Source organism: Lontra canadensis, unplaced genomic scaffold, assembly GCF_010015895.1.
Source record: "Lontra canadensis isolate GAN:19392208 unplaced genomic scaffold, GSC_riverotter_1.0 scaffold94, whole genome shotgun sequence".
Classification (NCBI taxonomy): domain Eukaryota; kingdom Metazoa; phylum Chordata; class Mammalia; order Carnivora; family Mustelidae; genus Lontra; species Lontra canadensis.
The window spans coordinates 7,012,227-7,082,618 of NW_022631088.1; the positions used below are offsets into that span (position 1 = coordinate 7,012,227).

General features: G+C 55.9%; 1 protein-coding gene across 2 annotated transcripts; it reads right to left on the reverse strand.

Moving 5' to 3' along the window:
• Nucleotides 1-25,354: 25,354 nt before the first annotated feature.
• MINAR1 (membrane integral NOTCH2 associated receptor 1) lies at nucleotides 25,355-50,559 on the reverse strand. 2 transcript variants are annotated; one of them, XM_032836923.1, is made up of 4 exons: nucleotides 50,440-50,559; nucleotides 30,858-33,193; nucleotides 29,282-29,536; nucleotides 25,355-25,552 (listed from the first exon to the last, which is right to left on the reverse strand). In XM_032836923.1, the coding sequence occupies exons 2-4, from the start codon at nucleotides 33,144-33,146 to the stop codon at nucleotides 25,355-25,357; spliced, it is 2,742 nt and encodes a 913-aa protein (XP_032692814.1). In that variant the 5' UTR covers nucleotides 33,147-33,193; nucleotides 50,440-50,559. The 2 variants fall into 2 exon arrangements, with proteins under 2 accessions (XP_032692814.1, XP_032692813.1); XM_032836922.1 differs by lacking the exon at nucleotides 50,440-50,559 and adding an exon at nucleotides 36,236-36,255.
• Nucleotides 50,560-70,392: the final 19,833 nt, after the last annotated feature.

Below are 70,392 nucleotides of genomic sequence, written 5' to 3' on the forward strand. Positions count from 1 at the left end.
TGTTTTATTCCGTATTTTCCAAACTGTCCCTCTTTCTGTTTAACGGCTCTAACAAGGGCCCTTGAACGTGTTCATCTCAAAGCCCAAAGACTCCTTCCCTGCCATGGGCCGTGGGGCCAACTCCTGACACCTCAACTCCCACAGCCTTCCTGACTCCTGACCGATGATGACTGACCCCGCAGCCCTGCACCCCTGTTCCAGTGGGGGCACCTTCCGCAAACACACAAGCACGAAACACCCCAGAAATTCTGACTCAGATTAACCTAAACGTAGGAGATCGGGGAGGGAGAGCCGTCCTCTAGTTGGGGCGGGGGCCGGCGCACGGCAGAGAAATGCGGGGGAGCGTCTGGGCCTCCGTCCTGCCTCTTCTTCTTTCAGCCACGTGGGGGACTCTCACGGCAGGGGTGTTAGCCTTTGGGGTGACTGAAATAACGTTTTGAGATTCTATAACTTAATGGGATTTACTATTTCCCAGATGAGTCATTAAGTCTCGTGGTTTCATAATCTGCCTTTGGTCCAGACACTTTTATTTACCTGTGTCGTCCTGGGAAACAGGAATGGGCCTCGCGGTCCAGATGCCGAAGCCAAGCTGGGTCGAGAGGACCCACTGAACACAGGTTCGTTCATTCATCAGTAACGACCGAGTGTTTCTTCCTGAGGAAATCGCGTGGATCCAAGGCCCCAATCTGTTGTTCTGAAAGCCGGCAAGGCAGGAAGTCTGCTGGGAGCCCGGACGGACACCAGCGCGACAGAGAAAGCCTTTGTCCTCGGGGCAGCCCAGGTGCAAGGGCACAGGGGACGTCTGGCCAAGGAGGGTCAGTCTGGTAGAGGCCGGAGTCAGTGGGTCTTCGTCCCAGGTGTCCTGGAAGCGGAGGTCGCTCGCTGTGCCAATGAGAAAGACGCGCAAAGTCAGTCAAGACTAACGAGTGGGGCAGCGGGTGACCTGCTGAGCTCCATCCGGAGTGTCTGCAGATGGGGACCTGGGGCGCCCCTGCAAGGCTGGCACTTCGTCTCCACGATGCTCCTTCTCCCCTTGTTGCGTCACCACCAGAGAGGGAGGTGCACAGAGGACCCATGAGTTCCTTCTCCTGGTGGGTCCGTGCAGTTTGAGCAGCCCGCGGTTTGAGCGCCACCCTCCCCACCTCAGCTCGCCTGCCGTTCTCCTGGAGGCTTGTGTCCTCCCAGGGAAGGAGAGCAGGAATCCGACAGGAACTGGGCATTTTCCGGGTGCAGGGACTGGGATGGGCACGGGTGTGTCATGGGTGAGCCCAGCTTCTGCCTCCAGGGAGCTCATTGTCCAGTGCAGGAGACAGTCCAGTTCAACTCAGTGTGGCGAGTGGCCAGGGCAGCCGACAGGGGCTGACATAGGACCTCGCGGGGGGCGGGGGGCACTGGGCTTTAGGGGCAAGGAGAGTTTCCTAAAGAGGAGGTCATTTTAACTGGGCTCTGAAGGTCAGGTGGGATCTGGGGGTGGGCAGAGGAGCCCAGGAAAGGGACCAGCATTTGCAGAGCCCCAAAATGCGGGAAGATGCATGTGTGCAGGGCTTGGATGTGGCTCCCGTGGCCGGAGCAGGATGCACAAGGAGAGAAGGGGGAGATAAGCCCGGAGACGTGGGCAAGAGCCAGCCTGGGAGAGGGACATGTGTCCATGTCGCGATGGGGAAGGGCTGGAGAGGGGGAGAGGCTGGGCTATAAACCACGGGGTCGGTGAACATGGGACCCCGGTGCACGGTGGTGGCTGCAGCATGCTGGGCACAGCATTACCCGTGGAGATGTAAACATGAGTAAATAAACAAATAAAAAGATCCGGGTCCGGGGCAGGAGTGCAGGGTTGAGCCCTCCCTCAGGGGACAGAACGTTCTTCCTCGTAATGAGAAAGGAGGAGGCTGCCGTTGAGCGGGGAGGGAAGGGGGCGTTCTGGGCAGCCCATGGTGCCCTGACTGATGGCTCCTTTCTCGGGAAGCGAAGTTATAAATCACTTATTATGTATTAGGCACGCTCAGAAAGAAATGTTTCACTAATGTGAGCCCTGATTTTAAAACTGACAGGGAACATTTCAGCTACAAGTGTAGCCACGCTAGTTTTGAGAAAGAACAGGAGGGAGAAGAATTGGCTTTCCAGGCCCCAAAACGCGTCCCAAGTCTGTAGTCACACAGTGTGGCACTCGTGCTCCGATAGAGAAACAGACTCACGGCACAAAAACGGGCTCGTGCAGACATGGGTCCTCGAGCGCAAGTAAGTCAGCTCATGACTCAGGCTGCCGGCCTTTCTAGAAGAGAGAGAATCGTATCAACACCGGGACGTCTGAAAGGACAGGAGCAAACACGGAGGGACAACGCAGTCCCCACGCACCCAGATCTGAGAGCGCGGACGAGTGACGGGGAGCCCTTGACGGTGAGAATTGAGGAGAGGACATCACCCCCCAAAAAGAAACGCTGGGCCCAGCCCCCCAGCGCTGAGAACAGACGTCCCAGCTCACGGTATCAGCTGCAGCCGAAGGGACACACATGGCTGAGGGACAGGGTCAGCCCTACGGAGAAGGAGTGATGCCCACCCCCCAAGGAATGTGGCAGCGAAGGGGAAGGAGGGAGTCGGGGTGGAGGGGAGGGGTGGACCTACTAAAGACCCTGCAGGGAGGGAAGAAAGACCATCTCGGCACCTCCACATCACGGATTCCAGCTGCATTTCCCTGAACGGACGGAAGAAAGTTCTGTTGAACCAGGGTCCTTGTCCCTGAACGTCTAGCATACATAACACAGAAGCCAAACCAACTCTAGACCCAGCTACAATAAAAAGAAAAATTAAAAATATGAGTCATAACCGTTTAGCCGATGATCGTTTTTCTCACAAAGCCGGGAAATCAGGTCGAAGGGCAGCGTGACACGGTTTAGACAATGTCTGACCTCCTCAAACTATCTTTTGGAGTCATTAAAAAACACACAGAAATAGGAACTCAAAGATGAAAAAGAGAAACGTCAGAGAGAGGAGGAGAGAGAAGCGAGGTGAAGGCAGGAGAGAGAGGGAACCACAAGGCGAAACCATCTCAGAATAAAAAATAAATCATAAGATGGCTAAGGGGAAAAAGTCGAATTAAATTTTAATCAGGGGCATGGAGACAAGACAGAAAAGTCGCCGTCAGAATGAAACAGAGTTAAAGAAGGAAGTGAAAGTGGGGCTGAGAGAAAGTGACCGATACGGGAGTCCACTGGGTCCCGGAAGAAGAAAAACAACGGAACCGTGTTCGTACTCAAGTCTGCAGCCCAGGATCTCAGGGAGAGCCCCCGTTGGCACAGGGGAAGGCACCATCACGTGCTCTGGAAAATTTACCTGGAATGGTCACCTCCAAGGCCCGCATCAGTAAGACAGTTAGGCTTCAACAACAAATGTCCCCGCGATCTCCAAGTGTGGAGCATTCACGGCGTAACAAAACAGGCAGGCAAGACCCTTCTCAAGACGAGCCCGCAAAGCAAGGCAAGAGTGGGGATGTGTTTCCGGGAAACCCAAGGAAAGGGAAGGGCATACGTGCTGTCTGCCAGCTCTCTCCGCCGCCAGCAGCCGGGAATGATGACCTCCCGCGACAGCCCAGATCGTGGTTTGCAAATGTCATTCCCACTAAATGGAACGAGGCCCCTGGAGGGTTGACTGATTCAAGGGCGGGAAGGAGAATGTGCGAGACGAGCCAGAAATATCTTGTGCAGGAAAGTAACACTGCGCACAAGGGAATAACTGCTGGGAGTGGTGGGGCTTGTCACAAGGACGAAGGGACCAGCTTGAAGGGGACCCCCACGGGCCAACGCTTGTGGTAATGTGAGCACCAGACTTTGACCACAAGAGACGTGGGATCTGCAGCCGCCAAAGATAAGAGGCTCCTAATCCCTGCCCCTTGTGAACGTCACTTGAGATGGCTCAGGGAACCCGGCGGGTGCCATCGAGGTGACGATCTTGAGACGGAGAGATTCTCCAGGGTCATCCAGGGAGCCCTAAAGGAACCACGAGTGTCCTTACCAGTGCGAGGCAGAGAGAGACGAGAACACGGCGCAGAACAGGGCCGTGGGTGGGGGCCGCCCCGCGGGCTTTGAAGGTGGAGGGAGGGGACAGAAGCCCGGGCACGCTAGCAAGGGGGCTCCGGAAGCTGGGTCCGGGAGGGAAGGGTCTCCCCAGGCTCCAGAGGGGGCGTGGCCCGGCCGGGACCTGGACTTGGGCTCCGTGGAAGCGATTCTGCACTTCTGACTCCAGTAGGAGAGTAAACGTGTTTTTAGAAGCCACCAAGTACCAAGTTCGTGGTGATCGTTCCAGACGCCCGAGGGAGCTGATGGAGTCCGCAGCGGGCTACAAGTCACAGTGACACAGGAATCCAGGAGTCCGTCCTTGTAGGTGGAGGGGGCGCAGGAGAGGGAGGGGATGCGAGCTCGTGGGCGAGTCAGTGGCGGGGAGGGCGCGACCTTGCAGGAGAAGGCTGGCTGGTGAGTACGGGGAGTTCTGTAGCCGTCGTGGTGAGGACGGTCCAGGCAAGAGTCAGGGACGAATCGCTGTGTCTGGGGGACAATCCGATGAGGGTCAGGGGAAACGGCGACGTGCTGACCGTTCTACTGGGTCCAGCAGTCACCATCGCGGTTAGGAAAACAGGGGGTGCACACCGAGCGCCTCCGGACAGGAGACCCTGAGAAAAACAGACACCGCACTTGCAGCAAAACTTGCATCTAGACGGGAGGAAACATCGGACAAAACGCAGCCAAGGGAATAGCCAGTGAGTGCGGAGAACTGACTCGTGACCCGGAATCAGCCGTGTCGTGGCAGAAGGAAGGCCATGGAATGGATAGTTCTAGATCTACGGAGACCAAGAACGGTGAGCCGATGCTGCGTTGAGAAAGGACGTCCGCTGTCTCCATTCTGACCTCAGATTTCCCAGCTGGGTTCCTCTTTCCAGCGGGGTCTCAGCTCAGGCAGGAGACCCTGAGGGCAGAGCATCCCACGGTGGGAACAGAAACCGCCCCCTCGAGCAGCCAGGACGGCCCTGAGTCCGTGAGACCCCATGACTGACCCCGAGACAGTGACGGACCTGACCTTCACTGCCCACCGGCCCACGTTCTCCCCCTGTAGGCCTGGAGCTGTTTTCCACACTTGGGGGATGGTCTTTGAGGCGCGGGTCCGCGGGCTTCCCGGGGCCTGGTTCCGTGAAATGAATGCCTGTCCTGTCTCACCCCCGCTGTCTCCCTGCCTTTGATGCTGTCAGCGGCGCGTGGCCGAGCCTGGTCCGTCGGGGAGCCCCGGAGCCAGGGGCTCGTGCACCCCAATGCCCCATGGCCTGGAGGGAAAGAATGACGTTAAGAACAGTATTGGGACAAGGAAATGACTGGAACATGGACGGTGGGTTCTAAAGTGATATCCTCAGTGTGAAAGCTTTTGATTTCAACATCAGCACTCGGTTACATGAAAGAATAACCTTATTCTTGGGCGCCTGGGGGGCTCAGTGGGTTAAAGCCTCTGCATTCGGCTCAGGTCATGATCCCAGGGTCCTGGGATTGAGCCCTGCATGGGGCTTTCTGCTCAGCGGGGAGCCTGTTTCCCCTTCTCTCTCTCCCTGCCTCTCTCTCTACTTGTGATCTCTCTCTCTCTGTCAAATAAATAAAGAAAATCTTAAAAAAAAGAATACCCATATTCTTAGGAAACACACACAAAAATATTAAGGGGCAAGTGGGTACAGTGTCTGCACCTGGGAGAATATGTTTGCAACAAATATTAGGGGGAAAATTAGCATTCCTAAAAATAATTGAAAAAACAAACCCTCCACGAAGAACACAATGTAAAAATGCTCATATAATAAGAAATAACGGAAAACATACATGGAGAGATGCCTGAGTCTCTCATCACTAATGACATGTAATTTAAAACAAGGAGGTTCCAGAAGAGTTTGGGAACATAAAGGGTTGGCACTAAACCCACAAATAGTGGGGTTGCATCACAGGGCAGCCGCTCCCGGGGCAGCGCACCCACATGGGCGAAGACGGTTCTCTGCCGTGGTCACACTCAGAGCAGAATATGGGGAGTGACAATGTGTCAGGATAGGGACAGAGACCGGTCCCTTCCTTGAGCGGGACTCAAGGAGTGGGATGAAACGTCACATGCAGTTAACAAGTCCGTCCCAGCAGTGGCCATGCTAACCAGTGCGGCGTCACGGGTGGGAGAGGACGCCGGTTGTCCCAAGTGGACGTCAGCCTCCCTCAGGGCCGTGTTTCCTGTCTCAAAAAGGGAAACGTATTTCTGTGTTGCTTTTGTAATTAAGGATTTCATAGGTAATTAAACATTAATTCCAAAATGCAGGCAGCAGTCTTTACCTCCCCAAGACCCTTATAAGTCAGTGTCCCTTGTGTCTGTTAATAAAGCAGCGACCACGTGCTGAACGATGGCTCCCTCCTGCCATTCTGGCTTCTGTTTTCCCTCTCCCCCAGCCCCTCAGGATGCACCATTTAAATCTGTAATGTGGCGACCTGGAAATCAGACCCACGCGAGGACAAAGGAAAGCGCGTCTGGATCTCAGCAGTGGGGGTATCTGCCTCCCCCCATCCCGGTGCGCGTGGGGACGTCTTCCGTCTCCGTACTGCGGGGACTGGGGAGCGGCTGGGAGGGTGAGGCCGTGGGTCTAGGCAGTTTCACATTTTGGCAGCTCTGTTCTTCGGGGATGACGTAAAATGACGGTATTTCCCTCCCCAAGCCCGATGGCTAGAAAATATAGGTCTTGCGCGCGACCTCAGGGTCTCAGGGACGAGTGCCCAGCCTCGTACGATTCCCCGTGGACTCGAAGTCTCCCCAGAAATCCTCTTGACAACCGCGGGCTCTCACGTTAGAGAGCGGTTAGTTGTTGCTGCTGATTGGCTTGTTTGTTTTGGTAGAGAAACCGCGGTCCAGAGGAGGGAGGTGACTTCTCCGGGCCACGGGGTTGAGGGCAGACCCGGTGCTGACTGTCCCTCTGACATCACAGTGAGCCCGTGTGTTTCTCATGGGCTCTCCTTGGGCAAACCGGAATGAGCGGAGCAGGGGAATGTTCCGGTCTTCTGTGGGTTTACCCGCCCGCATGGGCACTGACGGGAGCCCAGCCCCGGGACGCTGTCTGCCTTGGAGCCAGGGTCCGGGAGAGGGTCTGCACCTCCAGTACTGATGAGGGGCGACGGGGTGAGCTGTTGCAGGGGGAGTGGGGGGCTTCTGGAACGCTGCAAGGGTAGAGCATCATCTCCATCGTCAGGCGTAAAAGTAGACTTTGTGAGGGTCTGGTCATGGGTTACACTCCCGGTTTACCCCAGCGGTTAGGGAGCCAGTTCTCTGCCTCCCCAAGAGGCAGAGGAGCCCTGTGGGGGAGGAACCAGTATTCCCAACTCCCCAGGGCTACTTCTGAATCTGGTCGAAGCCTGACCTGGTTCATCTCGCCATATTACAAACCCATGCGGTTTGGTAGCCCATCCAGAAGGCGAGCTGCCCGGCGCAGCGTGGGGAACGCACCAGCGAGGTGGGAGCAGCAGCCACATGGGGGGGGCGAGCGTGGGGGTGGGTCTGGGGACGCCCACAGGGAGCGATGGTGCAGAGCCTGGGGTCCAGGAGCAGACGGGCCAGCCTCTGACATCTGTGCACACGGTCTGACGTTCACTCACGAGGACCCCTGGTTTTCCCGTCCACAGGACCGTGGTGATGCCGGTGGCTGCCCGTCCCCTGTGGGTTGCAGGGAAGTGAGGGGGATGGGGAGACGACCACCAGCCACCCTGCGGGGCTCCTGTCGCTGTCGGGTGGGACAACCTACTCAAAGGCCCTAGTGTTTCAGGTTTTCCTTCCCTGGTTAGAACCAGTTATGGTGTGGAATCCAGCAGGGACCCGGGCTGAAAACCCTGTTTCTCTCCGCAGACATTTGGGTCACCAGCCATGTCATTGGCTTTGTTGTGTGACCTTGGGCCCAGTCCTGCCCCCCTCTGAGTGTCCGGGGAGAAAATGGGGGTCAGAGGTTGATCCCACTGTGACCGCTTAGAGAGACACCGGTCACGGTGACAGAGGCGGGCGTGGACACTCTCGGCCGGGATCAGAGCTCCTGGGGCCACGTCGGGTGAGCCTGACACGCACTTTGTATCTGCCGCTGGCGAACGTGTGGGGAAGCAACGAGGGCGGGAAGCAAACGGCGCTTGTCAGGGTTCTTCAGAGGAACGGAGCCTGCAGGATCCACACGTTTACGTCGTGTGCACTGTGTGAGCGGAGAGTTAAGGGATTAGCTCCTGGGCGCGCGTCCCTGGGTGCACAGCCACCGCCCAGAGACCCCGAGAGCGGCGGCCTCTGGAGTCGGAAGGCAGAGACCGTGTCCCGTCCGGCAGGAGGACAGAGCCTTGGCTCAGTCTGCCGGTTCACCTGTTTGTCCCCTCCAAAACCCCTTCCCGGACGCACCCAGGGCCGGGCTGGTGACACGTACAATCCACCCCCACGGGAACCAGAAGCCGACTTCCCCAGGGACAGCTGGGGGCGTCTCCTTTGTCAGCTACGGGGCTTTTCTGTGGGACGGTTCCATGCACCCTGTCGGGCCACAGAGTCTGAGTTGGCATAAGAGAGAATGTTCCGGCACTCAGGGAGGTCTGTTCCCGCAGACAGCCGGCAAGAACACCAATGTTGGGGGCAGGCAGGGGATGGCGTCCATGGCCTCAGGTATCTTCCAAGCACAGGGGTCTTTGGAAAGGCTTCCAAACGCAGGTGGTGTCACCACCGGGAGCCACACGGGACCGAGCTCATCGTCACCTAGTCCAGGCCAGACCATTCCCGTCCTTCAGTCCACCCACCAGAGGGCTTGTGTGAGGACACTGTCCCTCAATAACCATCAGGGGCTCCCATCACCCAGCGAACAACACTCAGACTCATTTGGCCAATATACAGGGCCTTCCTCCCCCCCGACCACACCACAGCCTGTCTCCCCACGGCTTTCCCACCAACCTCCCATGCCCCAGGTCTCTGCGTCCTGTCCCTCCTGGAGGGACAAGCTCCCAATCCTTCAGGAGAGGGCTCTCTGACCCTCCCGTGAGTCCCCTGGGGCCCGGGTCTGATGCTCACACCAGCACTGGCCCCACGACCCCGCTCTGTCTGCATGCCTGCATCTGTCACCCCCGTGAATGGGGCACACGATTGTTCCTGTGCCCAAGCCATCCTCGGTGCCGGCCAAGGTGACGGTCTCAGATCCCGTTCACGGAGGTGGACGGATCGTATCTGCCGCCGGCTCCCTTCCGCCTGCAGTCCTTCCTGCTGAAACCCGAAACCCTTCTGAACTGCTTATCTGCCCAGCTGATGTGTGCGAGTGGTTTCAGGGCGCCAAGCCCCCCCACCCGGGTTTCGGGACAGACCTGGTGAGAGGTGAGAGGACACGATCTTGGCTTTCAGGAGGTGTGTGCTCCAGCAGGTGATATAGGAATAGAGCTGACGAGCAGACGGCCCCCTGCAGACCCCCAGCAAGCTGTTGCCCTGGACGGACAGCTCCTGGCCGGCAGGGATGTTCCAGGTGTTTTATCTCCGTCCTTCAGTGCCCAGCGGGGGACGTGGCGCGTTGTCCCGGTGGTGGTCCACACTTGGGCCAACGATGGGTCCACCTCCTCCCACGTGTCCGGACCACGGGCATCTCAGACGCACCCAGAATCCCAAACCGAAAAGAGCATCAGAGCTGGAGAAGTCCCATCCCCGGGCATCATTTCAGTTCCCTCGACAGCATTTCTGGTCCCATGAAGACAAGCACGGGTCCCTACGCACGGAGCTGTCCCGTGGAATCGAGGGGATGCTGTTTGGTGGAGTTTCCGAGGCAGCGGAGGGGGACGTAAGAGGCCTGGGCTCTAGGGAAGCCTGCGGGGGGTGGGGGTTGTCCAGAGCCGGCACCTGCTGTCCGTGGGTCCTGCTCCTCCTGGCGCAGAGACGGGGGTGGGCGGCTCACACCCTCATCCCGACGGGCACACAGAATTTCTGCCCATGTAGTATGGTCAAGCTTCCGCCCAGAGTCGGCTAGTTCCACACACCAGGCATCCCGGCAAAGCCGAGCTTCTGGAAATTCACCGTGACCCTCTGCCTCGGAACTGATGCCATATTAGTTGGGGGGGGGGTGACAATTCATTCAGGCTTCTTGGCTTTGCCTTGCTGAGCAAATACGTCTGGGATACAAGGCAAGTGTTTAACCTGGTTGAATGAGACACATCTCCATGGGAACTCCAGCTCTGGCCGCTGTGCCACTGGGGACAGGGAGTGACCGTGCAACACACGGATCATCTCATCGATTTCCTTCAGCACACGGGCTGGTCTCCATCGCATGGGGCCGTCCACTGTCCCCAGCAGCAGCAGCACTAAATGAACCTGTGTTGTAGGTTCGATTTCTTCAAGCTGTGACCATCGTCTTGATGCCTCCTGTTTGGGGACACGTGGGGCTCTGCGGTGAGAGGCTCGGGGGAGCTTGGGAAGGGTCTCTGGGACCACAGAATCTGACAGAAACACCTGCTGACATGAACGGTCTCAGTTCCCTCGGGAAGGACAAGGGGGATTTTGAGGATTCAGAGAACTGCCTCGCATATCTGGGAAGGACGTGGATGGAAGTTTCAGAGACGCGGAAGCTTGATGTAGAAGGTGAGTAGGGAGGCTCCTGTCATGGCCCTGCTCCCCACGAGCTCTGTGCAGTGAGACAGCCACAGAGGGGACAAGGCGCGTCCCCCAGGTTGTGGGAGCGGGCGAGGCAGGGCACATGGCTCAGAGCTCAGTGAGCGTGTTCCCCCACCCGCACCAGGAGCACAGGGTTCACACGCGTGCACACAGCAGGCTCCAGGGCCAGCTTGGGGCCCTCTGCACACCAGGCACCGCAAGGCCAGTCATGGGAGTGATTGATGAACTCTGCCCTCTGCAATTCATCCTGGAGGCCAGGACGGACCGTGTGCCTGTGACAAATCCGGTGGCCTCCTTTTCTGTCTTTACATGAACACATTTGTCAGTGTAAGAGAGGGAGAGAGAAAACCACAGAGAAGCCGGGCGGGTGTCAGGGCGGGCCTCTCACTGACGCGGTGACTTGCTTCTGCGACGTTCTCCTTCGGAGTGGGACGCGGGGGCCTCTGCCTGAGGGTGAGGACCGCCCAGGGGCAGGACGGGGACCCCAGGGTTCCGCCCACCCCCACCCCTGTCCAATGGGGGAGGGGGAGTGGGAGGAAAAGAACGAAGAGGGGGCCCCAGCGGAGGTCTCTTCCCTTTGACCACCGCCCGCGGCACGGTTCCGCACGTCGGCTTCAGAGTCAGAGCTGGATTTAACCAAAATGAGGTCCAAGTTCAAAACCCTGCTAGCTGGGTGACTTCAGATGTCCTTACTAATGTCTCTGGCCTCGGTTTCTGCATCTGTAACGGAGTCGAGTGGAGTGGGAGCCCGGGGAGGAGGGCTGCTGTGTCCGTCTCGTAGCAGGCACTGTCCAGCTTGGGTCCGTGGGTCCCCCACTAAATGGTGCGTTTTGTCCGCTGCTGTGCCCTCACCCCCAGAACCCCGTCCAGGGCAGAGCAGGCGCTTGGTACCAACCGTTTCAGGGAGCAGCCGTGCAAACACAGCGGTCGGCCCGGCATCCTGGCAGCTTGGTCTGGAGGGGACGGTTTCGGGCGTCGGTGACTTCTCACTGCCAACTGGACGCAATTTCCACACTTGGCTCCCTCACTTGAAACTACAGGGTTAAAACCCCAGAGTGGAGCCGAGCGCGAGGAGTTACTCTTACAGTTTTGAAATATTATTTTAATAACGGAAAAGGTGATTGTGGAGATGAAACTAGCTTTCGTCACGCTGGGAGGAGAGACTTACACTGACACGGAGCAGCACGGTGGCCTGTGACCTGCGGGTTCCTGAAACCCCGCGCTGCGGTCCCTGTTCCTGGGTCTCTGTGTTCAGGTCAGACCCTCTCTGGGTCACAAATCGCTAGTGGCCAGCACACGTCACACAAGAAGAATGATTTCCCGGCCGCAGAGACACGGAAACAAAGCCGTCCTGCGTTAGCTGTGCCTCCCGGACCCGAGAGGGGAACCCCACGTTCTCCCCCAACGATCCGTTCTGTGCTTGTCTACACCACAGGAACCCGTCTACACATAGTCGTACTTCTTCTGGGTCTCTTGCTTCTCTGTGTTGGACGTGAGGAACGCCCTTCCTTGCCGGTCCCTCCCCGTTCGCTCTGCTACAGCTGGACTCTCCGTCAGGCAGAGGCACTGGGGCAACGTGAGGCTCATGTCAGCCCCGGGAAGAAACCCCCCCCCCAGTTCTCACGTGGCTCCCTGCACAGTGAGGGGCCAGGTGGGTCCTTGAGGTGACCAGAGCCCCTCTCCCGAGGGCCCAGCTCAGCACTGGGGTGTGCGGACGGGGCCCTGGTGCCTTTGGAGGATGTGCCGATCCCCAGAGCCGGCTGGGATGGGGGCCGGGGGTCTGAGTGGGTGTTATGCTGAGCTGCCCGGGGCCCCTCTTCCACCCTGGACGGCCGACCCCTCCACCTGCCAGCGCCAGCGGCCCTGGCATCAGGGGAGCGGCCCGCACCATCGCCCTCTGCTGAAGCAAGCTCCCCTCCCCCCGAAGCCAGCTGCCCCGACACTGTTCAGGGCAGGAGCAGGAGCAGGAAGACCCACACCCTTGCTTCCAGGGGTGACAACAGCTCCAGAGCCCCGGGGGGATGGTCCGCCTCCGCTGCTCCGGGTCTGCTCTACCCTCCGGGCCACGGAACCACGTGCTCTCCCGAGGGGTCCCCGGCCAACCAGTGTCTGTCCCATCGTCTGCCCCCGCAGAACCTCACCCTAGCCACCTTCTCGGCACCAGAATCTTAGCCTCGCAAATGCAGAGACGCCCAAACAGCTGTGCGAACGCTCATATCTCGTAGATTTTGTGCTCTGTTCAAGCAAAAACATACATGTGTCATTTCTAAACATCGTGTTTTATGCTCTTTTTCTTTGCAACGGGAGAATGGTGCAGCTAATTTACAGGAGTTTATCCACCGGCGTTTCTAACTGCACGGAGCATCCCAAACCCACATTAATAATGTTGTTCCTATAGTAGGCGACACATCCTTTACACAGCTTGGTATGTGTTCTCACCTTTAATACCAGTCTCAGGAAATGCTCCGTCCTTTCCACAAATGCTCCCCAAAGGCCTCGGGGCTCAGCCCTGGGGTGGGCGCCGGAGAAGCAGCACTCGGTGGTTTCCACGCGGCGTACAAGTAAATGATTCCGTCTGCTACCGAACCAAGACAGGTGCCCGGACACCTTGTAACGTGAATGGCAGGGACGGGTGGTGGTGAGGAGGCTGGAGGACCCCTCCGGCTCGGTGACGTGGGGACAAGGGAGGACCTTTCTGCCAAGCGAATGCCCCGAGTGGGGATGGGCGTTGGGTGCTTGGGCAGCGTGGGGACCCGGGGCTCGGTGGGAGGTGAGCGCACTGGGGGGACCACAGACCCTGTTTGGTCCACATGCCACGGGAGCCAGCGAAGGTGACATAACCCGATTTCAACCGGTTGGGTGGATGGATCCCTTTGGCTCCTTATGGAGGATGAGCTCCAGGGTGAGGGGAGGGCAGAGGCGCCAGAGCGAAGGGCGTGGAGTTAGTCGGGCATGAGGGGGCAGCGAGGCACACGCAGGTGGGCGGGATGTGGAGTGAACTGGGGTCTGCAGGCAAACGCGGGGAGGAGGGACTCGCCGATGTGGCTCCGCTCTTGGCTGGAGGGACCGCTGGGGACACGGCAGGAGCCCCGGGAGGGGCCTGGCGAGAGCATGACCAAGCTGGCCGCCGGTGGGTGTGTGAAGGGTGCGGTGCCTGTCACACACCCACAGAGGCGTCAGCGGACATCTGTCTCTCTGGGCTGGAGCTCAGAGGAGGGACCGGCTGCGAGGACATGAACGGGCCTGTCAGCACTCGGATGGCGTTTGAAGCCCGTGCTTCCGGAGCCGAGCCGGGGACACCACAGCCGGAAGGAGGAAGGGCTCCGAAGGGAGGCAGAGACAGGAGCAGGAACGTGGAAGCCAATAAGGAGGGGAGAGGCCGGGGTGGAGGGTCTGAAGGAGGCCGGACCGCAAGCGTCCCGCGCTGCCACAGGGCTGGTGACATGGACACGGAGCGAGGGTTGCTGGACCTAGTGGGACGGAAGTTTCCAGCACCTTCGGGGGCAATGTTGGAATAGTCACGGGTGACAGGTGGGACGGGGGAGCCGAGGCTGCTCCCCACGGCCCAGAACGTCCTTCCAGGCAGAAACTGGGGGTGCCCTGCTTGCCGACCTCACCCTCCTGGATGCCCCGAGTCTGATGCCTGGAGGCAATTTCGCCTCCTTCACATTCCGTCCGGTTCTCGACCTGCTGACAGCAGAAGGGCAAGTTCGGGGCCAGTTTCTCCATCTCGACCATGGGCTCGTGTCTACGCCCCGCTGATGGGACGGGATCCTGTTCAGCGAAGTTGACTCCAGCGTGATGCCCGACGGAGGAAAACCCTTTCTGTTCACGTGTGTTTCCTGCCAGGCCCTTCGGGGTCTCGTGGCTTTTAACACCGAGCCCTCCAGCCCCAATGCAGACTAACTACGGTGAAGGACGTAACAAAGCCTGGGTCCGACTTTCCACTTACTAAATCCTTGGAGGGGTGACACGCCTCCTCTGTACACCGAGACCTTCACACGACCACACCTGTGTCTTGACTCTTTCTTTTGTTCAAAGAAAACAAAAGTTCTGTTGCTGAAACTACATGGGAAATCACTCCGAGCTCCTGACACCGACCTGCAGACAGGCCCGCCGCAGGAAGACTGTTCCAGAACTCCCAGAACACGGGAGCGGGGAGCCGAGCGCCCGGGCTTACGTCTCGGTTCCGCGTCTCACTCCCTGCTCGGCCCCGAGCGAGCACTCGACCCGTGGCTCGGCTTCCTCGATGTGAAATGGGGCCAGCGGCGCTCTCCTACCCTGCCCCTCCTAAGCCCTGCACTCCCGCAGGCAGGGGCTGGCCCTGGAGCACGCCTCGCTTGTGAGCACGTCCACGTGCCGACCCACACCGCTCCCTCTGCTCCCACAGCCGTCTCCCGCCCTCTTTGGGAGGGACTTTCACCATCACTTACAAAGTAGACGCCAGAGCCACCACTTCTTGAGACCGTTCCCGTCCCCCAGCTGTCCAGCCATCCCCCTGTGCTCCCCCGGCCGCCTGCGCATGCGTCTCCCGGGGATGTATGTATCCTGTGTCCGTCCCTGGCAGCGGACCCTCATCCCCGGGGGCTGGAAGCTGGGCTAATTATCCCCGATGAGCAGAACCAACACGGAGCAGGGGCTCTGCGGGTCGGGTGGACACGTGGGCAAGCAGGTGCTGACGCAAGGCTAAGTAAGGGTCCAGCCGGCCGCCCATGCCCCTCGTCGGCTCAGTGGCCACGTCCTTAACTCTCTCCGGCTCCCTGATGACAGCATCCTGATGTCAGAACCCCTCTCTCTTTGGGACTGTCGACCCCAGCTAGGTGCCTGAAAGTCTCTTCACCGCTCCTCTAACAGCTGTCCCCTTCTTTCCCTGCGGACGTCCCTGCTCCTTCTGTGGGCCCTGGGCTCCTGCTACAGGCTTTGGTGGCCTCAGGACATTGGCATGAGACCACCAAGCAGATCTCTCACTGGCCTGCAAACCCGTGGGACAGCAGTGCTGTCCGGTGGTTTTGACCCCGGGTTCCCACCTGTCCAGGGCTGCGCAGCAGGGCCGAGACTCCACGTCTGCCCGCCCTCGCCCCTCAGGCTGCAGGAAGGCAACTAACATTTGTTGAGCAATTGTCGTGAGCCTGATGCTTTGTATGGGATTTGCTTTTCACTCTCTCAAACCCCCAAAGACCGGGGTGATCGCTTCCGTCCCCAGCAACCCCGAGCAGCTGAAAGCTTCCAGCAGAAATAGAAGATGCAGGATTTAGTCGCCGAGTGCAAAGACCCGTCCTCCTTCCACATCTTCCTCTGACGCCCTGGACCCGCTTTCCTGAGGTCATTCCCACGGAATTAGATCCCCAGGGAACCCACTGAGCGGCTCTGTCGAGGCACCGGCCCCGCAGGTCTCCCCCCGGTTCAAAGTCCACGCTGCCTTGGGTTTGGAGTCAGAACCCCTGGGCCCTCCAAGATTTGCGTTCAGGTCACACCTGTGTTGCTTACGGATCCTCAGTGTCTCTCGCCAGAGCAATGCTCCCTCCTCTTCCCTCCCAGAGCAGCCGGTTCCTGGAGGGGGTCCAGGACTCACCCTCGAGGGCACACTTCTAGACACGAACCGACCATCCCAGAGCCCACCCTTCTGCATCTTACTTGAGAGGTTCGCATCCCGGCTACTCTCCACCTGCCACAGCCAGGGCCTGTGTTCTCAGGCCTGGAGTTAAGAGTCCTGGAGTGGGAGCTCAGGGTTGAGCTGTTGGACCTACTGGTCCAAGCTGACCTATGGGAGCACATACCTGGGCGTGGAGACCAACTCAGCCCTGTGAGTGCTGCAAGAAGCAGACTCGAGCCAGCAGGCAGGGCGAGGACTGGTGTAGACGGACGGTACACAGAGAAGCGTGACCTCCCGGAATCCGGGTTCTCCTTGACCCTGCACAGAATTCTGGTCCCAAGAGCGTGACGGACCGGGGACCTCCGCAGCCGGGCGAGGGTGGCAAGTGCCACACGGATCCACCAGCATTTATTATGCACCTACTATGTGGCAGTCTTGATAGTGAGAAGGCTGGGTCTGCCGGATATGGCGCTGATGGAAGTGGGGGTGTGCTGGGGAGCAGCCCCCTTGACCTCGTCAGTAGAGGAGTCAGAGGAGGTGTGCGAGGTTGGTGGGTCTCAAACCTGAGCGTGCACTGGAACCACCGGGAGGGCCGGCAAATCACGTCCCTGCACCTGCGTCCTGCCCCCACCTCCAGGATTTTCTGCTTCAGTAGATGGGGTGGGGGAAGCTGAGAATCTGCCTTTCGAACACAGTCCTACGTAACCGGTCCTGTGTCACGCGTGGTTGGACCTGACCGCGGCCCGTCCCTGCCGGGCTCCTCCCTGCTTAGCCGCTCCCTGGGCAGGGGTCTGTTTCCCAAGGGCCGACCCCGGGCGGGGCCGCATGACTCGCGCGCACACGGGGCTTCCCTGTCACTCCGGGCAGGAGCCCGCGTCATTCTTTCTCTCCGTTAGCAGACGGCTGTGTCCCAGACACGGGGCTGCCCACATGGATGGGGCCCCGCGACGATGAAGACGGGAAATCCAGCCGCAGGGACACGGGGTGACCATGCCCGAGGGAAACGCAGCTCTGTTGTCATGAGCTGTGGGGACTGCTTGTGGGTGCAGCACGTCACGGCCTGAGCCGACAGATACGGGGACTCTCCAGAGAGAATGGCCCTGAGCGGAGGCCCGCGGGGAAGCGTCCAGGCAGGGGAGGGGGAGGGGTTTGCAGCAACACACGGTGGGGTATCTAGGGCACAAGACAGTCTAGTAGCAGATGTGGGGGGTGGCAGGCTGCAGCCAAGCCGGTGGGGACCAGAGGCAAAAGACCTCGAAGGCAGGGTGTCCGCGGCAGGGCCTGAGATGCTGGTGCCCGTCCCGAAACTGTTCCGCCCAAACTCTCCAATAACACTCTCTGTCTTCAAGCCCCGAGTCCTCCCGCATCAGCTGTCCCCCTCTCTCTCACCAGAAGGGCCAGCTGGCTCTGCCCACAAATAAAGGTCAGTAACGTTCAACTAACGGCCTTGCCCCGGCCCAGCTCAGCCATTTCTCTGCTACTGACCCCACCCCCACCCTCCCTGGGCCGGTCACCCTGCTGCCGCCACCTGCCTCCCTTCAGCCCTTCTCCACACAGCAGCCAGAACAGTCTCTTAAAAATACAACGTGGATTTAGAGGACGGGCGGATCTCCCTGTTTACCACCTTCCCGTGGCTTCACATTATACTGAAAATAAAATTTAACCTCTTTACTGTGCCTAAGGGTCCCACCTCACCCAGCCCCTGCCTGCTTCCCTGATCTCCCTCCTACTGCGTTCACTAACTCGAGCCACGCAAGCTTGCTTCATTCCCACCTCAGGACCTTTGCACAACCAGCTCCTTCTGCCAGATGCGCTCATCCTGAGATGTTGCACACCGTATTCTCCCAGGAGCCTTCAGCGGCGGCCCCAACACAGAGCCTCCAGTCCCCTCTGAAGGGGAAATTGTCCCTCATTACGCCTCTTACTGTTTGAAACTACGTCTTTGCTCACTTTGTGCTATGTGTACATTCATTAGAATGGAAGTGCTAAGACGTCAGCTCTCAGACATCGTGCGTTCATTTCATCACTCATCATTCGACGAGTCTTTTTTATTAAGTATCTAGTGTGTTCAAGACATTGTTGCTTCTGGGGACAATATTTCAGCCCCAAGCCACGGCCTTGCCCATTCGAGTTGCTTAATAAATATCGTTCAATAAGTAAATGAGTCGAGCAAAGCCTAGGAAAGAGGCTGGGTCAGAAAGACATGGGTCACAACTACCTTGCTAATGGTAGAGCTGAGCTTTGATACTAAAGCTGATCGGTAATAAATTGCTAACTTGGGCTGGCGGACACATCCACCTCCAGCAGCACTGGTCCCAGAGAGAATGAGCGGGGAGAGCCTTCCTCACTGGGACTTCTGCCATCACGCGGGAATCACTACGACGTGAGACAGGACTGTGAGCAGCCAACACGAAAACACCGTGCGAGCTTCTTCCCTTCGCAGGTGACTATCTGGTGACGTGTCAGGCATAGTTTATTAGGTGCTTTCCTTGACGAATGAAAGGACACTGTTAGCAATTAACCACACGCACACCGTCGATTTCCAACAGCAATTTAATGTTGGGATTTAACGAATCTTTCGGGAATCTCCAGAAACTGCTGTGAGTTGCAGTCAGACTGGAGAGGGCGGAGAAACGGCGCGTTCGTGGCTTGGCCGGCAGTGCCGGGCTCCAGCCAGAAACGCGGACGTTCCGCTCCCGCTTTCAGAGACTGGTGTATTTGTCACATAACGTGGTATCTCTTCCGTCCAAAGTCAGGCTGCCGCCTCCCCTCCTTTCCATTACGGGGACTAGTCCTGGTATCACCCACGTCGGGCTACAACTAAAACCCCAGTGAGTCTGGCTCACCACAGACGAAGCCTGAAATCTAGATGGCTGGGAGGCCGTGCACGTGTTTAGAAGTACCTTCGACGGCAGAAAGAAAGGTAACCAAGTATCGACTTTCGCTGGTACTTGGAGGGAAAAATCTTAAGTGAATGATGGCTAAGATGCCTGATGATAGCCCAGTGCACACTGGCTTGTCCCCACGGGGAGATAAACGTTTTCCTTACACGATTACTCACGCGCTGTTTTTGTGATTCGCTTGCTCAGAGCACTCTGGCCAAAATGCAGTGCAGGTCCAGTTACTCTGTATGCAAACCTTGGATTTAGGTCCAAATTAGTGTCTGATTGGGGAACTGAGAAGCGTTCCGTAGCCCACTGAGGTGTGGCCGCCCTCACCTTGTCCAAGCTCGCATCAGAGACTTCTCTCCGTGTGCCGCTGTCGAGACATTAATTGCTTTTTGCAATGTGCTCAGACTTGTGTTCAGTTACTTTTCTGTAATGACTCAGGCGGGGAACTCAGTGACATTGTGAGTGGCACAACGAGATGAAGGAACCGGATGAACCGTCCTCTCTCCGGTGTCCTCCGTGATACGATTTCACAGGCAAGAGGTGTGCTGGGGCCTCTGCCCGGGTCAGCGATGACTCATTTACTCCACAGTGAGGGATGTCCTCGCATCGCTGGCATGGAAAAAGTCATGCTGACGCTGTGCTCACACAAACACAGACGGACAGACGTGCAGCAGGATGGAAAGTCCAGAAAAGCCATAGATACCTTCAACCGACTTGTGTCAAAGGGGGAGAGATGGTCTTTCTCATAAATAGTGCTCATCAATGGATACCCCCGTGGGGAAACACATACCGTACCTGTCCACCTCATGCCAGGTGTAAATACAAGTTCGGGAAGACGGACAGATCTAACCATGAAAGGTAAGACGATAGGGGTTCAAGAAGAAAACATGGCAACTTCACGACCTCAAAGTCTAAAAATTTCTTAAATGGACTCAAATTGTCAGTCATAACGAAGACAATGATACCTTTCTCTATCAAAATAGAGGACCTCCATGGTCAGAAAGACACCATTGGGAGAATAAAGACGCGGCGCCCAGAATAGAAAATAGTATCTGGGATGTAACTCATATTCAGAATGTATACAGACGTCCTACGAATCATGAAGAAAAAGACAACAAGCCAAACAGAAAACTGGGAAAAAAACGTGAACAGGCACTTCACAAACTAGGACATCCAAAGGGCCAGTGAGCATACAGAAGGAAGCAAGTCTCGTTCATCCTTGGGAAAATGTTAACTGAAGACAGACACAACGAGGTACCACGACACACCTGCACGACAGAGAAAATGAGAGAGTGTGCCGTGTGAGCAGGACGGAGAGCACTGGGAGCTCACAGGCCAGCTGCCAAGGGGAGGGTCCGCTGGAGGAAGCACGGAGACAATGTTGGGGCCTGAACCTTCCAGCAAAGCATGCGCCTACCTCACGGTTCAGCATTTTTACTCTTAGACATGCCCGCCGCTGAAATGCACACATGCAATTGCCAAGAACACAGACAAGAGTCTTCATGGCCCTGGGACACCTGGGTGGCTCAGTCTGTTAAGTGTCTGTGTTCAGCTCAGGTCATGATCCCCAGGTCCTGGGATCGAGTCCTGCATTGGGGTCCCTACTCGGTGGGGAGCCTGCTTCTCCCTCTCCCACTGCTTCTCCCCCCTCTCGCTCACTCGCTTGCTCTCATTCTCACTCTATCTCTGGCAAATAAATAAATAAAATATTTTTTAAAAAGAGTGTTCATAGCCCGAAACCAGAAGCTACCCAAATGCCCATCCACCGTAGAATGGATAAAGAAATTGTGCCAGGTTCTCCATCAGTGAATGCAATAAAATGGGAAGGCTACCCCCCGACACAGCAACACGACGTTGCCCACATCAGCACTCTGGGTGAGGAAGAGAGACACAGAAGAACACGAAGTATGTGTTCACTTGTTTTTTAAGATCCCACCTCTGCACGAAATCCTATGGCATTTCTCTTTCTCTGACTTACTTCACTTGGCACACAAAGAAGCAGCAGGGACCGACCCGTGAGCACAGAGAACACGCTGGTGGTTGCCAGAGGGCGGGCAGGGGAGGGATGGGCCGGTGGGTGACGGGGAGCGGGACGTCCAGGCTTCCAGGAATGGGATGAAGACGTCACGGGATGGAAGGCACAGCTCCCACAGGAGTCACCCTTCCTGTAACAGCGTTGTGTTGACGGACGGCGGCTACACTCCTGAGCTCAGCCTCCCAGGAAACTGCCCACGTTGTACAGATCCTCGGAAGTGAGGACGCTCGTTTGACTGGAAGGGGGCATGAGGCAGGCTTCTGGGGTGTCTGGATGTCCTGCTTTCTCATCTGGGTGCTCGTTATACACCTGGTTTCTCCATTTGCGCAACATCACCAAGTTGGATGCTCACGATGTGTGTGTCCAACTCAACGCTTAACCGTTCCCGCCTAGAACAAAACCTCACGGCAAGAGATCTTATGATTTTTCACTTTATTTTTGATTATATTTGGAGAGGCAGATTTTACACGAAGAGCTTCAAACCAACCATGGTACGTTGCCCAATTTACACAAGCCATTGGAAAAAGGATCTAAAAATGTGCTTCGTTATTGGTATTATATAACATTGATCGAGCACCAAGAGTGTGCTGACAGCTGTACAGAGCAAACATAAAAAAGATGATCCCTGCCTTCGAAAATACCATTCCTTGAGGCTCGCATGTAAAACTTCACCTTACACTCCACACCCTTTTACTCATAAGGCATAAATAAGGAAGTTGGTTGCATTTCTCGTTGAGTCAATAAATATCTAATACCCTTTCCCCCAATTGTACCAGCAATCACTAGTGTCTCTGCCTTTCAACACAGATGCCCATAGTATGGTATACAGTAGGTACTGGTGTGGTGTTCACACAACTGACACAGCATTCTTGTAGGTTGGCTATACCACAGAGCAGGTTGAATTTCAACATTCACAGACTTTTATATGACTGAACAGCATCATTGACTGTTGGCAGAACTTACTTCTTGTGTAAAACAAAGAAAAGGAGGTGCATTACTCTTACATTGATCCAGTGTAAACAGAAGCAGCCCTGCCTTGATCCCGAGAAGGGTATGGGGACTCGGGCGGTGAGTTCACACACCTACTAATAAGTCCCCTTGTGGGTGTCGGTCGCACGGCCACGGGCGTGACCACACCAACGGTTCATGATCCGCTAGGCACAGGCAGTCGGAATCTGATTTGTTTACCGTGTTTGCAGTTTGCAGAAGGGGCTCGTGGTGTAACATCAGAAAACTGAGCTGGGAATCTTTTTTTCTTTTCTGCGAGGCTGCGATCAAAGCAGACCAGACTAGCGAAGAGAAATGGAACGATTCTGAATTGAACCACGGGCTGAGGGGATCAGAGTTCAGTGTCATCCCTTAAGCAACCTCCTATGCTGGTTCATCTTTTAAAAGCAAGAGAAATGTAGTGGATTTTAGGCCCGGGCATAAGAAATTGTACTTCGTGGGAAAATGCCAGAGAGCATTGTAGAAGGTGGTGCCCAGCCCAGGAGGCCGGCCAGTCCACATGTCCATCACCCACCAGGAGATCACAGCAGCAGGAAATGAGAGGCAATGTTAGAGGGATGGGGAGGGGTCTCCTTCCCAGCCTGTCTCTGGCCTTGCCCTGTTCTGCAAATACAGGGATGGAGGAGTCTGGGGTCCAAGAAGAGAAGGCTGGCACGGGCTTGGGGTCAGTGAAGAGAAAAGACCCAACCATGAGCTATGCCTTCCCCAGTTCCCAGGACCCCAAGCGTCCACCAGCTTCAAGCCATGGCAAAGATCCTTAACTTGATCGAGTGCTCTCTCCTATAAGGCTGCGGATAACCCATCCCCATAGGAAACAACTTGCCATTGGGGCCGTCTGGGTTTCCAGTGCACCCGCAGGTCTGGGTGTTGTCCATTATGTGGCAATGGTGTCAGCTTGAACTCTCAGGCTAAACTGGACTAAGAGCAAGACGAAATTTCTCGCCACCCTCTCAGATAGGAGAAGGGTAGAAGAAAAATCTAGAGAGTCCTGTCTCCTCCACACATGTGGTGGGGCTCACGGTCACGCTCCCCCCATGGTAGCCAGACACATGGCTCAAGCCAGGCCCATTAGGAACAGGTTCACCCAAAAGTAGTGACAACAGGGGTCTGGTCCAGCCCCTGTGGTCCTACCTGACAGGGAGAGCTGGGGGGCGGGGGGATCTGACCAAGTTTATCTCATCTCGGGAAGTTATCTATCTCCACTTCTCTGCAGATCCCAGCGAGACCTTGGGAACTCCCTGTCTCTGGGGCTCTCCTGGTTTAATCTGTGATAACAGGGACCACCTGTCCCGGAGCGCCCCCCCCCACCCCCGGTGCATAGGAGAGCTGGTCCGGGGATGCCTGACTCTTGTGGGTGCAAATCATGCATTCCCTTCCGGAAGAAAGAAACAACCTTATTTAGTGTGCCCAACCCAGAACGGCACCGAGAGACTAACATTCTGACAACAGACAGTAACATAGAGAAAGAGATAGATATATTTTTTAAATTTTCAATTATAAATCCTCAGTTCTTCATACTAAGGCTTCAGTCCCAGTCACCTAGAAGAAAGTCCATCCACCAGAGACTACAAATAGGTCGCGTGAAGACCCCTAACGACAAAGGTTTGCTCCCGACGGGAGCACCCTCGCCTTAATCGCTAATGGCGGGAGACGTTCCGACGCCCCGTGCAGGGCACTACAAGGTCAGACAGAGCAAGAGAAGCGTTCCTCGGAGGTTTCTGGGATGGATGCGGGATTCCTATTGCTTTAAAATCTGAGACGTGCCCCTAACCTTTCCTTCAGGAGCTTCCTCTGCGGCCCAAGAGAACACTCTCGCTCCCCACCTTGTTCTCAGAAGGGTTAAGCTGGCTAGTACCTGTTGATCATCTTTCTCCGACCTGTAATCAGACATAGGGATCAGCTGCTGGAAAGGATTCTTTCTGTCCGGTTGGGTCAAAGCACCATTCGACAGGTGGGAGCAGAGACCAAAATCCAATCAAGTCACAGCCGCTTCCTTCACTCTGGAGAAACGTGCTCTCTCACTGTTTGACAGAGGACACCGTAACCCCAGACTAGGTATTTAGATAGACATATAGATATATAGATAGATAGATAAATAGATAAATGGTTAAATAGAGATTTTTTTTTTTTTTTTTGCGCTGCTGACAAGAACACAAGTTGGGGTCACGGTGGGTGAGAACACCCGGGTGCCTTTGTCGTATGATTGGCGAACTCGCCAGATCCTGTGAAAGCCCCCCGAAGTGGCCGGGATTGGGGCACACGGAAGCCATGGCTTACGGTTAGAATGTGAGAGTTCAGCCAGCGTCTCTGCTCTTCAAGGCACAAAGAAACGTTCCAAGCTCTTCCAGGAGACAGAAGACCAGGGAGCGGAGCCCCCGGCCAAAGCAGGTGTGGGAGGCCCTTCTGAGGGTGGGGGTGGGCTGTGACTCTCAAAGCCTGGCCTTACGCTGGGAGCAAGCGGCTCTCCCCCAGACCTTGGGCGGGGACAGGAAGGTCTCCCGCCTGAGCACCTCAGCCTCTCAGGCAGAGGGAGCGCACTCTGGACCATGCCTGGTCAGGCAGTCCAGCTCCTCCCTGCACTGAGCACAAGGAGGACGGTCCGGAATGTTCCGTGAAGATCGTAATGACGACCGAAGGGCGAGAATGGAAAGTCAGTAGCCCTTGATGAAAATCAGCAGAGAAGAAACATCCTCCGTGGCCACGACACCCGTGACTTCACCTGCCGTGGACTGAACGCGATGGAAAACAGAATTCGTCTTTCTTCCTTCTCGTCTCACTATCTCCCGTAGCTTCCCACGTGAGCAGGTATTAAATATCTTCGTGTAACACACCCCCGCCGTGGAGCTTCATCAAGAGGGAAAGACTCAACTATAATCTGTTTTGTTTTGGTTTGCTCTTTGCTTGGAATTCAGTTTGTGTCTACGGTAGTGCAGAGCCTTTCTTCGGTAGGAAAAGACATTGCACCGCTCCCAAAAGCATCCACGTGTCACCAAGTCAAAGCCAACGGGAGGGCGGATTTCTCCGGAGAACGCACCCGCCCCAGACCCTGCTCGCCCTGGCGGAGAGCCTCCGCGACGGTCCCCACTCCGGCAAGCCGTGGCCGTGCCGGCCACGAGACCTCCCGCTGCTGGGGGTGCCGCTGGATGTCACGGCTGTTCGCCGCCCGCGGCACCGCACTCAGGACTTCATGGTACAGATGGGCACGACGATGACGAGGACGACGGTGCAGGCGGCGGCCGCGATCAGGGCGGCGATCTTGCAGACCTTGGCCCGTCTGAACTCGGCCTCCTTGCGCTTGAGCAGGGAGTCGTAGCCCGGCGTGTAAATGTCCTCCATCCAGTACTCCAGGTTGTTTGGGTTCAAAGATTCTTGCGTCTGGAAGTGAAGAGAAGCCGTTAGAGACACCGCGAACACCGGTTCCCGAAGGCCCCGTGCGGTCCGCCGCTGGCTGTCCGGGCTGACCGTGACGTCCGCCGCCGCGGGGCCGGGCTGAGGCAGGCTGCTGAGGCCCCAGGCCCTTGGCACAACGGCCGGCGCCCGCCCCACCCTTGCTGCCTGTGTGCCGACGGTCCCGACACGGGGAAACTACGGGTCTCCTCTGCAACAGCCAGCAAACAGGGCTGCGGCCACGGGCAGGCTGTCCCCGCGGCCGGAGGAGCAGTGACCGCCCCTGACCAGGGGTCTCCCCAGCGGCCCCCCGGGAGCAGGGCCCTTTGCGGCACGGCTGCCCTCTCGCTGATTCCGTTGCCAGCTCCTCCCTGAAGCCTCCACTGAAAACTCAAAGTGCCTCCCGATAAGCAGCTCAAACCAAATAGAAACCCGTTCGGTGTCAAACATTTGTCGGAGCCGGTCAGGCCCATGCACGGGGTCAGGGTCTACAGACGTGCGCAGGTCAACCCCGGGCCTGGGGCTGCGTCCCCACGGGCAGAAGCCGCGTGGAACCTGTCTCCTGGCTCCCCGAGATGGGGGCACCGTCCACAGGAAAAACACCAGAAGGAGCCTGTCCTGCCGAGGGCCCCCCTCCCGGGGACGGGTGCGACCCAGTCACAAAAGGCAGTGCTCTCGTTCGACAGCAAGTATTCGATGACACAGTGTCACATAAAAGCAAACACGTTAAAATTCCAAGGGAGGTCCCCTCGTTCTCTGAAATGCAAACAAATATCCGTTTTGAAGATGGTCTCGGCGTGTTTCATACTCAAAACACGGGCACATGAGCGTCTGTCTCACGCACACAAGATCACAAAACAAACCCCTCCAAACCTCTCTGACCCTGAGTCGGACCGTGGCATTGGGAGAGTGCTGGTGATTCGAACCCGTTTCACTCATTGTCACCTGACCTTGCAGAGGAGCCCTGTTCTTTCCTGCCGTGCTCTTTGCCCCAGGAGCCTGGCTCCCGGGACCACCCAGGGGGGCCCGGTCAGGGGACAAGGGCCTCTTGGTCCCTATCAGGCACCAGCTCCCGAGCCATGGGTCTCGGTGGGTTGCAGAACAGCTCCCTTCCCTCGGCCTCCGATCCCAGGGTGACAACGTCCTGTCACTGGTGCCGGTTCCCCAGAGGCTGCCCGGCCTCTGCTCCTGCTCTCCGCACCTGCGGACCACCCCCCCGCAGGCGGGCCAGCCGGGCAGACAGCTGTGGCTCCATGTCCAGCCCCCACCACCTGCCCGTGGACAGCACCCAGGCTGAGAACAGTCCCTACACTTTTCAGTGGTTGACAAAAGTCCAAAGAGGACTATTTCACACTATATGAACATTATATGAAATTCAGATCTCTCAGTCCACAATAACGCTTCGTGGAATCCCAGCCATGCCCGGCCGTTCACAGGGGGTGGGGAGCCACTTTCAGGGGGCAGGGGCGGAGTCCAGCAGCTGTGAAAGACACCAGAGTCCTCAAGGCCCAGACTGGTCACCAGCTTCCTTTGCAACCCTGTTCTAGTGCATTCCGTGCAACACTGCATCATGGCAAGGACAGGGCTGAGGGGTCCTTAGAACTCCCCAGACTCCCTTCCCCACTAAGAACATCCACAGGCTCCTGTCCCCCGCGGGGTAGGAAGCAGCACTAGCCACTCCAATGTCCATCCTGAGCAAGAGGACCCTCTCCTTGAGCTCAGGGTGCTCTGTCTCAAGAGCCCCCCTACAGCGTCTTCCACCAGGGTCCCCGGGACGGCAGCCTCCCCGAGCTGCCCACTCCCTTTGTTTGGACACACGCCTGTCTGCACGCTTCAGCCCAAGCTCCCTCCCCACCAAGCTCTGCCCTCCGTGGGCCCTTGGGCTGTGTGGCTACGGCCACCAACCCCCTCAGCCATCACACAGACAGCAGATGGGACAGACGGATCCAGGGTGGGCGCATCTGGCTGGGAGACTGGTCCGCAGCGGCGGGAGGCTACCCTCGAGGGCTGGTGCACCTGTTCCTGCCGTGCACCTTGAGGACGAGCGATGGCCACGTGGGCCGCACCAGTCCCCCTCCTTCCCGAGCTTGCCAAGGAGGGAAGCCATGAACACACCCCACTTCCAGTGTCTCCTTCCCTCCGGCTCAAACACAAGGATATCATCTTCTTTTCTCGTACGTACATTTGATGGGCTGGGGGACAGCCTGTGAAATAAACTATTTTTCACGAGTTTTTCCAGCAAACGGAAACTCTAGTGACAACAGATGGAACGTTGACACTGAGGTTTCCAGGGACGCAGGCGAGGGACCTTGTTGTCACCAGACTCCGGCAGGGAAAACCAGGAAAACCCAGCCCACACCCTTTCTCTGCCCTCCAGTGGGCCTTACCGACAGGGATTCTCATGTGCCCACCTGGGGACCCCGCGAAGACCGTCCCCACGCTAACGCTGCTCTCACATGACCCGAGCTTCAGGAGCGTCCCCTAACTGCTGTCCCTTAGGGCCCAGTATGAACAAATGTCACTGCATGGCAGTCACGACAGGGGCCTGAGGCTCCCGGACACCCCTACCAATAGGAAAGGCCACGAGGGAGAAAGGTCCCTGGCCACTGGTGGGGCTGAGCTTCTCAATCTCCTCATCGGGGAGCTGGAGGTGATCACAGTCGTCCCTGTGCCTTGAGCTCACGTGAAAAGCCCCTGTGAGGGGGACTGACGGTTCTCAGCATCACGGACTGGCCCCGAAATCCCTTTCACTGCCCACTTAATGGCGGTGCTTTAAGTAACTTCTTTCCAAAATTCCTCACCATGACTCTGCAAGGGAGACAGTGCCGTGTGCCCACCGGACAGCTGAGGGGGCGGACGCTCAAGCAGAGGCATGAATGTCCTGGGTCTCACAGCAAAGGAGCCCTGGACCGGAGCCCCACACTGCCGCGGACCCGTGGAGTCCGTTCTGGCCACACCGCGCCCCCCCGCCCCTCTGCCTCGGGCCCAGGCCAGCCCCTCTTGGCGTCTCTCGCACTGCCCCTCAGTGACATGGTCATCCTGGGACCCAGAGGTCCAACCCCACCACCCACAGAGCTAATACGCAGGTGGGGACACACACCTCCAGGTCCCGCAGTAACGCGGACACAGGCAGATGCGGTGCCAGAAGGAGCAGGTGGAGCTGCCCACCCACGTGTGAGGGGCCCAGGCCCCAGCCCCGCGTGTGGGGACCAGAACACATGCCCGCCAGCCACAGCGGCCTTCACAGAGCTCGCGGGGCGCTCCTTACCTGGGGACGGCTCCGTATGGAAACAGAGTCCATAGCTCGGCTCCCACAAACGTGCTTATCCCACGAGCTACGTGTGGAAGGAGAGATCAGCGTGCATCTCACTAAACAGTTCAGCTCAGGTCTTGTGTGCAAGACGAGAAGCTTCACTGGGTGCAAAGCCTTAAACGTGCGGTTAGCAAACAGCGTGGCCCAAGCGAGGGCATCAGTCACGTTGTTTACAAACGCAGACGCTGCATCACGCTCCCCTCGTTACCATCTCCGCTCCGCGGCCCGGTAAAGCTCCGAATTCCGTGGCAGAGGCCCGGGGAGCTGAAGGGTGCTGGGGCGGGCTGGCCCTGGCCATCCCGGGTGCTTCCTGCGCCGGCTGGGGCGGAGCCGGGCTCCTCCCCCGCCGCCCCTCCCCCGCCCGCACCCCGGGGGGTGGGGGGGCCGGGCAGCGCGAGGCTCACCTGCAGGTCCAGGGCAGTCAGCTTGCCCTTGTCGCCCGCATTCCTCGTGTATTCCTCGATGGTCCAGGAGGGCTGGCCCCGCTTCACCTCGGCCAGCTGGGTCAGCCGCATGTCCGTGTACAGGGGGCTGCTCTTCAGGTGGGCTTTGAGGGAGGCCGGGTGGGGACTCGGGCTGAACACCTGTGCCACCAGGAAGCTGTCTTTGGGCTGCTTGGGTGGTCGGTGCTGGGGGGGGATGTCGTACTGTCTGTCCGCCTGTGGGGGGGTTACAGAGAGGTCCAGACAGACGGCACGGGGGCTGCAGGGATTCCCACCCGCTGGACCTCCCTGGGCCCCGAGGCCTGCCACCGGCGGAACCGCTTCCCACGCAGACGCCGCTCCCCGGGAGCAGCCGCGATGCGGAGGGCCCTGGCCCAAGGCCCACACTCGACCAAACCCTCACACCCTCACTACCCCCGACCACGTGCAGCCGCACTCCTGGTGCAGAAAAAAGGAGAACGGGATGGTGAGGGGAGGTGGGGAAGGGAGGGCGTGCAGGTGCCGGAGGGGACAGGCGGCGCGAGCGCGTGGAGAGCCGCCCTCTGAGCGCGTGAGCGCGTGTGCGCCCCTGCACGGGACCGAGCCGGCGAGCCTCCGCCAGCCCCTCTCCAGCCCCGCCAGCCGTCCACAGCTGCGGAAGGACAGAGCAGCCACCAGCACAGACATCGATGATTCTCTGGGATCAGAAAAAAACACCACTGCTTTTATCCACTCTTTTCCCCCGACTTCGGACACTGAAAACCCGCCGAGAGCGTCTTCTAAGCTTCTCCTTCTTGGCACCATGGGAGGGTCCCAGCCTCCCACCTGGCTGTGTGTTGGCAGCCCACGCCGCCGCCACTTCCTCTCAGACCCCGGCCCTCGGGCGTGTCTCCGACCTTCAGAATCAGGGGAGGGGTCTGAGAAGGCAGCGCATGGTCACTGGAGCCTGGGCGGGGGTGGGGAATGACGGGGGCCACCGACACCAGTCACCCCACTGCAGGGGACGCGAGCACCTGCACGTGAGCTCCCTCTGGCCCAAGCAGAGGAAAGTGCCGAATGGGGAGCTGCTGTCCTCTGGGACCAGCGCCGGGAACAATTTCCTTATTTGTCTGGCTTTTCCTATTCACCCTCTACCGATCTTACCATGGAAAGACTCGAACTTTCCAAGAGGAGCACCGTGAATCCACGAGGCCCAGGGAAGGGACACGGGACCCCACACGCCGGGAAGGCAACCCCGTTCCTTCTGCCTGCACCCTGCTATCCCAGAAGGAACAGGACGTCACCCTGGGCAACGCCCGCCTCTGCACCACGCCCCCCATCACGAGGACTTGGCCTCCGCCACCCATCCCGCATCCAAACCCCACTTTCAGCAGCCCACGCTCCTCAAGCCGGCGGGATAGACAACCCGCCCGAGCCTTCCTCCCAGTTCTAACGCAGAAAGCCCGCAAATCTGGAAAGAGCCAGCGCATGGAGGGAAGCCTTCCTTCCTGACCCGCGCTCGGCGCACAGGGACTTCGACGGCGCGAGGGCCCGGCATTGTGGGCGCGGGTGAGATTACCTCTTTGGCCTTGCGGTGCCAGTCCTTACTCTCCCCGGGGCCTCTGTCCTTGCCGTCCTCCTCCCCGAGGCCCCCGCGGCTGGCGTGGGTGATGGTGCGCCAGTCTCTGGGCGAGTTGGAGGTGCTGGCGATTTTGGATTCCGTAGCGCTGTTCTCCTCCGTCAGGGATCTGGAGGACGGCCGGGTGAAGAGGTTCTTCTTTAAGGCCTTGACGCGAAGGCTCTCGCTGTTGCTGCCGCTGGCGTCTGAGCAGTACCAGTCGGCCGCGTTCTCCAGCTTGGGTCCCCGGGGGCCGCTGGGCATGCGGAACATGCGCGGAGAGGCACTGTCGTCTGACGGAGCCTCGCTTGTCAAGGAATTCAGGTCGATCTGCACGCTTACCTTCTCGGGCTGTTGCATTTTCTGATCCAGCTTGTTTAGCTTGCCCAGGACCTGGGAGATTTCCTCGCGGACCCCCGACAGCGACTCGAGCTTCCGCTCAATCTCACCAATGCGGAGCACCAGTCTGCACACGCTGGTTTTCAGCTCCTCTTCCGAGGGGTGGCTGTTGTCAGGCCGGTTGCCCTTTTCTCCTTTGCTGCCGGGAGGCCCGTTGGCGGTTTTGGTTAGGTTGTGCTCGGGGGAACTGTCGCCGTCGGACTTGTGAAGCTGAGACAGGGACCCCGTGCTGTTGTAGCAGGAAGACGGCATCACGCCCGTGGAGCCGCTGATGCTCATGTCATCCAGAAACCGAAAGATGTCGCTGATGTCATCGCTGACGATTTCCGAGTCGTCGTCAGACTGCTTGGTGGCATGCCTGTCGCAGTACTTGGTCTGCCCCGAGGCGCACAGGTCTTTGCACTTCTTGGCCTCCAGCACATGCTGCTCCGTCTGGGTGCCCACGCTGCTGGTGTCCGAGCTGAGCTGCCCGCTGGTACAGCCGATGCTCTTGTCTTTGAACTTCTTGACCGGCTCGTGCTTCTCCAGCTCAACCGGGGACGAGAGCTCTTTAGACCTGAGCGCGTTTGGTTTCGCCACATAGCCAACGGGCAGGATGGGCTGTTGGTCCTTCAGCACCAGGTAAGTGGGGCGCCTGTCCGGGGTGGGGAAACCGGGGCTCTGGCTGCTGGGATTAGGGTAGCGCAGCTTCTCCTCAGAGGGGTTTCTGTTAAAAAAGGACCGTTCAAAGTCAGGGACTTCCTCAGTGTTCAGGCTCCAGCTTTTGGCCGGCCAGGGGATCTGCTTGCCCTGCCTCCCGGCACAGCGCCTGGTGTCCTGCGTCCCCATCACCGGCGTGGGTCCAAAGTACGTGGAGGCTTGAAGGTCATCCAAGCTCTCGTGCTTTGCGCGCCTCTTGTCGGGCACGGGGGAGTACACGGCATTCAGGTACTGGCTGCTGTAGGGCACCTCGAAGCTGTGGTTGAAGAAGGCAGTCTTGTGGGGCTCCTTCCGGCCCTGGGGCTCCCTGTGCTCGGCCTCCGCCTTGTTAGTGGGGCCAACCAACGTGGGGGACACGGTCATCAGATTATGGAAATCCTCTTTAAAGATGTTCCTCTTCTGGACACAAGATTGCACCACGAACGGCTCCTCGCTGGAAACGAAGGTCTCCTTGATGCCCTGGCTGATGGGCAGGGATTCCTGGTCTGAAATGGACTCATTCTCGATGTTCATGGGGAAGTAGGTTCTCTGCATCTCGCAGGGCTGGGGGCTGGCCACGGAGTAGGGGGGGGTGAGGGCCTGCAGCCGGTCCAGGGAGGCCGCCCGGCCCTTCAGCTCTCTGCTTACGCCCAGCAGGAAGTTGGGCTCAGAGGCGGGCACGAACTGCGGGCAGTCCTTGCGGTCGGCCTTCCGGCCCTGGGAGGACTGCCGGGCTGGGTAGCCCCGGTGGAAGGGCCTCTCGCTCAGCTCACAGCTGATCGGCTCGCAGACCTCCGTGTCCGAGCGGCACGACTCAAAGGACGCTTCCTTCTTGCGCACCTTCTGCCGGACGGCCGGCAGCTTCTCCTTGGCGGTGCCCCCGTTCATTTGGATCAGGTTGAATATGGTCACGATGTCCGCAGCCACCATGATCTTCTTGGACAGCTGGTTGTTCACGGTACATTTCATCTTGTCTTTGAAGAGCGTGGCCGGGAAGTTGGGGTCGAGGCAAGCCGTGTAGAAGAGCACGCTTCTCAGCTTGGCGAGCTGGGACAGGTCAAAGCGGGCGCACAGGGACTTGCACAGATCCTGGTAGGAAACGGTGTTTTGCTTGCTGTCCAGCTCCTCTAAGATCTTCATCAGGAAGAGGGAGGTGTCCTGGTTGGCCTCCATGACTTCGGACGTCACAGGCTCCTGCCGTCACAGTCTTCCAGTCTGTTCTACAGGGACAACATCAAAAAGCAGAGGGAGGTCACAAACACAGTGGGGTTGGGAGCCAAGCTTGTTACGAACCACACAGAGACATGCAAGGAGAACCCTCTTAATTGAAAAATGTATTATCAGCTTTGAAAATATTTAGAACACACAACTTTATAATTCCCTTCCCGGGAATCGATGACAATGATTTATGGATAAAGATGTTTGCTGTGATAGCGTTTATAATAGTGAAAAAAATAAACCATCTTGACTACTCCAATAAGCGAGGGACGCGCGAACGAAACTATCGTACAGGATGACTTTCCACAGGCATTACAACGATAGCCACGCACGTCCTTACGATGGAATGTGACCCATCCATAAAAAGGAACTCATTGGGACATCTGGGCGGCTCAGTCCATGAAGCAAATGACTCCTGGTTTCTGCTCAGGTCATGGTCTGAGGGTCATGAAATCGAGTCCCATGTCGGGCTCTGTGCTCAGCGGGGAGCCTGCTTGGGGGTTCTCTCCCTCTGCCCTGCCCCACCCCTGCTCTCTCTCTGTCTCTCTTTCAAATAAATGAATCTTAAAAAGAAAAAAAAAAGGCACAAACTAGTGTACAAACAAGGATGTGGACGGTGCCCACAGTCGAGACGCTCAAGCTGAAGAAGCCAGAGTCGCCGGCTGTGTCCCGTAGGACTCAACTCTGATCACATTCTAGAAAACACACCCACGGCCTCGGGGCTGGCTGTGAGTGGTGCAGGGGGCTTCCCCGACTGACTCAGGAAACCACGCGCTTACACGTGTGAGTTTTCTTGCACGTCAATTACACCTTCCTTGAAAGATGACATATTGAGGACTTTTGGGGACACGCACCAAAAAACCATGCTGCAATACTGAGAGGGAAAAAAAAGGAAAATAAATGTTTTAATCCAGAAGCTCTTAATTACAGGAAGTTATATATTCTTAGAGATGAAAATTAAAGAAAACAATGTACACTGAAATATTGCCAGTGGTTATGTTTGGGTGATAAATATGGATTTTTTCCTGAAGAGGAATCTTTGTTCTTCAGTATTTTATGATGCAAATTTTCAAATGTACAGCAAAGTTGAAAGAATTTTATAGCAAATACCCATATACTTGCTATCTGGGTTGCACCACTAACATTTTACAATTTTCGGTCCCTCTCAGACCTATCTATCCACCCTTCATCGAGCCTTCTTGCTTTTTCTAATGCACTTTGAAGTAGAGCGCGGACATCTGAACATTCCCTCACGCGCATCGTTAACCCGAGGTCGATCACCGCTCACGGTTTTCCTTTGGGGATCAGATCCTCATGCACGAACCCTGAGTGTGCGTTTGCTGAAGCTTTGATGAATGTGCCTGCTCGTGCAGTAACCCTAACCACCAGAAGACCCGGAGCGTTCCCAGCCCCCCCCCCCACCCACCCTGTTCTCATGCGGCCTCAGTACCATCACGTGCTCCTTGAGACTTCCCGCCCTTTCTAAAATTCCGACATGTGCTACTTGTCATCTGCACACAGTAATAACAATAATAAGCCTTACTTGGAAATGGAGGGAAAGCTAGGTTAACCCATCCTGATGGAAAAGTTAAACACACCAAACCCAGAGTTCCGCGAAACATCACAAGAGCAGTAGAGCGCATTGATACACGCGGACCAGGTCTAGAGATTTCCCAGCGAACGTGGAAGCCCATGGCACCACCCACCCTCACCCCGGGCACACCCACTTGGAAAGGCCCTCGGATGGGCTGACCTGCTGATTCTGAGGTCGGCTCAGCCCGTTTCCCCAGGGAATGGTGTCTTTTCTCCGGGTTAGAGTTCGGTGGCTCCTGGCAATGGGTTCTCCGTCCCTCCTGAGGGAGCCTCCCCAGAGGCTCCTGGCTCAGGCTCGAGCTCCCCCACACGTGTCTGCAAGGACATGTAGGGCCCACGGTTTGGATTTTCCCATGCAGAAGAGACAACAGCTCCGAGGGGTCCTGTTCCTGCCCAGGCCCGCCCGGCCACTGAGCCCGCCCTGTGGAAGCATCAGTGAGAGGTGGGGACAGCCTGTCGCACTGGGACGTCAAGTAAATGAGGGGACACAGGGATCCCAGTGGCGGCGAATGAACACATGGGGGGAAGGGGAGCCGGGCACACGGTACTGGGCTGTTTGCTGCTGGATTCTTCCAACAAGCACTTCTGCGGTTGCCCTGACCCACAGGAAGCACGCATGGGGGACACAGGGCGGCTACAGTGAGCCCCATGCCGCAGCGAGCCGACCCCTGAGGCTCCCGGGACCGCCCGACGCTGCCCCCCTGGGAGAGCCTCGCCACATCCTATACGACTTCCCTGGCTGAAAACCTCCATCCCAGCCCCAAAGCGGCATTGGGAAAGGCGAGGCCCTGTGTGTCCTGGGGAGAATGGGATCTGGTTCACCTGACTCCACTTTTATTGACAGTGAGATCTGGGGGCTTATGAATGGCCAGGGAGGGACAGAGCAGGCGTTCCAGGCAGAGGGCGGGAGGCTCGAAGGGGTGGTGGGGCAGAGTCCGCTTGGCGAGACGGAGAGAGGGAGGAGGACCTGCGCAAGCAGACATCCGGAGCGGTGGGAGCTGGGCTGCCGGGCGGCATCTGGACTTGATTCTGGCGCTGGTGGGAGCCGAGAACACCAGGCGTGCAGCTTGGGGTGAGCTCTCAGCCACGGGATGCACAGACAGACCCACACCATCTGCCCCTTGAACGCCTCCCGATCTGCACAGCCTGCTCTAGGCTCTCCCAACTCCCATCCAAGGCGGCCTCCAGTCTGTGGCTCTGGGAAGCGCAGGCCCCAGACGCCTGATGTTTTCCCCACCCCCTCACGCGTCCCCCTCTGGCCATGACTGATGTTGCTGTCTGGTCCTTGCGGCTGGAGTGAAGGTTCACCCCCTCAGAGCCTCACGCATTTGTCAGAGCTCGCAGTGCTGACCTCTGACTCCAACCGACCAAAACAGAGCAGAAGAGCGGGGGTGCGCTGGGGGCTCGCGGGGTTGCCGCGGGAAGCTCTGGGCAGACTCAGCTGTCCTCACCTGCCTTACAGACTCCGTCTCCCTTCTGCCAACAGCCCTCAGATCTGGTGGGAATGAATGACACAAACCTTCAGTCGGATCAGCGAAACTGTTATGAAGGGTTCTCATTCAGGCTTTCCCACGGGCTGTCATATCCTGATTGTTCAGAAGCCAAAATGACGGCAGTGATGAAATGTGGCCGCGGCAGTCCCGGCTCACACGTTGCCGCACAGCTCCTCTGCAGCCCCCGGGTGGCTCCCGCCCGAGTGCTGGCCCGCTTGTGGTTTGGATGTTGTCTGCTTCCAGGACGGCGTTTGCTGCCGTGATTCAGTGTGGATTGAGGGAAACTGGAAAAGGGAGGCAGCAAGTGAGCATCCTGAGATGTGTGGTCCGGAAAGTCTGCATCTCCTTGTGTCGCCTACAACAAAACGTCCAGCTGAATGGAGACCCCTTTCCCTCTCGCAGACAGCTCTCCTCCACACAGTCTGCTGAAGACGGCGACGAAAGCTGGGAGGAGCTGCCCTTCTGTTTGCCCAGACGTGTTCCCCACCCCAAGCTCAACCGTAGTGCAAAGCCCTTGCCTAAGAAACCAGGACATTATGAAGCAATTTCCAGGTCTGGTGAGAAGGCAAGCTTAGAAAATGTGAGAAACCTTCCATTATGAACACCTACAAATGCTGGATAAAATACATTTTTTTTTAAACATGTGGAGCTAAGTTTGAGAGAGAGCCAGGTGAATGTCCAGGTGCCAGTAACAGAGAAAGGATTGAAAATCATGGGGTGAGCAGGAGCCTTGGTAATGTGGCTGCTGTGGGGAAGGTGGGGCAGGTGGTTCCCACTGAGTTAGGAGACAAGAGGCTTCCACCAGATGGCGAGTGGGAACATGGATGTCTGCCTGGAGCTGGGACCCCTGAAGGACTGTTCTCTAACTCTGTGTGAAAATACGAAATATAGAAAAAAATCTGTTCATGAGCTCAGGAAACAAGGAAGCTTGTTGGCCTCTGAGTTAAATAGAGGAAAAGATTACTCCTTGAATTGTAAAGCAGGGCAAAGCCTTAAATGCTTTGGGGCCAAAATTTATGTTGCCACAGGGTTCAAGAACTCTCGAGCTGAGAAATTAATATAGTATCAGTTCCATGCTGGCGATACCCCCGGATGCAAGCAAGGCAAATGCGGAACTGCTCTGGACAATCCACGGCGCCCTGTGGAGGTAAGAAGCCACATGCACTGACTCTGAGTAATAGTTCAAAAAATCACAATGCACAAGAGAAAATATTCGACAGGGAGTGAGAGTCATCAGATACAAAATAATCAGGACCATTAGGACTTTAAGAACATCACAAAATGGAACAGCAATCTTAAAAAATCTGTAAATATATTTTAAACTAGAAAAGATATTTTAAAATCTTTGGAAATCCAAATGAAAGAGGACGTTGTGAAAAAAGAACACAGAGACCTGGAAAAGAACCAAACAATACCCCTAGAAATATAAAAATAGTCACTGAAATAAAAATCAAAATATCACAAATCACAAATCAAATAACATATAGCATAAGCAATGAGAAAAACAATGAACTGGAAGACAAATCTAAGAAAATCTATCAGCATGCAGCATAGAGAAATACAAAGATTTTAAAAATACGAAATCAGGGTTAAAAGACATAGAGCACAGGAGAACTCTTAACAAATGCCTAACAAGAATTCCAGGAGAGATAAGAGAGGATGGTGTAAAATCAATGATCAAAATAACAATGTCTAGAAATGTTCACAAATTGGAAACATGAGTTCTCAAATTCAAATAAAAACTGCAAATAAGACCTATAAAAATAAATGTACCCTTAAAGAGCAAAGCACACCATATTGAAACTGAAGAGTACCAGAAGCAGAGAGAAAGCCCAAAAGTGGGTGAGGCAGTCGGGAGAGGGAATGAATTACCGAGAAAAGAATAAAACAAAAAACGGGTGTTTCAGGAATAATAAAAAAAAAAAAAAAAAAAGGAGAGGGGATGGGGCAACTGGATGACACAGTCAGTTAAGTGTCCAACTCTTGGTTTCAGCTAAGGTCATGATCTCAGGGTCAATGAGATCAAGGCCCCTATCCAGCTCTGTGCTTAGAACAGAGTTTACTTGGGATTCTCTCTCCTTTTCCCTCTACCATTCCCACTCATGTTCTTGCTTTCCCTCTCTCTGAAATAAATAAATCTTTAAAAAAAAAAAAACTAAAGGGGACAATTCTGTTTTATAAAGATGAGATTGTAATTTGGAGCATTTTTTAGATAAACTGACGTCTATGTATAAAATCCACATTTTGTGTATATTCTATGAAAAGATGTCCAGAATTCTTGGTCCTTTTAGAGTTAAAAAAAAAAGAAAAGAAAAACTAAAAGACATGGACACAAAATTCTTAAAGTGTTAAGGAAAAATGACTTACAGTTCATAATTCTATCACCTGAAAAAAACCGAATTATTCATAAATTAAAGTTAAAACTGAAGACACATTCCTTACTGTAGAAACTACAAAAGAAGCTCCTTTGGGGAAAAAAAGCAAATTTAGAAAAAAGAAATTAGTAAACATATAGTTAATTCTAAACATGTATCGATTGTGTAATACCATATTAATGACTGTTTTTTTAGCTACAATGGATGGGAGATGGTAATCAAGGTTAAAACTTCTTGAGCATTACCAGGTATTCTCAGGAGTAGGAAAAGGATGTTTAATAAATTTAGATGTTAACTCAAAAAATGTATATTAGAAAACAGTTTATGGATAACCACCAATAGAACAGGAAGAAATTATAGAACTTAATGTAGAACTTCTAAACTAGTGTAGAGAAAACAGAATAAATAAAATCTCAATCAATTAATAGAAAATCAGGAATAAGAGAAATAAAGAAGAAATGAAAAACTAAGATAAGCAAAAATGACAAGATGACAGAAATATTTCCAAATACATCAAATCACAATAAATGTAAATGGGCTACAGTTAACAGTTCAAAAGACTGTGACTCTCATATTGGATTAAAAAAATATATTGCAGCCAAATGCCACCTATGAGAAATATACCTAAACCTGTTGTCACAGAAAGGTTGAAAGTATAAAGATAAAATAAGGCATACCAGTCAAAACCAAATAAGAATACAGCTGGCATTTGTTATAGGCAGAATGGTACACTAGTTAAAGACCATAGACTCTGGAGCCAAATTGCCCAAATTTAAATCCAAGCTCTTCCACTTACTGGCTGGGTGACTTGAGCACTATGAGTCTCTGCACCTCAGTTTCCTCAGCTGAAAATGGGGATGATACTAGTACCAATATCACATGACTGAATTATATGCACGAGTACCTGGCAAAGAGTAAGAAATTTGGCAATACAGATAAAGCTCAAGATTGGCAAATCCTATTGCCCTCCAAATCTACCTCCAGTTATAAAGCAAGATAAACATTCACATGGGTTTACAAGGTGGCAAAACTGCTTATTTTTTTAAAAGATTTTATTTATTTATTTGACAGAGATCACAAGTAGGCAGAGAGGGTGGGGAAGCAGGCTCCCCACGGAGCAGAGAGCCCGATGCGGGGCTCAATCCCAGAACCCTGGGATCATGACCTGAGCTGAAGGCAGAGGCTTTAACCCACTGAACCACCCAGGTGCCCCGGCAAAACTGCTTATTAAAAACATTTTTTAATAGTAAAGAAGTACAGTGGGAAAGAGATAAATATGGGTTTATCATATCACCAATATTATACAGCAGCTAATGTGAATGAATTTATTTACAATAAATTTAAGGATAAACTTAAAAAATACAAAGATGCATGGAAAGGAAAGTTGCAAATGGATGTATTCTATCATTGATGTAACTTGAAAAAAATATATACATTGTTTTGGAATGTTTATATAAAAAGGATAGTATGAAAACATATATGGAAATGAAACATGCCAGGTTTGGGATGACGGTTTCCTTTGGAGAAAGAGAGGGGAGAAAGGACGATGTGGTGTAAGACCTAAAACGAAGGCCCGACATTCTGTGCTGCCTTGACATCTGGTCAAACCAGGAGGGCCTCACGGCCTCCACACTCTGCTTCTGCAGAGAAGACCCACTAGCCAAACAGCTCTCCTTATCAAGGGGATCAGGCACAGCTCCTACCTGTTCCTGAGTAGTAGGTGTTGGTAACTTGCCAGCCATGGAATTATTCAAACAAGCCAATCACAACATCCCACAGGATCCAGGGGTCCCTTCACCCTCTTGTCCCATAATGCCAATGGAGCCAAGTTCAAACCCCGTGTGTCCCATGTCCTCCTCCTCTGGGCTATGAATACATGATATACAAACTACCGTCAATTTCATCTGTCCAACATCAGGTGTCCAGTGCATGGCCATCCCCATAACCCTAGGGAGGGAGTCCTCCCTCTAGCGGGGTGAGGAGCAAGTGAGGGAAACACAAGGAGCAGCAGGTAGAACATGAAATTTCACATACTCTTCCTTTAAAAAAAAAAAAAGCAGGGAAGCAAAAATGATCAAATGTGAACTCCCAAGTTGGGTAATGTTCAGTCCTTTTATTTGACAGACAGAGAGAGAGAGAGAGAGCACAGCAGGGGGAGCGTCAGGCAGAGGAAAAGGGAGAAGCAGGCTCCCCGCTGAGCAGGGAGCCAGATGTGGGGCTTGATCCCAGGACTTTGGGATCATAACCTGAGCTGAAGGCAGACTCTCAACTGACTGAGCCACCCAGGCGCCCCTTTTAGTCACTTTTTAAAAGATGTACTAACTAAAAGGTAAAGTACATTTTAAAAACTGGAAAAACAAGTTTCCACTTAGCCCTGTCAAAACGGAGGCAAAAGAAAAGAACACGAATTTAAGTAGGCTCCACACCTAGTATAGCGCCCAGTGTGGGTCCTGAATTCAAGACCCTGAGATCAAGACCTGAGCTGAGATCAAGAGTCAGAGACTCAACCGACTGAGCCTCCCAGGAACCCCCCCCCAAAAGAAAATTCTTATAAATGAGGCTGTCAAGGTGAGTGACTAAGAAAATCGAGAAGACAGTGTTTTGCTTGTTGTTCATGCTTCATTGTCTTTGCATTTCTGCAGTGACAGGTCCTGTGTGCTGGAGGGAACCCTGTCAAGTTGTTTGCTTTGAGATACTTAGTGAAGTGTTCTGGTCAAATGTCAATCTATTTGGATAGCCAAATATTAAAACTTGCTACAAAGCTCCTGCATTTACAATGTGATGGCTAACTCACTGGAGACTGAAAGACAAGCAGCGGACTGGAATGTAGGTAAGGACGGCACATATGATGAAGGTAGCCTTTCGAGTCAATGAGAAAACAACGGTTTATTCTGCAGAACGTAAATGCATCAATAGTTAAATATTATGGGAATGATTGGTTAACTAATTGGTGAAAAATTAAGTTAGCACTCAGTCCTTGCCATACCAAAAGGAAATTACCAATGAAATAAAAAGAAGGAAATTTGAGTCAGGATTTAGATAATGCGAGGTTGTGTAAGCATCGTACATACAAGATTCCAGAAATTGCAGAAATTGAAATCATGGATAAGGGGTGCCTGGGTAGCTCAGTAGGTTAAGCCTCTGCCTTCAGCTCAGGTCATGGTCTCAGGGTCCTGGGATCGAGCCCCACATCGGGCTCTCTGCTCAGCGGGGAGCCTGCTTCCTCCTCTCTCTGCCTGCCTCTCTGCCTGCTTGTGCTCTCTCTCTCTGTCAAATAAATAAATAAAATCTTTAAAAAAAAGAAGAAGAAGAAGAAATCATGGAGAAAAAGACTGATCAGCTGGGGTAAATGGAAATTATTTTCTTACGACACCAATAAGGGTCACAAAAATTGGGGGAAAAAACTGGATTGCAGAACCTTTTAGCATCTTACTGAAATCTCTGAATACTAATAGGAAAGAAGGAAGAGCCCCCAAAATAGTGAATTTACAAAAAAAGAAAGGCAAAGAAAATAGTGCACATCATAATCAGTAAAGCAAACTAAAACAGCAATTTGACTAACTTATAATTCATAAATCTAAAGAAAGTATCTAAAATGATATTTTCTTTATGAGGTGCAGAAGCGGTATAAGGCATGGGCTTTTTGCTTGCTGGATTGGTAATGGTTAAGAAGGCTAGTACTGCTATCAAGGGAGGGGGTCAACAGTGGAAAAGAAGGCACCCCCATGTATCTATCATTGGAGAGGTACACACTTGTGTGACTGTTAGAGGAAGTAATCAGCAGTAAAATTTAAAATAAAACTTAACACCTAAAATGAAAATATACCTAATTTTATTTTATTTTTTTAAGATTTTATTTATTTATTTGACAGACAGAGATCACAAGTAGGCAGAGAGGCAGGCAGAGAGAGAGGGGAAACAAGCTCCCCGCTGAGCAGAGAGCCCCATGCAGGGCTCGATCCCAGGACCCTGGGATCATGACCTGAGCCGAAGGCAGCGGCTTTAACCCACTGAGCCACCCAGGCACCCCTATACCTAATTTTAAATTTAAAAATCGATACTCCTAAGTACATCTCCAAAGGAAATCATTGGATAAGTATAAAAAGAAAAAAAAGTGCTACAAATATTTTCTCTTCAATGTTGCTTATAAGAAGAAACTTTCACCAATAAACTTTGTATCCAACTGGTCATGTAAGATTACAGCACATCAGTATGCTGAAATACCATGCAGCCATGAATAAATCATGTTGCAAATATTTATTATTGACGCATTTAATGTTAATGGCATATTTGTAAGCTAAAAAGCACGCTACTAAATGACATATTGTAATGCGATATAAAATTGTCTATATATAATATCTTCTACATACCAAAACTAGTAATAATCGTCCCTGGGTGTTTTTTTCCTCCTTGTTTCAGGTCTGTATTACTTAAATGTTCTGAATATCTCATTTTCTAATGAAAAATAAAGAGGAAAAGATATACAGGCAGATCCCAGAAATGTAAATTGGGGAGTAAATTATCACCTCTGCTCTTTGGCTTTCTCGTCTAGAAAAGGAAGGTATCACTTCCTCCTCCTGGGATCATTAAGACGCTCAAATGAGACATTCATTTTTTTCATTCAAAAGATACTCATTTTGTAACTGGCACATGCCAGGCACTAGTTTAACAGGTAGAAATACAGCAGGATATAGAGCAGATTAAAACAAAACAAGAATACCCTAGTAAGCTTATATCCTAGGTGGGGAGATAGATAATAAGCAAAATAAATGTAAAATGTGTAGTATTGTAGAGGTAGAAAGCATTATGGAGGGAAAGAGAGGAGGACAGACAGGGCAGATGGGTGTTGCAATTTTAAAAAGATGGTCAGGGAAGTCCTCAGGGAAAAGACTGCATTTGAATGAAGTCCCCAGATATGTATGAAACAAATCATGTGCCTACTTTCTTTCCATGAGGTGGAAAGGTGGAGGAAACAGCCTGTGCAAAGGCCCTGAGGCAGAAGCACGAGTGGCATGTTTGGCTGGCCATGGAGGCACTTTATAAAATATAGTGTGCAAAGAAATATGTATTACCGTATTATCTCTGATACAATATTTTGCTCCAAAATAACTATTTTCTTTATCAAAATGTCTCCAAAAGATAGCTTCCTAATGCTCAGGCATCATTCATGTCTCATTTTAGGGCAAAATATTAATAATGAGTAGGAAGTCCCTTATCTTCCCCTCTCTTCTCCTGAAATCATCCCCAAACCAGCCTCCTCCCTTTGACCATCCAGGGAGAGGTGAGGCCCTGGACCAGATGACTTCTGTGTTTTGTTTTAATTTGAGTTAACTATTTGTTTCCAGCCCAGCAATAAGTCTAAACGCACATCCCAGATCCCGTGTGTGGCCTCCTGACAGCCGGGTCGAGCTCTGCAGTTCCCGAGCCTGAGTGCTTTGGCAATGATGTTGAACTTTTATTGCTGTTTCCCAAACCAGGCTCCATGGGTTCAGCCATTTCAAGAGGGCAGAACTCTAGGATTTGAGAAACGCCGACCAAGGTGACAATCGGTGCAGACCCCTTCAGAAGTCAGATCAAGCTCTGCCTCCGGGTCAGCCTCCCTGCACTTCCGTGGCAGACAAAGACCATCTCGGACGTCGTCCTGTATCAGCGTCCCCTGCAGCTGCGACATCACCACAAGCACAGAGGCTCGACGCCGCCCCGATCTGCCATCGAGAGAGGAGACAAGTCCCCAGCGGGCCACACGGGGCTGAAACCCAGGTATTGGCGGGGCAGCATTCCTCCCTGGCGCTCTAGTGACGGATCCCTTTCCTTGCCCTCTTCCTGGTTCCTGCACGCGGCTTTGCTCGACCCTTGGCCCCTTCCTCCATCTCCAAAGCCACCAGTTACGAGGCTCCCAGCCCGGCTCCAGTGACTATGGCTCCCTCTGCGAGTCGTCTGCCTTCTCCTCCCCATTTACAAGCTGTCGTGATAACCCCCGGACACCCAGATAGCCGGGATGACCCCCTTCCCGGGGTCCTCAACTTCCTCACATCTGCAAAGCCCCCTCTGCCTTGTGACATAATGTGGTCAGGGGGGCTGGGAGGCTGGCCCGTGGGCAGCTTTGGGAGTTCTTCCTTATGGGGCCTCCCACCGGGGCCTGGAGCAGCGGGCCTGAAACCCCGGCCACCCCAGCACGTGGAGGGAGGGAAGGCTCACCCCCTCCACTTGCTCACACGTGCAGCAGACGTCCCTGGAAGCCTGCCATCCTTCTCCAAAGGCGAATGCTTTGCTCCAGTTGATAAAATCCAACCCAAAATAGAGAGGAAACCTCTACCGACAGGCACGCATGGGGAATGAGACCACTGCTGGTGCGGGACTAAGGGCTCCCCGGGGCCGTAATCCAGAAACACATCCTAAAATCCCGGAATCATGGCCGGCCACACGGCCTCATCCCTCTCCCCATTCCTGGAGCTCACAGCACCCCTGCCCCGAGCCAGTGGGCGTGGTGGCCCCCCGGAGAGAAGGCAGCCTCTCCCCCTTCCCTAGGGACCCAGGGGCCAGGCAGACGTCAGGGCCCCGGGGAAGGGCTCCTCCGGGGATTTGCAGGTGGCTCCTCCCACCCCCCACCCCACCCCCAACACCCCCCCTCCACCGCCCCTTCCCTGTTGATGGGATGTGGCTGCAGGAAACATTCTGTGACTCGCAGTGTTGGCTCAATTCTCTGTGCCCCTCCTCATGCGGCTGGCCACGGCACCTGCAAATGTGGGGTAAACCCAGGCTTGGTTCTCAGCCCAGACACTCCAACAGGGCAAAGCCAGGAAGTCCATATTCATGAAGATCCCAGGAGGCTCTGGGATGGTGGCAGCTGCTTGGGAATTCCGGACAGGTCGCACCTCGGTGCCGCGGACCCGTGGTTCTTCTTTAAATAATTCCCGACTGGCGCATGTGCTTCTCCAGGAGCTTTTTTATCCTGGCGCGCAGAGCACAGGTCTCTCCCTCAGCCTGGACCTGACCATCTTTCCGGTGGCCGCACCATGCAGTGGACTCAGACAGAGCTTGTGGGGGGACCGAATCGCGATGCTTTCTTCCTGCGGCCGCTGGAGAGTCAGGCCTTCCGTATCCCCACAGAGAACCTTGTGAGTCACGTGCCAGGCCGGTCAGTCCCTCCCTCACCCGACAGTGCACACCGATCTACCCAGACTGTGCCGGACGCCGTGCCAGTCCCAGGGCAACACGGTGATGGGTGCTGTCCCACGCCTCCAGGGTCTCCCAACCCAGCGGGAGAAGCAGACCAGCAGAAGGGCCATAGCGATGGAGACAGAGAGGAACGGCTCACAGCCCACTGCCCACGCCCATTCTTCGTGCCGACCCGGCCCACGGCCCGCCCCACTCATCGCCCACCCCCTGTCCCCTCACTGTCCGCCCCACCCACCCCCTGCCCCTGCCCCTCACACTGAGGAATGACTTCCCACTTCCCTCAGCTCCACACACCGCCCGCGCCCGGTGTCTCCTGGTCGCTTCTCAGCGCTGCTGAGGCCCCGCAGGCTTCCATGAGGGCTGCAGCCCCTCGTCCTCGCAGGACTCGCCCCCGTCCCTACTGCCCTGCTGACCTTCTCGGCTTGTTTTCTCAGCTGTTTGCTGAAGTCTCTTCAAGTCATCAGAACCCTTGCGTGTGTAGCTTCCTGCAAAAAACCTTCTTTTCTCGAAATCCCAATGTTCACAGAGGTGCCATGGGGCCGTCCCTGCCCGTCAGCCACGGGGGGGTCATGAGGGCCCCCAGCACAGAACGGGAGCAGCAGGAGGGAAGGACGCAGCAGACAGGACACCCACAGAGGCAAAGTAGATGTGGGCGGGCTCAGCGCTGTCCCCACTGTCCCACCAGGGGAGAAGGCTGTCATGAAAGCTCTCATTGGAGGGCATGCACGAACGGACCCCAGGGCCCCAGAAAAATCACACAGTGAGCACGGCCGGCAGCGCGCGCTCTCAGGCTGGCATTCAGTGAGGCGCGTGCACACGCGTGTAGCCCAGCTGGCGGGCAGCTTCCCACCCCGGCTGAGGAAGGACACATCAGCAGGCCACAGCCACGTGTCACTGGCCATTCAGCTCATCCCACAGACCCCCTTCGCTCTAATTCCAATGTCACAAAAGAGCTTCCCTTTATTACCTGGCCTCTAGCCTCCCTGATCGGTGAACACATTAATCAGACTCACTTTCTTCCCCTGAACCATTAAACCAGCACATTACGGCTTAAGCCCTGGGCTTTTGGTCATCGTGGTCCTTCCCTAAAAGAACAACGTGGGTATGCCACCAAGTGCGCTCTCCAACCAGCTCACGGTGACCATGTCCTCAGCCCGGTGTCCACACCCCAGGGCTGTTCCCCATAAAATGCCGTCTCAGCAACCAACCATCCCCCTGATGGGTTCTGATCCAAAGGCAGCGTCAGCCCAAGGCCGTCACCTGCCAGGACAGGTCAGGTTCTGCTGCAGCGACAAACAGTCCCCAGACTCCAGTGGCTCAAAACCCCAACGGTTGAATTCTTCTCCAGGCCACGAGTCCACTGTGAGTAGGCTGGGGTCTGCGCTCCCGGTCATCTCTGATCGGGGACTCAGACTGAGGGGGCAGCCACCTCCCAGAGCTCTCCCTGTCACTGGAGTGGAGGGAAAGGGGGAAAAGGGTGAGCTACCTTCCACGCCTTAAAGGGGGCCCAACCAGGTAATTAGAGGGTTGGCACTTTTGGTCTCAGCCCCAGTGCCAGGGAGGGGACAGTGACTGGAACTTGAGTCAATGGACCACGACTTAGCCAATCATGACTCTGTAATGAAGGCTCCGTACAACCCCAAGAGCAGAGCTCCCTGGCCCTTTTTCGGAGAGCTTTCAAGTTTGAGGAACCAGGATATGAGCCCTATGGCGCCTCCAGCAGCTGCCGTCAGAAGGAACCACGTGTGTGCATGTGCAGGACCCCACCCCCGATGCTGGAACTCGAAAAAGCCTCCTTAGCAGCTCCGACTACAGGAAAGGTTTTCTTACAACGTGCCACGCGGTGTCCTAGACACCGGAGACAGCAACGGGTAAATCCAAGTCCCCCTCACGACTCACACAGCGCCGGAGCCCAGCCATCCATCAGTCACGGTTCCGTCAAAATAGCTCCTTATCTGCTCATCTGTCCAGCAAGGACCCAAAAGCAACTGCTCACCTGCTGGGCACAGGGTAGACCTGGGAAATTTAGGGCTTGCAGCAGTTAGGGGACTCACGTGCTGGGGACACGGCCAGCCAACCGGAAGGAGTAGGAGCCAGGGAAACACAACACAGGATGGAATCACCACAGTGTCTGCTTCCAACACTCGGGGAGAAGACGTGCCATGTTCTAGAGAGAAGCCTTTCGGGACCCTCCAAGTGTGTTCTGGGGAGCTGCTAGCAGTTCCAGAAGGGCACTCTGGAGTCAGGCTGGGAGGGAGCCGCCGTCGGGTGGCTTCCCGCTCTTTAATCCGTTCCGTATACGTAACAGTCATATAAGATTCAATTTTAAAAGAGAAACAGAGGGGGGATGTCCATGATCTGATCTGGTGCACTCTCCTTTCCGACACAGGAAAACAGGCGAGCAGGGGAGTGAAGGAGCTCCCCAAGGTCATTCGAGGAGTGAGAGGCGGCTGGAGTTGAGTCTGGCCCTAGCTGCCTCTGCGCGTCTCTAAACTCCGTAATGCTGTTCCTCTTCTTTCCCTTTTTTTCTCTTTCATGTCAGTGGACACTGGGTCTGCAGGTAAGCTCCCAAAACTGCGATCCAAATGTCAGTGGGAAGAGCTAATCCATGGGGCTTTAGCCACAGATTTGCGGAGGAATCTGGAAGGTTCCCCCAGCTAGCTTGAGAATGCCCATCATCCCCTGGCTGGAGTGGGGAGCAGGGCCCTCCCCTTCCCCCACGCCGCCACCCCGCAGATGCCTGCCCCGCAGGCACAAAGCCCTCATTGCAACACTGGTCTCTGCTTCACATTTGTCAAGATTTGAGACAGGGCTGATGTGGGGACCCCTGAACCCCGAGACCAGTCCTGTGTGCTGTGGATGGAGACAGGACAGACGGCCTCGGTGGAGCCTTGCCCTCGGAGGGAGTATCAGGGAGTTAATAAATCCAAAGGCTTTTAGAAGCCGCAGAGTCTCATCAGTGTTGCCTCTAGTGCCAGCCAGGGAAAGAAGACATTATGTATGTTAAACTCAGAGAGAACATACCACCAACAAAGAACGCTTTGTCTGTCCTCCAAGTATTAAGTGCTCTACAACACTTCCTCACCGAATCATCAGAAATGCAAATAAACTGTTTGATTTCGTCTTTCCCTGGCAACTGATGTGTATTTTCATAAAGTCCCTGATCTATACAAACCTCAGACACACACGGTAAAAATCAGACTATTTACCAGACAGCTAAGGCTTTCCCTCCAGGCTCCAGTAAGCAACGAAGAAACTGTAAGTTTGCTCCTGCCTCCGCCCTCCTCTGCCACACAAGAAGGAAGCCCATTAACGGGGGTCGTGCAAGTCGCTCTACAGTGCCAGGAGCCCGAGGCTCTCTTACTGTCTTCTGGCACTTCGGCGGTGCTCGGAACACTGTGGCAGGCTCGAAAGGAGCCGGGGGCCCAGAGCTCATTCCAAAAGCCATCTGTGGCCACAGCCCTTGGCTGGCTCCCACCCGCAGGGCAGGCCCAGTGGATTCCAGAAAGGGGGGGGCGTTTACTGACCCTCTCCATCCAGAGAGGGGATGGCAGTGGCTTGTTTGCGGGAGGAAGGGGAGCCTAAGGGCCCAGGAGCCGCTGCCAGGCTCACGGCAAGTCTTCACATGGTACCTAAAATCACAGCAGAGCCCTGCCCGGAAGCGCCAGGTCACAGCCCCGGGGGTGGCGGTACACACTAGGTCCCCTCCTGATGAAATCACCCCATCCACAAGGGAAATGGAAAGCTCTTTAAGACAGACCTCTGTTGTTTACAGCCGAGACTCTGGCTGTTTCCCTCGGCTTCCGTCTGCACAAACGTGTGCACAGCAGTTGAACAGCTACACTCGTCCCTGAGAGCAGTGCTGACGGAGCACCGTCACAGTCAAGCTTCCCGGATGCCATGGGAAGCTCTGGGCACCCCGGGGAGCAGACAGATGATTACTCCGGCTGGATGGGATCCCGCGGGGGACACTCGCAGTCCTCGCTTTGGCACAGATCTGGAGGAGCGTCTGCATACGCACGGATCAGACCGTATGTGAGGGCGCACCACCCGCCACCCAGGCCTGGCTCCTGTGCTTTCTGGCAGGTGAAGTTGAACCTCTCACCTCCCCGGGAGGAACGATCCCTTTCCACCTCTACGTGACTGGAAACGTCAGTGTAAGAATCGGGTGCGCGGGCTGGTCCACCTGGGGCTTGTCGGGCTTTCCGTCTTACTTTGCGCCTCTGATGTGTCGGGCTTTTTGCACACCCAGCTCACATATTTAACCCTCCAAATATCGTTTTCCAGAACAGAATTTTCAGCCGCGAAAACTTGCCCCAAACTGCACGGTCCCTTCCCGGATCCCTGACCTCACCGCCAGGTTTGGCGAAGCCCGGCAGTCCCCACCCCCACCCCCAACACCTTTCCACCAAGCCCAGGGCGCAGCGCCAAGCGCCCCGCGGCCCGCAGAGCTGGGAGCCCCGCCGAGGAAGGTGGGCGCTCCCGCCGGCCCCTTTGGCCCCCCGCGTGCGGCGGCCCCACCGCAGGCACTCGCGGACCCGCGTCGCCCGGACCCACACCCGCTCGCGTGAGCCCCCGCCCCGCGCGTCCCGGGCTCTCCGAAGTTACCTCCGAGGCCCCCGCGGGGCTTCCTCTGCTCTCCCGCGGCGCTGCGCTCGGCCTCCAACGCCGCGCCTCGGGAAGGTTCCGAGCCCCCGGCCGGGCTCCCGGGGCAGCAAGGGGTCCGCGCCCGGGGGCGGGGCGGCTGCAGCTCCCGCCACCCGGCCCGGGGGTCCGCCCTCAGCCTCGCGGCGCCCACCGGGCTGCAAGCGGGGCCGGGGCAGGCGCGCGGCGGCCGGGGCGGGCGCGCGGGCTGCACCGGGGCAGGGGGCGGCCGGCTCGGGCTCGCATGGCCCCGGGCGGCCCGGCCGCGGTCTTTTGTCTCGGCCGGCGCGCCGCGTCACGGGCTGGGGGCAGAGAGCCGCGCGGGCCGGGCAGCCGGCGGCGGAGAGCCGGGCTCGCGGCTCGCGGTCGCCCGCCCGGGGCGCGCAGCAGGCGGGGCGCACGGGCGGGGACTGCGCGCACCCCGGGGACGGAGGGGCGGGCCCGGGCAGGGGCGCGGCTGGAGGCTGCGGCGAGCGAGAGCGGGCGTGGGGGCGCAGCCAGAGCTCGGGGACGGCGACGTCGCTCGGTCCCGGATCGCGGCCGCGGCGCCGGGGGAGAGCGAGTCGAGGCTGCGCGCTGGAGGCGGCCGGGCGGCGGGAGCCTCCAGCGGGGTTCGCGTATCCCGGCTTCCCGGAGCTGAAGGTGACTGCGGCCCCCAGTGGCCGAGCCGGGGCGAACAGTGCCCTCGCCTCTCCTCCGGGTGCACTGGGCTCGCCCTCTCCGGGCCTCCGGCTCCGCAGTCTTTGGCAAGGCCCCGGCAAAGTGGTCCCTTCGCTCATCGATTTTCCCTCTTGGCGGGTCTCGGCTTAATTGGTACCCAGATTGGAGACTGGAGGTCATGTGACCATCCCCTCCCCAAACACGCACAAACACACACACTCACAGTCACACACACCCTAAGCCCAAGGAAACCCGCGCGGGTTTGCAAGAGTCCGATTGGGCGCATCGATCAGCGCTGGCGGCCTTTGGCAAGTCACCCTGCCGCTGCAGTCAGCGGGGCTGAGACGCGGCAGCCGCCTCTCGCGCCACCGTCTGCACAGACCTGCCTCTGCGGCCGGGCAGGCTCCCATCTTACAGCGTTCTGGGTCCCCTTGGCGAGAACAGCACAAGAAAGTCGTCCTTTCAGACCCATGGAACCCCTTTCCGAAAGGAATGCAAGCTCCCCCACCCCCACCAAGTCTCGGTAACTCTGCGGGGCGGGGGCCCTCTCCCCGGGCTGCAATTGGTGGCTCTCCCCGAAGCACAGCCAAGATGCCCACTCGATGTTTGCTACCTGTGGTCTGAGCCACGGCCCGGGAGGCTGTGGTGGGGAGGGGGGTGCATGCGGAGGGAGATGGGGGTCGCGGAGCTCGTCCCAGCCTCCCTCCCTGCGTGGCCTGAATGCAGGTGGCCCCGACGCTCTGAAAGTGAGCCTGCTAAGAACCGGCTACTTTAAATCCTGCCTGACCCAGTGCTGTGTGTGGACAGCTTGATTCCTCCCAGAGCTCCTCTCTGCTTGAGTTGTTAAATGCATTTGCCTTCAGTATCTTTTCACCAGGCAGGTGCAAACCCGGACTGCAGAGGACAGGAAAGGACTGGACCGGGGAGATGGGAGTCAGGTGCGCACCCTTCCTCCCCCCTCGCTCAGGGACTCACAGTTCCTGAATGGTATGGCCTCTGTCTTTTGTCTGGATGTGGTTTGTGACAAAGAAAGGCATAAACCCAAAGAATAAAGGGGTCAAGGTGAGGAGTCTGGTGGTAGCTGGAGAGCTCTGAAGCCCCCCAGAGACCCCCGACCCTTTGCCCTCAGAGCACAGGTTGAGATTCAGCAACAGCAGTTGGATTTCTCCCCAAAATGAGCACGGTGGCACCCTGCGGAGCAGTCAGACAGGAAGTCGTGAGGCGTCTGCCTTCCCCGGCTCTAAGTTCTACTTCCTCACTCTCCCTACGGTTTCTCCACCAAGGGCCGGCACAGAGGTCCTGGGAGGAAAAACTGGGCTTCCCAAAGCTCAGAACGACCCCAGATCTGCTCTTTCCCTCTTTGTTCAGCTGAGGCCATCAGAGCGTTATTTAATTTTTTCTTCTGAGAAACCATTTTGGAAAACAATGTTTTAAATTTAAAACCACATAAAACAAACATGCAGAGTATAGGCCTCTGATGCTAACATCACTGGATTCCGGCCAGAAGTTTCCTCTTGGTGGTCAGAGTCCCAAAGAACTCAACATATGTGCCTCCCAGGTCCTGACTCCTGGTTTCCCTCAGCCTGTCCCAGAAGCCCTCCTCGAAGCCTTGGGACAAATTCCTCCCACTTTCTGTGTGGCTACTCCCCGTCCCCAGGAGAGACACGGGTGCCGGTGTCCTTCTCTGGGAAGTGGCAGTCCTTCTGGGACTCTCTTGATTTTTCTGCACACATAGAGGATGTCATTGGAGCCGCCCCGTCCCGGCCCCTCGGGACAGAGCCTGTACGCTCCAGAGTCATTTCCGTCCACCGTCCGTGTGCCCAAAGTGCCCCCATTCTACAGCATCCTTCCCAGACCCCCCACATCCCACCTCGTAATACCACTCATAAACGGGACAGAGCCCAGTGCAGAGTGGGCAGAATGGCACTGAATTTGGAACCGGAAGATCCGGTGGCAGACGTCTGTGAACCGGTGCGCACCAGCGAGCGAACACAGACAAATCACCCAGCTTCTCTTCGGTCCTTTAACACTTGAAACGCTGGGTTTTGCTTAAGTCTAGTATCCGGGCTGAAATACGCGGCTGGTCTCCATCGTATAGAATCCGAGTGTGAAACGCTAGCAGACTTCTGGGGAGCCTATAGGGAGCCATGGGACCCAGTCTCGGCAACGTGTCCCACTCAATGAAATGTCGTCCAGCAGCCCAAAGAGATGCATCCGTCATCAGGTCCTTTGTCCGAGTCTCTCAGGGCCAGCATCGTCCTCTGCCTCTTCGTCATCCCTTCTGACCTCAGCTGCTTCCAACCCTGTCTCTCCCAGACCTGCCCCTCCCCCCATATCTCTGCTTCTCTCCCTTTCCCTCTACTTTATCCGGTCCCTGCGTTCGCTATCCTCGCTCCACGGGGGAAGGGACACACCGGTCAGAATCGGAACGCCCCGCAGTGACAGGCGCAGGCAGAAGGCCGTGCACGCCCACGGACAGCACTCTCGGGTCCATCATAACTCGGGCTCGTCGGGTGCGTCTGGGCCTCCTGAAGCGTTAGGAAGGACACCGTGGGTAGCGCGGCAAACAGAGGCTCTGGTCTCCTGCCCCCTGCCGGCTGTCCACACGCACTTCACACCGCGTTATAACCGCTGCTGACCTCAGTCTCACCATCTAGAACTGGGGTGGGAACCTGCGCAGGGTCGCTGGGAACACAGCAAATGCACAGTTTAAGCGTCATGACAGGCATTCGGCGGGTGCTTGTGGCTTTCGAAGATGACAGGAGGGAGAAAGAAAAAGAAAGAAAGAGAGGAAGAGAGGAAGGAAGGAAGGAAGGAAGGAAGGAAGGAAGGGAAGGAAGGAAGGGAAGAAGGGAGGGAGAGGGAGAGAAAGGAGGTGAGGGTGGGGGGTGGGAAGAAACAGAGGGAGGGAGCGAGGGAATGAGGATGTCATCTTGGGCAGCCAAAGCTTTACTGCATCCATGAACAAGGACAGGAAGCGCGGGGACCTGTTCCCTCCTCTGCGCTGCGAGCCTGGGCTCAGTCTCCTTTTGGGGGAGGCGTCGCTTTGCTGACTTGACAGACGGTGAGCGGCTTGAAGGGACAGAACCACGGCCCCGGCACGGGTGCTGTCCCTCACTCTCCTCGAGAGGTCCAAGACTCTGCACCTTGCTGCTTCCGGGCGTCCCCGGCGCACACCTGCGAGGGAGTACTTATAAGTCTCAGCCGGCACTGGGGCTTTCTGGATCCCAACCCACACAACCTCGCTCGTCCGGGCGCTCATCCCGGGCTCACCCAGACGGACTCATTCTACCAAGCGGAAACAAATGTCAGCGATCATCTGACGCTGGTTTTCAAGCTGTAGGAGAACAGCGGCCTCTACCCTCAACCTCCCAAGGAAAGCCTTTGTGACACGCTGCCTCTTCTGGAGGACTTTCCTCAGTGCGGGGACTTTGGGCACGGTAATAGGTTCCGGGGGCAAATTCAGGGTGAGGTGGGGTCCACACCCCTCCGCGTCCATAACCCCTCGGCTGTGGATGCCTTCCGAGGGCGGAGGCTGCCGTCGCAGGCTGCCCAGCGTGAACATGCGCCCGGGAGGGGCTGTAGACTCGTCTTGCTCTGATTTAGGACCGGATCGGAACCGGGCCAAGCTCTTGTGAGTCCTCACTTGGTGTCCGTGGAGGGCTACGGCCCCCGTCGCAGAAATGTTGTGTGTTGGGGGAGTGTCTCTGGGTGAGGCTGGAAACTAGGGGTGTCTTGGGGCAGAGATGAGCCCAGCAGCCCCGTGGTCCCCTCTGGAAGGCCAGGCCCCGGGCGGGACCCTTCCCTGGTGCATGTGAACCCGCGGCCTCTGCTCCTCCATTGTGCGCGTGGCCTTCTCCAGCAGACGCCGCCGGGGGTGGGGGGCCATGCTCAGCAGGTGCAGAGGACATTGTTATTCTGCAGCTGCCCAGATTCTAAATGCTCCGCTTATTTTGGAGAAAGCTGCCATTTTGAAACTTCCCTGTCCCCTCTCCTCCCAAACCCTGGCAGAGCCAGAAGCCAAAGACTCCAGTGACAGTTGGGAAAGTGTCTCATCACGAGTCATGGTGGCATCCAGGCCCAGTGTGGGAACACTGGGGGCTCTCACGGAGCCCTTCCTCTGGCATGACCTTGACTGTGATGCCAGGCTCTCCCCACTGGCTTCTGCCCGTGCACTTTCCAAGCCTGACTCTCTGGCCTCCCCCACGGACTCAGTCAGCTCCTGGGATGCTCCCAGCAAATTCCCTTGGTATCTCTGTGGACCGGAGTCAGGCTCTGGTGCTGGCAACCCAGGGTTCTGACTGGCAGCAAGAGGCTGGGTTTCCCTGCTTGGATATCCCCACGCCCTGGAAATCTTGGACAGGAGATAAGGATGAGACCCAGCTCAGAGTGTCCAGTGTCACCAAAGCTGAGCTCACCAGGCAAGGCCACATCCTGCATCCCCCTCTCCTTTCTCTGCAGGTACAGGCCATGGTGGATGACAGGGGAGCTGCGGGTGACAGCGGAGGTGGGTCCCATCCTGCCATCCTCCCCCCCCAGGCTTGGGCACCTGGCCATGGTGCTGCACCCTCCGGGTCTGGCTTCCTCATCCTCATGTAGAAGGAGTTCATATCAGGTTGTCCCTGGAGAACTTTGTCGCCCTGGCCTGGTGGTCAGGACCCTGGGGATGCATGCAGGAGAGTCTGCAAACCACGGGAGACCCCAGCACTCGCCTCTCAATGACCAGGGCTCTGGAATGCGCTGCTGGAGGAGATCCAGGGGGAGAAAGCGGGGAGAAGGAGCTTTGTCGTGCTCTGAGTTCTTCAGTTTCATCACGAGGGGTGCGAGAGGCATGAGGGGTGCCACCTGGGACCAGGTGATGGGGACTCCGTAAGTCCCGGGCACTGCAGTTTGGGGGACGTGTTCATCCGAATTTCTTGTTGTTCTGCACTTTGTTGCAGAAAAACCACGACCCCTTTTCAGACCATAACTACGCAACGGTGCCTGTAGTATCCCCAGGGGGCATTGCTGACGTTAGAGGATGATGCATGAGCCCCCAGCAGAAGGAGCTAGACCTTCCCAGTTCTCTCAACAGCACGCAAGGCACTCAGGAAGCAAATGGAGGAGATCCCGTGGAGCCTGACCCCTGACACAGGGCCCGGAACATGGTAGGGGCTCAGGAAACGCCCAACAACTTGGGTGCCCTTGCAAACATGGCATAACACGAATCTTTTCTAGGCGGGGCTGGCACACAGTCGGTGCTGTCAGCGCGTTTGCAGAGTCATCTCTGTCTCCCGGCGGCTCACCCGGGAAGCTCCCAGCCCAAGCTCGATGCTAACTTCGATCACACCCGCAAGGTGCCCCGGAGCGTGGGTGTGGTTTCTGCGTGTGTCTTCCCGCCACCGCTGGACAATTTAAACTGGGCAGACCCGAGAACCGAGCCCCAACCCTGAGAGGCAATGACCTCGCCAAGGCCATTCAGGACGTGGGCATTTCCTGACGCTGATCTTACACGTTCCCGTCGAGACGGGGTTCCGACAGGAGGGGGTCTCCCCTCAGTGTGCCTGCGGGGTACCGCCGGACAAGGAAGAGTCCGCGGAGGCCCGGGGAGACGAGCGCTCACCGCCGCGCCTGGAGGCTGCCTGGTGACTGCCGGCGCCGTGCGGGCGCTTTGGCGACCAGAGAAGCCTGGCCTCTCGTTCTGAGCTCCCAGGATTTCCCTGCTGTTATCCGGACCCCTAAGATAAACAAAATATAGCGTTGGCAAACGGGCACGCCTGCAGGTTTCTGCGGAAATATCCCTCTCCCTTATTGTATCGGGATGTTGGGCTGTGGGAGCCCCTGAATCACCCAGAACCATCTACCAGCTAAGCAGAAGGCAGACAGCCTTGTTGGCATCGGATCACGGGGAAGGATGCCTCTGCTTGTTCTGTGGGGACACTGAGCGCCACGATGGCCGGGCCCTGGGAGCCGCGCCCGAAAGCGGAGACGTCACCAAGTGTAAAGAACTCATGCCACGCCAGGCGTGTGTTCTGAGGCTCAGCTTGCTTAAGCTTTACAGAAATCCTACGGGGCCGCTGCTGCTGTTCCCGTTGTATGAACGGGAAATCGGAGAGCCCAGAGGATTAGTCACTTCTCTGCGATCACACAACTGGTAAGGACCGGGGCCAGAGCTGCCCCGGGCCGTCTGGCTCTGGAGCCTGGGGGAGCGTCTTTCTGCCACGGAGGCGAGTGGGGCTTGGCTCCCGAGTCTCACTGTCCATGGGAAGGACGAGGGCCCAGAAAGCCCTTCTAGCTCAGGCGGTCAGTGAGGGCAGGACAGCCTGGGGACGCTCAGGAGGCCAGACCAGCCCAGGTCTCAGGAGTGCCACTCTGTTCATGGTTCAATCAATTGCTCATTGTATTGTTTTGAGTTGGTAGCATATACAATGTAGAAAATGTAACAGTAGCTGAAAGAGGTCAACCAGTTACCCGATCTAGAGACACCTGCCTTCCCAGTTCCTCCAGAGACAGACTATAAAAGCAAGTGTATCAGGATTTCTTCTGCAAAACAGCAACATTCTACCCACATTACCCTACGCATTTTTTTCACCATCAACAAGATATTTTGGAGATCACTCTTATCAGTGTTTGTAAGACTGCTTATTTTTTATTTCAGCTAAAATTTATTTTGAGATATATGTAGATTTGGATGTGGTTGGCCTGTTCTTTTTTGTGGTTGCATAATATTCCACTCCACAAATTACCATATGTTTAATGAGTCCCCATGAATGGATATGTAGGTAATCGACGAAGTTTTGCTATTATAAAAATAATGCAATCACTATACCTCGTACATGTTATTACACACAGTTAAGAGTAAACATCTGTAGGATCAATCCTGAAAAGTAGAACTGATGAGTCAAAATGTATATGTAACTCAAATTTATTGATATTAAAAATTTACTCTCCAGTGAGGTTATAACAATACACACTCCCAACAGATCAGAAAAAGTTTTTTTGCATGTTTTCCATTTTTTTGGACAATTTGGCAATTAGCAAAAATTGACAATTAGCAAAAATGCAATCCCCATTCATTTATATGAGAAAAGTTTTAAGCATTCCCAGCCCCAAAAAAGACCTTCTGTTAGGCTTTTCTGATACCTCAGGACACATCTTCCTAAAGGGCGCAGGGACCGAGCTTAGATGAAGCTCGAATGCTCACGTGCTCCAGACTCTGGCGCTGGACTTGCTGTGCTGCATGCGGCTCTCGGGAAGGGGTGTGGGGAGGGGGGTATGTGCAAGCCTTCGGGGCACTTGTGGCTGGGGTTGCTCATAGCTGGGGAGGCCTTGGGGGCCATTCAAACTTGGAGCATGCTCAGGGCTTGGTGGGGACCCTTGGGACTTGGGGGACATTCGTGGCTAAGGGCACTGGTGGCTGGTGGGGGTGCTTGGGGCTTGGGGTGCTCGCATCTAGAGGGGGTGCTGGCGGCTGCTGGGGCACTTGCAGCCGGTGGGGGCCGCTCCTTGGCTGAGGGTGCATTCACGGCTGGAGGGAGGCATTGGTGGCTGGGAGGTACTCACAGGTGGGGGCCCTCATGGCTGGGGGTGGGGCAGTGCCTCTGTAGGCTTTTGGCAAAACCAGCATGGAACACTATTTTCGTTGTCTTTGGTTCGTTTTGCTTTTAGCCTTTCTCAAAAAAACAAGAGGGTTTCCCCAGTTAGCACAAACAGGCAGGAAGGTACGTCTTTCATCAACCTGAAACGGATCACGCCAGCTTTTGCAAAGTGGGGGAGACGTGCGCATCTTCATGACTTGATTATCAGATTTAAGTCATGTCGTTGGCTGCAATCCTGTCTTCCATTCACAGGTTTTACTGGAAACGGAATACACGTGTCACCAGGACGTACGCCCTGCTTGCTCTGACCTCGCAGTGCCGTCCTCCCACTGCGCTGGCCATCACCCTGCTATCCCATAAACCGACTCCTTCCACCCCTGGCTGTGCTGGTTAGTAGTGACTCCGTGCATCTCTTGTGCGGTGAAAGTTCACCCTCCAGAAGTCTCTTAAGAAAGCTTCGTGGAAACCATAGACCCTGTGTTCTCCGGTAGTAAACCGTCTCTCTCCCCTTGCCACTGAGTGACAGCTCTGAGCGTTGCCTATGGACTCCTCAGACGTTTTCTCTCGTGGAGTATCTCACTTTGCTGCCTTGCAGAACTGGCGTTTTCTGAGGAAGTCTGAGGAGGTTATACTTCTTCTTTTCATAAATGATTTGATCTTTTCTTCTGGCTGCTCAAAGGACTCACCCTCCTCCCTCCCTCCCTCCCTTCCTTCCTCCCTTTTTCCCTCCTTCCCTTTCCCTCCCTCCATCCCTACCCCCCTTCTCTCTCCCTCCCTTCCTCCCCTGCCTCCCTTCTTTATTTTCTCCCCAGTAATTTATTTTGATTTTATTGTGTAAAAGTATTAATTTAAACAATGGAAATTGGGGGGAAAAAAACAGAAAACAACAATTGGTCATTCACACTGAGTGGTCCGAGAAATGCCCAGCCCTCCCAGGGGGAGATCCATGAGGCCAGCGGAGGAGGAATGGGGACCCCAACTCAGGATGCTAAAACTGGGGGAGCAAGCAAGGCTAAGAGCCAAGTGCTAACCGTGGTCCGATGTCACAAAGAGGGGAGCCTGCCAGTCCGACCAAGCTGCGGGCTGCAGGCAGAGTCCATGAGCGGGGTTTGCAGCTGGGGGCCAGGGCAGTACAGTGGGTCGGGGGCAGCTGCTGAGAGGGGCCGCGTTGCCCCAGGGGACCTCAGCCCGTGCGCCGTCTGTCCGTGCGTGGCAACCACAGCTGGTGCAGGGGGTGGGTTAGGGGACGAGCAGGGTAGCCCACAGCCTCTGCCCACATCCGCCGTGACTGGGAGCATCGGATGGGAAAATTTCCTATGAACCGCGTACAGCACAATCCGAAGGTCGCATTAGCGTCCCTGTTCCGTGAAGCACGGGGTGCAGAAGTCTCCAGTGAATCCAGGTGCCGGGACGGCCAGTCCCCAGGCCCTCGTCAGCAAATGCCTCTTCCCATGGTTCGTTCCCGACGCCGAGACGCCTACGGGAGGGTCACTGCGGGCCGCACAGGCACCAGCCAGCGCGTCCTCCATGGGAGCCCAGGCCCCAAACGCCCGGGACACAGGGAGGGGGAGACACCGCGGGCAGCTCATTCCGGGCTTTTGCTTGTTTCCTTGTGTATTTATGTAGTAACTTACTTGCATTTTTACTATCTGAAAGAGTGAGGATAAAAGAAAGCCACAAGTGAAACAGGCTTTTTTTTAGCCCTGTATTTTCTACTAAGTTCCCTTTAAAGAACAGTTTTCGAGTCACAGAGATTTGCAGGGATGGTATGCACCGGGTCCCCATACCCCAGACCTGATCTCAGCTACTGTTCACGTCTTTACACGGATTCGGCTCACGGGTCCCACGTAATGAGCTCCTATTGGTGCGTCCTTACCAAGGATGGCCGACGTCATCCAGGGTTCCGTGGTTTGTGCCCCGGTCTTGATCTGTCCCAGGACCCCATCCAGACACCGGGTCACATTTCCTCGCCGTGTCCCCTTGGGCTCCTCTGGGATGGGACAGCTTCTCAGACCTCCCTTGTTTGGGGTGACCTTTACAGTTTGCGGAGTGAGGGTCAGGGATGGTGTAAACTGTCCCTCAGGGCGGGTAGCTGGTATTTTCCTCCTGGCTGGACTGGGGCTCGGGGTTTTGGGGGGGGACACCACAGAGGTGACCTGCCCTTCCCATCGCATCAGACCACGGGGACATGGCACACTTCGCCACCGGTGCCTCTCGGGGCACCTGCCACGGTGACATTTATCAGATTTGTCCACCACAAAGTCACTCTATTTCCCCCGTTTCAGAACCCTATTCCTTGGAAGAGGTCACCCCGTGCAGCCCACACTTTGAATTCTCCCACATGACGAAGAAACTTGTCTATTCTCCTGCACCAATTTCTCTACTCAGTCATACCCTGACGGGATCATGGACTCCTGGATATTTACTGATGCTCTGGCTGCCAGCCCACCACTACGTAGTGCTCAGCTCTCCCAGCTTTGCCACCGGCCGCTCCTTCGGGGGGTCCACGGGTCCGTAGGAGAATGGGCCAGCATGACAGTATCACGCAGAAAATTCACCAAGCCCCCCCCATTGTGCTTCCTCCCCACGCCCCTGGCAAGCACACGTGTGCACGCACTTACATGCATGTGTCCATGTATCGCCACCAGTACAGGCTACTAACACAGGGACACACATGCATACACCTGTGCGTGTATGTACACATACATGTACGTATAGTAGGAATACAAGCACTTTATTTTCAAATGGTGCTTGCACAGTAACAATACTTAAGTTTACATAACTGGTTACACTTCACAAAATACCTTAAGAGTCTTGGTTAGCTGGTCTGATACCTGAAATGTCTGGCTGGCGGTTACCGCTCATGGCGTTCATTCCCCAAGACAAAATCTTGCTGGAACACCTAACACTGCGTCAGCATCTCCTTTTAGTTTACCTGCGAACAGAACCCAAATTATGAATATCTTTCCTGAAAAATAAATAAGATATTTTGGAGTTGGGATGGAGACAACCTCTCTGCTTAAACCCATTGAGCAAAACATGTAACTGGCTGTTGTCACCAGGGCTCTTTTCCAGAGACAAGGCGGACTCACGCCCGCCAGGCCCCCGCCCCCCAATCTCCAGCGCGTTTCCCCACGGGCCCCCCACGCTCCTCCACGTGACCCCATCCCCCTCTCCGTCCACTACTTCAGGTGCTCACAGGCAGTCCGCGCCCGCGGGACCGACGGGTACAGGGTGGGCAGCCAGAGGAAGGCCGACCGGCACTTTCGTGCATGTGTTTCAGAAACATTTTGCTTCAAAGTTTCATTACCGAGGCTTTTAGCATCAAATGTACAGCTGTTTCCTTTCCTGTTATAACGTATTTGAGATTTCCAATTTAACTAAAACTATCTTTTAAAAGCTGTCTTGCCAAAATTATCCTTAATTACGCAATTAATGTGCAAATAAATGTTCATGCTTGATTCTTTTTTTTTCCTCTCCTGCGAGGATCTTCCTGATTCCTGCTGGAATATACCCTGTAACTATTCTTTCTGGAGCCGATGGGAGGCTCTTTGGTCTGCGTTCTTACACAAATGCCTGCGTTTCATTCTCCCTGCCGGGTGATGCTGTATTGGATAGAAAGTTCTGGCACCAAAATCTCCCCTCCGCTCCCAACACGTTACAGTCTTTCTCACCCGGTGCTGCTGGGGCAAATCCGACCGTCGTTCATACACAAATACTCTGTCTTCATTTTCGGGGGTTCTTACAGTTTTCTGTGTCCTTACAGCTTCGACGTTTCGCTGCCACCTGGCCAACGGCTCCTGGGGGGCTCACTTGTTAATCTGCCTTTCAGTTGGAGCAGGAATGTCTGTCCCCGTGTAGAAAGCACCAAGCTGTCCTGTCGTGGCTTCCAGATCCTGACCCCTGCTCCGTTCTATGCATTCTCCACTCCTCACACCGCTCCCCGATGGTGCCCTCACCTCTGCATGGATCCCTTGTGTCCCTGAATGACTCCCTCTGCGCTCTCCTCCCCCCTTCCCCGTGGTCCGAGGGAACCCCTCGGTTCAGCCTTACGGTCACTCCTGCTCGCCTCTATGCTTTTCATCCTGCTGTTCCACTCGTTTTGGGGGTTTATTTTAGTATTTTGCTCTTATTTACAAAGTTTTCTTTCTGCTTTTCTTTCTCGTGTCAGAAGTGCACCCACTCTTGGGTGGGGGGGGACGGGAATCTGTGGACCCACACAGGGGAGCCCCCTCTCGGCAATGGACACAGGTGTGCGGGCAGGATCCGAGGCTGCCCGGGGCCCACCTGAGAGGGGTCTCCCCTCTGGTTGCTTATCCGTGGAGACGATTCTGAGTCACGTGGCTTCTGAGGCTCATTAGGCTGCAGGAGCCACCCTGCCCCGCCCCCCGGGCCTGGGGGTTATCCAGATACCCCCCAGATGCCGGGCTGCTCTGCCTCTGAGCCCCCAGCCAGCCTGTCCCCACATTATGGCCCTCCCCACAGAGGGGGAGGACAGAATCTGTAGCAGATCCGAAGCGACAGCCTGGCCGGGTGGGTCATCTTAGGGCTGTGTCTTCCTTGCTTTGAACCTCCTGTCTTTTGCAGGGGTTGGCTCTCCCGGAATGTTCACTGGCTCCGAACTAGGTGCCCGTCCCACTAGCTGAGACTCCCAGTCGCCTGACCGGCTGCTGCCTGGGAGAAGGGGAAGGACGGGTCCCCACGGAGCGCACGGTGCCTACTGGACTGGCTCAGCTGGCCGGGCTCCAGGGCATCTAGACTCCAGGATCCTCTGCCCTCCCAGGGGCTGCAAGCCTTCCCGGTCCGTTGTTCCCACTGGAGGAAAACATTCCTGCTGCCTGGGAGCAGGGGAGAAAGTCTACATGGTCGCCCCAGCAGGTCAGGCTCCCCACTGCCCCAGGCTCTCCCACTGCCCGACAACAGTAGCCTCAGGCCAGTCCCCCTTTCTGCACCAGCACGCACCCGGTACCCCCCGCTGCCCCAGCCTCCCCCACTGCCCGACAACAGTAGCCTCGGGCCAGTCCCTCTTTCTGCACCAGCACGCACCCAGTGCCCCGGCTTCTGTGTCCGACTCTCAGGGCCCCTCCCAGATCCAAGACAGACAGCACCAGGGATGCTCCCAAGGCAGCCGCAGGAGGGCCTATCTCGGGAGGTGTTTTTAAAAGCCAGCTTCAACCTAAACATCATATCTAAATAACATCTGTTGGGCCTCTGACCCAGCTTTTCTGCTGACTTTGGACAAAGAGTTTCGCCTCCCTGATTCCATCTCTCCTTGGGCAAATGAAGGATCTGGAGAGAGGCTCTTTCCGTCCTTTCCCTCTGAAATCCCGTATTTATACTCCAGTGCAGCTGCGTGACCTCCACAGCCAGGCTTCCCACCCCACGTTCCCGTACACAGCCCCCAGCTGCCCCGCCCTGACCTCCAAGGAGAGCCAGTGACGGGTCCTACCCCTTGGGGTCCCCACCTTGGTCCCGGGCTTCACAGCCAAACTCACTAACTCGGGCGACACTAACACAGAGTGTGTGAGAATTCCACCACACCGTGTGTCTTCATTTCCACGGAATGTGCAGATCAGCGGCGCCCACAGCACTGCCAAACCCACGTGCAAAACCCTTCAGGAAAGCTGGGTTTAAGTCCCTGCAGCGGTCCGGCACAGGCATTTATTTTATTTTTTTAAGATTTTATTATTTAATTATTTGTCAGAGAGTGAGAGCATGAGCGGGGGGAGCAGCAGAGAGCGAGAGAAGCAGGTTCCCCGCTGAGCAGGGAGCCCGACGTGGGACTCCATCCTAGGACCCCAGGGTCATGGCCTGAGCCAAAGGCAGATGCCCAACAACTGAACCCCTCGCCCCCCCCCCACCCTGGCCAACACACGCATTTATATGTACCAGAACCACTTTTAACCCTGGTGGCCGGGCTCCTTGTCCGTGGCCCCAAGGTGTCCCTGCTCCACGCTTCTGAAAATGGGGGGAACCCCGCGCCGTGCAGGAGAGGGGCGGCCCCATGCTGCTGTGCGAGCTTCACGGCAAGCAGAGAATTCCTAAGTGCAGCTGCAGCAGCCGCGGGAGGGCACCCGGAGGAGGGAAGGGGAAGCCGGCCTTGCAGGTGGCCTGGACCGCCCACAACCAGACACTACTGTGCAGTTCCGGCAGGAAGCCCCCAGCCTTGGGGGAGAATCCGCTTCCGGGACTCCCACGAAGATGATGCGGGCAGGAGCAGTAGGTGCTCTGGCTGAGAAAAGCCGTGCCTGGGAGGAGCAACTATTGACTGGCGGCTAAGGAGACCCACGCAGCTGTGGTCCCCGGGACCCGTCTGCACTATACTGGACGGACGCCCGCGTTCACAGTTCCCCAAATTGTGCATCTCACCTTCTCAGGTGAGTTAGAGTTAGAGTTAGAGACTCTAGAGCTGAGTTAGAGACTCAGCTGTGCCGTGTGGACACAAACACATTTGCAGCCCAGACCCTGGTGTCTGGAGTGGGCAGAAAAGGCACAAGCAGCCCCGTGTAGAAGCGAGTTTGCACAGCGCACTGCCCGCCCCGGGGGCTCAGCAGCCCTCTCTGCAGGAGGACCGGCCAGGGAGCCCACGGAAGGCGTCTGGGCTACACGTGTGCGGCCTGGCCGCCCTGTGCCTACAGGGGCACCTTACAGAGACCCGGGAAGATGGGGTATCCCAGGTTCCCCAGGGAGAACGGTCATGGGCAGCTGGTGTCCCAAGCCACCCCAGACTGGGGGGTGGGGATGTATTATCCACGAATGGGCTCTCGGCCTGCACAAACCTGTATGTGGACCCTCGTAAGCTAAGAAGGCAAACCCACGACGTCCCCACGGGCCAGCCGCCGTGCCCGCAGTCTGTCCCGCTGTGGGGAGGGTGGGGCGGGCAGAGGTACGTTCTTGGATTTATTCTCACCTTTCTCATTTTACAACCCCCAGTGTCTTGGCTTATTTCCATCATGGGTTGTCCTCCCCTTCCCCAGATTTGCCTTGAAGGTCAGACTGCATGAGGCTCTGGGCCATCTCTCCGCAGCCCCACAAAGCTGAAGAAAACGACCCCTTCGGAGACTGTCGCCACTGCCTGCAAACTCTGGTCTGGTCTCCCTGGAGGATGAGACCGGCAGCCCCTGGACACAGGTGCCAAGACGGCACACTGGGAACGTCCAGGAATGGGCAGCCGACCCTGACTGGCCAGGGTTTTTGGCCGAGAAGCCCGTCCCCTCAGAGAGGAGGCCCTCCTTCCCAGATGCGCAGGGCCAAAGGCTGGAGACGTCACTCCCAGCGGCCAGAGTCTGGGCTCAGCTGAGCATTCTAAGACCGATTTCTAAAAAGTCAGAGGAGGAAGCCAAGAGAGACATTTTCCAAAAGCTGTCCCTAGTGATGCCCACGGCAGCTTCATCTACCACAGGAAAAAGTTTCCAGGGTTAAGGGAAGGAGTTTGGGGTCACCTGCTTACAGGCCGTGACCTTCAGCCACTAAAAGAAGGTTAATAAGCTATCTGAAAGAGAAACAGGTTTATTATACATTGTATTTAAAACCACAGAAAGGGTCCTGTGTATCACCCTTGCTGCAGGAGAAATACGTCTGGGTACAGACAAGGACTGGAAAGTTCAGAGCAGAAAATAAAAGTTGCCAGTTTTTTCCAGGGGTCGTGGGAGGATGGGGTCACGGGGGGATGGGCATTAAGGAGGCATGTGGTGGAATGAGCACTGGGTGTTACTTAAGACTGATGAATCATGAAACTGATAGAAAAAATAGTATGTATTGTTAAAAAAAAATTCTTTATAAGTATGACCTTACCACAGGAGGGAGAAAAGGAACAACAACCAAAAAAATGACATTTTCCTGCCATGTCATTGTGACTCTGTATTAAATTCCCAGAGCTGTCTCTAGGCCTGTAATTAAAATGTGTGTTTCGTGTCTCCTGACCTTTGTGGGAGCTTTTCCTATGGTTTTCCGACTCTTCCTCCCCGACCTCCTTTTCCTACGGCTCTGACACACTCAGACGAGAGGCCCTGGAGAACCGTGGAGGGAAGACCCCCACGGCCCCAGAGCCTGACTGCACCTGCACCACCTTGTCCCTGTCTGCAGCCTGACTGGGCACAGACCTTATCCAAACCCATCGCAGAATCTTCTAGAAGGAGGCTCACTCTGCCAAGGTTTTCCATCACTGCTATTGATTTGGGTCTGTGACTTTGGAAGAATTCCACCAGAGAAGGTAGAAACATAGCAAGTCATCAAATCCACCCCAAATCATCATGATAAGTGTAACCAGGAAATTGATGGCAACCAGGGGCCTGAGTCCAGCAAGCAGGCTTTCATGCCTAATGGCGGGAAGCTGCAGGGGCTGCTTTATTAAAAATGACACAGGTCTGCTCAAGGCCCTGACCGGCCGGAAGAGCGTCCGTGCTCCCACTGCTGACCTCGTCGGTGCACCCAGCCCCCCAGTCAGGGCCTCCCGTGGGAGACTGCTGGCCTCTGGGCGTGCCTGGCCCCTTTCCAGCCACAGGCACATACCTTGTGGTTCCCACCCTGCCCCCACTCCGCTCCGCCCGCCTTGTCCCATCGGCCTCCATGTGAAGCCCCCCAAACCGCACTGGACCATGTGAGAACCAACGTCGTTCCTCTGTCGAGCCCCCAGCCTGACAGGAGCAGCCTCGAAGAGGCGTCTATGCTCTCGGGCCCGGTGCTGAAGTTTGTGACGTGATTTTCTTACACCTGCTGGAGAGCTCTGCGACTTACTGTGGATGGGACCGGCTCAAGCTCTGGGACCCGGGGACACCCCAGGGTGCTGACTGCACCCCTCCTAGGCTCCCACAGACCCCCTGTGCTCGGCAAGGAGCTAATGACGGATGTCCTCCCAACCGTCTGACCGGGTCTTACTCACGCCTGAACACACAGAGCCCCACGGGCCCCCACGACCACACAGTAGGTCCTGAATGAGTGCCGTGAGCTGGAGGTGGCAGGTCCCAAGAGACCGTGCCTCACCTGCAACCGTGCCAGGGTCTGCAGCCCCCCACCCTCGTTCTCATCCCTCCCTTACTCTCCCCGACCCATACTCCAACCGGGTCCCACCCAAGCTCCGCACAAAGGCCCTCCCCGTGCAGCATGTCCCCGGTGCGTGTCTTCCCTACAGCCTTCTGCCCTGTCCCTCTGCCCGCGCAGTGTCCGTCCCCACACGTACCTGGGCTCGTACTCCCCGCTCTGCACTCGCCGTCAGTTTAACACGTTGTCGCACATGCACTAGGGGCCGGAGGGGCACAGACAGCAGCAGCGGAGGCTCGCAGGGACGCGGAGCTGCTTACCGGGCGTGGACTCGGTGCACAGGGATCTTGGCGGATACGTCGGTCTTCTTCACACAGTTGCAGGCGCTGACTTTGGCCGTCTTACGTGGAAGGGGATGGGCTGAAAGGCTGTAAGTTTGCTTCAAGGGGAGAAGATAGCACAAGTGCGGGACCCCGGTTTGCGCAGTCCTCGTGTCCCCGAGTTGTTCACATTCAAGGAGGGCGTGTGCAAAGAGCTGAGCGTGCGTTCAGCTAGGGGAAGGCTGACGCAACTGATACCCGCCAGTACCCGGGGGAGAGCCAGAAGCTGGCCGCCATCCACGGTGGAAGGCGGGGTGGGTGTGGGACGGCCTCAGACCATCCACGTCCATCCCAGCGATGGCTCTGAACGTCGAGTGGCACGCAGTCCGAAGGACCCCAGGAGTGCGGTCCGGGGACGGGGTCCCACCTGTCGCGAGGAACAGTCACGACGCGGTCACAGTGGGGCTTCCTCCCCCCAGACGGTACCGGGAGAGGCACTGCCCCAGACTTACACGTCTCTCTTCAGCCCAACCAGGTGGCCAGCTTCCCGCTCAGAGTGGCAGCGAGGAAGCCTGCTCCTGGGGCCCCCCGAGTCCGGGGCGCGAGCTGTGCGCCGGGAACGTGGCTTCGGCACGACTCAGCCAGGACCACGCAGGGCTCCTCACCCACTCAGCGGCTCCCCTCTTCAGACCGCATCCCGTGTCTACCCTGAGGCGATGACTCCAGTCAACATAGGCCATAGAAAGGACCCGCCAGTCCTCCTGGTCATTCGCATGGCTGAGCTCGGCCCCCCGGGGCGGGGAGGTTCCATGGGACATGCGTCTCACGCTAACGGGTGACTCACTGAGCTCTGAGGACAGCCACCAACGGTGCAGGTGATCGACTTGCCGGTGAGCTGGGGTCCACAGCTACGGCCCTTCCAAGTTCCAGGATTGTGAGAAAGGATGAAAGGACCCAAACAATGAAACTCAGAACCATGAAGAGCGCAGGATAAAGCCCTCGACTTGCACGCTGCATTTCCGTCAGCCGCCCGGGTTCTTCGAGGAAGAACTTACCTTCAGCGGCAGCCCAGCTTAGCCTCCCCGCTGGGAAGGACGCTTACCCACCGGCCAGTGCTGGGGAGCTCTTGGCGACCAGAGAGAATACTGAACCGGTCCTGAGTCCTGCTTATCCTCTGCTGGCTGGGTGACCCCGTGAGTCACCCAACTTCTCCGAGATCATGTCTGCACGCAGGAAGTGATGAGACAGAATGACGAGCTCTGGACTCCTGCAGACCCCAGCAGCACTCGGGCCTCACACCCAAAAGACAAACACAGAGGATGCTTCAGGGTCCGGGGCCAGAGAGACTCACGAGAACACCTCAGGTACCATCTTCCTGTCAACACATTCTGCACGAGAAGACAGGCCCTGTTTGGGGAGATGTATCGTGAAGGACTCGGGAAATTACAGATTAGACTGGATCTCTTGGAAATCCTCCCTTCCGAGCTGGCCCTGCCGATCTCCACAGTCTCCTCCCTCCCTTACGCTACACACCGTCACCCACACGTGCTCATCTGTGAGGACACACCCCGGTCCCCCAGACCTCCAGCGTGTCCCCCACAGTCTGCATCTGTGGGACCTCCCCAAGCATCTCTCGCAGGCTCCACACAGCTTTCCCTGTTAGATCAGTTTGGGGATCTAACATCAACCGAACCGATTCCCACGCGAGCGCAGGGCAAACTGTGGGGCGTGCAGGCCATCCCTGGGGTGGCAGCGCTCCTTGCCGAGCCACGTGGAAGGTGACATAAGATGGCAGCACCACCGCCTACCCCACCACCAGCGAGAGGGGCCATGGCTGCTTCTGAGGGGCAGAACTGGGCCTGCGCAGACCCGAGAACGACCCGCCTTTGTCGTTTCACTGAGACTTTCCCTTCGTCATTTCACGGAGCAAGAATGGGTAAAGCCTTGTTTATGATACCACGTGGGCCGTCAGAGCAGGGGACGCCGCAGACCGTTCTGAGCCTACAGAATCGTGGGCAAGAAATACAATGGGATGTTTTTGTGTCCGGAAGGAAATACATAAGCTCCATAGGTCTGTGGGCGAATTTAATTTTAAGCCTTTATGTCTTTAAGGAGCAGGTGGCGTATGTGTGTAAAATGCATAGGGTACAGGGAAAAGTACAAATCAGCTGAGGGTAGCTCTTATCCCAGTTCAGCCTGTCACGTCCTAAAACTGGTCACTGGCTTCTCAGTTGTCCCTCCAGTGACAACTACAGTTACCGACTCCTCGGGTCACCCAGGCCTTGTCCAGCTAAGAACAAAATGATCGGTCCGCAGTCCCAGGACTAGTTGTTTGCTGCCCCTGGGCTCAGACCCCGGGTCCTCCCTTCCTCCGGGGTCCT

Excerpts from the sequence above, each read along its gene's own strand:
- MINAR1 (XM_032836923.1), bottom strand. The coding sequence starts at position 33,146 with ATGGAGGCCAACCAGGACACCTCCCTCTTCCTGATGAAGATCTTAGAG. Across the intron at positions 29,537-30,857 it reads GGCACCGCAAGGCCAAAGAG|GCGGACAGACAGTACGACAT; the intron begins GTAATCTCACCC and ends ACCCCCCCACAG. Across the intron at positions 25,553-29,281 it reads TGACTGCCCTGGACCTGCAG|ACGCAAGAATCTTTGAACCC; the intron begins GTGAGCCTCGCG and ends CTTCACTTCCAG.